The sequence below is a fragment of the Urtica dioica genome, chromosome 1, assembly GCF_054948205.1.
Source record: "Urtica dioica subsp. dioica isolate 48M chromosome 1, U.dioica_male_clone48M_v1_H2, whole genome shotgun sequence".
In the NCBI taxonomy this organism is placed as follows: Eukaryota; Viridiplantae; Streptophyta; class Magnoliopsida; order Rosales; family Urticaceae; genus Urtica; species Urtica dioica.
The window spans coordinates 59,128,457-59,200,545 of record NC_142756.1 but is presented as its reverse complement, the minus strand read 5'-3'; the positions used below and the strand labels follow the sequence as shown (position 1 = coordinate 59,200,545).

The window sequence follows — 72,089 nt, the reverse complement described above, 5'->3', positions numbered from 1 at the left end:
TTTAATTTTTTTAAACCGTTTAAATCGGTTTGGTTTGATTTTTTGACCGGTTTTAGATCAGACCGGACCGTGCACACCCCTAATGAATATGCCAAACAAACTCGACAGTATATCAAGTGTAAAGATCAGATTAGTCTTATATTAGACAAATCTCAATACAAGAAATATAAAATACAAGGGAATTCAATATAAAAGTGAAATAAAGATGAAAAATTGTGCAATGTAGGTGTATAGAGCGAATCAATATCCAATTTCTTTTGTTGGGGGTCATGTGCTTTTTATAGGCGAGGGTCACTTCTGAACGTGGGGTGATCAATTCCCACGCCCTAAGCAGTTACTTGAAATAACCGTTCACATTGTGTGATATAACTGTTTTGATAACTGATCGTGGGTTATTAAAACGATTATTAATGCTTACGTGACCATTTTTTTAAGTTTTAATTTGACTAATTTTTGTACCGAGTGTTTCTCCAACATATCGGTTCAGTCGGTCGATATTCGAAACTTAACTTATGTTCTTGGTCGTTCCTCACAATTTTACACCTCGAACTAATCATATTCGGTGTTTCGTGATTGTTTGGTGTGATGATATTTTTCTGATCATAAATATATATAACTAACTGTAGATGCTGTGAATATTCAATGAAAAATATTTATAAATAATGGTCTAATAATATGTATTATTACTTGGTAAACAATATTTTTTGTAGAGAATTGATTTCAAAGCTATATAATACATCTCACATTCTAGGGGTTTTCGGTTGCTTTTAATTTTGGCAAGTTTTTTCTTTGTAACCGAATACGCGTAATGTTAAAGTGGCTTCTTTTGTTCCCGTCATAAAGTTATTGATAAATTAAAGAAGGGTTTCTTTTTCAATCGCTAAACCAATGTCATGTGCTTCGTGTGACCGCTTACCTTCATAGTCTCTCCTTGTAGGAATTTTTTTTTTCTTTCCCAATTTTAGTGATGAAAGTTCAGAAAGCAAATTATAAACATCTTTTTGTTTGACTAAATATAAGTATGAGCTACCCTCTCGAGCGAGAACTATAGGCCTCATGGCGCTTGATAGAATAGTGTATGCCCGAACTCATCTTCTCATTTCAACTTTTCCTTCCCCCATTTACTCAAGAAATTCTAGTCGAAATTATAACCTATTCATACAATAGAATAATATTACCATACTGAAAAACCTTAAAAACGTTACAGTAGTTAAAAGTTAGTGAAGAAACAATAATACCTTCGACATGAAGCTTAGATCAGCAACAACGAAGAAACTATTTTCCCTCGATGAAATTTTGACATTTTAATATAATAGAAATATGTATTAGACAACAATAAACATATATTATTTGGTAATTAAATAAACACCCTTGGACAATTTCATTAGCAAATTATCACCAAAGTTTGAAAAATGATAAGATGCTGCTGTCACTTTCTAATTCGACAAACAGCTAGAAGTTGCATTCTCAAACTGAGGATTTCATCATTTGAAAAAAAAAAAACTTCAAATGGAAGACTAATGATCCAACAAATGTTTATAGGTAGAAGATGCAAGACGAAAGACTAATATAGATAACCATCATGCTTAACTCAACACTTGAAGCTGATAAATAATTTTCTGGCCTTATAATGTTCGTTTCTTATCAGCTTAACTTCCTACATAACTGAATCTTAAAGAAAACCTCCTACAGCAAGTGCTGCTCCCAAATGAAATCAGTTTCTATCAAGCCAAAGTTTCAACATCAAACAAAATATTAAATACATGAAATCATAAGGTTGATTTGCCAATCTCTTATCTCGGTCTTCCCCTCTGTCACAACCCAAGATGCAAATAATTTTGGGATCCCGTTATTTCAAAGTTCGAGAATAGACTTGCAGGGTGGAAGTGCGAGTTTCTATCGAAAGGAGGGAAATTGACATTGATTCAGTTAGTCTTACCGAATTCCAATCAGGGTCGCCGACGAGTTGGAAAAGATTACGAGAAGGTTTTTTTGGGAAGGGTTTGAAAGGAAAACAGGACGGTCCGCGGTTGCTTGGGACGTTTGTTGTAGACTGAAAGAGAAGGGAGGCCTAGGAATCGATTGTTTAGTCCAAAATATTAAGGCTTTACTTGCTAAATGGTAATGGCCGTTTCCTCTAGAGCCCGGGGAGCTATGGCACAAAGTCATCGTTGCTATTTATGGTCTTCAAGTCAATGGATGAGAACCCGGGGCTGCCGTTGGGAGAACTCTAATGGTCAGCACTGAGGCCGTGAGCTTCACATATTACAAGGGACCTGAACCTGGAAAAGCACCTCCTGAACGGAGCGTGTCCCAGCTGGCAGATCATGTTTGGTCGGGAATTAAGTTGGAAGGCTGAAAGGAACAAACCATCAATTCAATCTTGTTCTTGGGATTACTGAATCGTACTATGTAGGTATGTATCACAAGCTTCAACAATTTCCAAACATTCATATGAATCATCACATCAGGAACTCCCAGTAAGTCAGAAATCCAGGCCAGTATCTTGATTCCCATTAGTATTTATATGTCAAGTTCTCCGTAGAGAAAAATTTGTCTATCTTTGAAGAATGTGGTCATTTCTTTTAATAAAAAGAAGAAAATACATACTCAAGTTACAAGGTAATGTACCAAGGATGTGCTTCTGACCACAAAATGAAGCATCAAAATTGAATACCGGAACGGAACTATAAACAAATTACACACATCAAGGCCGTTGATACTTATGCTCTACTGAAGTACCACAAAAATGTAATACCATGTTCGCTCCACCTCAACAGACCTTAGGACCGAGACCAGTATGGGTGAATTTCAGGTAAATTTCAAAGAAAAAAATGAGACAGAAAATCGCAAAAAAGAAAAATGTACCCTTTATTCAAAAGTTTGATACCGCCGATTCAAGTTTCCCAATCTTATCTTGTTCTGCTCTTTCTTATCTTGTTCAATCTTAAAAACCTACTGACATAATTCATGACCAAACATCAAGCGACAAGGTATATAAGTTTATGACTCGGCATATGCACGAAAGAACCTGGTTCACACGTTTTAAGCATTGATAAGAAAGAAAAAAAAATCGTATATGTGTGACATAACACATACCTTACACTTTGTGGGTTCTAGATCATCTTGTTGACGGCCTCCGTGGGAAGAAATAGGGCGGCTACGACGGAGGAACTAGGCAGTGTGTTAACTTTGCTACTCGAGATCTTTCCCATGCCTCGAATTAGATATGGATTTCAGATATTACAGCACAGTCAAACGTGAAGAAGGAATCAGAGAATTAATTGATATTTGCAAAGGGCTACTGGATTCAAACCAATAGTAGGGAATACGTCTCCAATGAGAAGGCATGTGATCGAGGGAACACCGTCTTAGGATTACTCTTGGGTTGTGATGATAATGATGATGATGACACTACTAACTGGTTGAGATTTTGTCCACCAATCGGAAGAATTGTTGCCGGACAGGACAGATTTGAACCCCTGGGCTTTGACACAAAAAAGAGAGCCTGAAAGATTACATCGTTACTAGATATACTGTGAGAATTAGTGGGTTTATAAGCCAATTTGGTCATTCAGATCAGTCAGTTGGCACGTGCATAATCCGCAATTCAAAATGTCACATCCTGAGCTTCCTCGTGGCAGCTCTGCTATTGTACAAGCGTTGGATTTCAATCATCAAGATCTCATTGGACGGTGGAGATTAAAACCGAGTTCTTCAACAAGTTCTTCGGATATCAACCGTTAGATCATTTTCTGCATTACTTGAAAGACAAGGCAGCAAAACACAGGTCTATAAATAAGTGCTTGATGTAATCCTTGTACATAGAACATATTCGTAGACATCTAGAGAGTACATTGTGAGAGAAAGATCTGAGAGAAACTCGGGTGGGAGAGAATCCGACGTGTAAGAGTTAGACTTGAAGATTTCAGTGTAACTCGAGGTGTATTGTTCATCATTGCTGATAGTGGAAGAACCCTAAGGCTAGAAGTAGGTCCTTAGTGACTGAACCAGGATAAATCCGGTGTGTCTTTAATTTTCTTTTACAATTCTTGTACATTGTGCATACTTTGATTTGTTGCTTGCATTGCAAGGCACTTCTATCTCGAAGGTTTGCGTGTAAACAGGGTCAAGATTTACTATAATTGGTATCAGAGCCTACTCAATCAATTCAAGAATTCAAATATGGGACTTACGAAGGTTGAAATTGAAAGATTCGATGGCAAATGTGATTGCAGCTTGTGGCGCGTACGGATTAGGTCAATTCTCGTTCAATTGAAGATCGCGAAGGCACTGGAGGGTGAGAAAGGGTTCCCTGAGACAATGTTGGCGACTGAGAAGAACGAGGCTCTCGAAATGGCATACATCAGCAGCATGGATTTGGTGAAAATTAGAATATCTCTACATGACGAAATCCATGTCCAATCGCATTCATCTGAAGGGAAGGTTGTTTGGCTTCAAGATCACGGAAGACAAGCCAATCAGTGAAAGCCTCGACAAATTCAACCAGATCGTCATCGACCTAGAAAATATTGACATTAAAGTCGACGACGAAGATCAAGCGGTTATGATCTTGAATGCATTTCCAAAAACCTACTCCAATTTCGTCGAAGCGATGAAATATGTGAGAGAATCTCTAACCCTAGAAGTGGTTCAAGTTGCGCTGAAATCAAAGGAACTCGACTCCAAATCTGAGAAGAAGCCAGTTGCAGAAGATCTCGACTGTTGGAATAGATCTAGGATTAAGAAAAGATTTATCGCTTCTAGCAAGCGGCGAAATATAAAAAATTTCTTTAAAAACTCATAAAACATTTTTACAACCTAGACAAAGTGCATGAACATATAATTTAAAATTTTAAAACTACTTTGAGTTTTTACTCGGTACCAACCTTGAATGGAGCTTGAACGTTGAGAAGCCTTATGAAGGTTGAAATGCTCGTCTCCCCACTCAGCTCGCCTCTCCCACTAGTCTTCTTGAACCTGTGAGCAACCACGAAAGTTTCTACCACTAGAGTCTTTAGAGTTTAGGTTAGATGTAGTGTGTGGGCACTTTTAAACACTATGACTCAAGAACTAGTCTATGAGCCAAAGAGCTAAAATAAAACACTAATAGGTCTAATGAGGACCTAGGTGCCAAAACAAAAGAACAAGAAGAGATTCTAGAGAGAGAGAGGGGGCGGCCAACAACTAGAGAAAGAAGCTCTCAATCTCAAAAATTGTGTGTTGTGAATTGTGAATGAGGTGGGGTATTTATAGGAGGAGGTTTGCCTTGAAAAGGTAGTTTCCTCTTTTCCATTGAATATCACATATTCATGAGCAAATCACTGTTTTCTCTTTCTCCCTCTTACACGTCCAACTTGAGACATCAAGGCCTTGGATTTGTTTCCTCATTTGTTTGCTTCTCTCTTTGCCGCCCATATTGTTTCCTCATGGAGCAAATTTGTGTCCTCTTTTTCTTTTGGCAAGTATCTTCATACATTAATGCACAAAATAAATCTCTTTCTCTTGCTTGGGTTGGATGAAAATGAGCTTCTAGAACATGATTCTAGATGTTTCTTTATTTGTTCATGACAACATAAGAAAAGCCGATTAAGAATTTTCACATAAAATTCCATGAAATGAAATTCAATCCTCAAGGCCCAATATTTCAATATGGCCGTGTGACTAGAATTTATTGTCATCATATGAAAATGTCAAAAAAAACTTATTTATTGCATTCATACCATCCAATGTCCATAAGGACAAAATTACCCTTTAGAAAAATTTCGTAAAACTCGTCTAGTTCTTGTTTTGACTTAGCTTTCTTGTTTAACTAATCCTACTCTAATTACTTGTGGTAGTGACATCATGGATCCAAATGAACAAAGCTTGAGCTAGCATTCTTGGACTCAAAAGTTCACAAACCTTTCCAAGTTCTAGCTTAATGGCAACTGACTCCACTAAAGAGTTGACACTGAAATCTCTCGGTTCAAATGAATATATTTTCTACTCAAGAATTCTACTTAATTGTAATGAATGGATCCATTGAATATTATCTATGTTTATCCTTCATGAATATCATCAACTAGATGGGATTTACAAAATTACCATTTTACCCTTCTAGTTGTTATTTCATCAACTCCTTTGTCGCTTGTGAATAAGTTAGAAACAATGTATTGACGATGAGCTAACAAGTCACATTGATTCATCCAAAAGAGTCGTGACTCAATTTGAACACTGGCCAGTTCATTTATTCACATTCCAAGGAACAAAGCATGAGGTGATATACATTGCATTTCAACAATCTTGTACAAGAATTCCATATCTATGAGATCTTCACAAAGTTGTTCATGACATCTTCATAACTTAGTACTTCACCTATAGGTCTTGTCTATATCACATAGTGAATCTAGAACTCTGACTTTCTCAAATGAGAATACGTAAGCTATGAAATGACATGTCTCATTTCAGGATTGAGGTAAGCATGATGCAATTCATACATAGTGACTCCGAGACATAATAGGTTAAATGGTTTGTTCTTATTCTGTCTCAAGGAGTGCACTGGTCAATTCAGCACCTTCAGAAGATACCTAGGAAGAACTATAGAGTCTCCAACTCTCAATGTCCCATAACCAGACATCATAGATTCTCCTAACAATCATACTGAGATCAATAGCCCTTTGACCCTTAGATTTTGAATATACTGTTTTAAACAAACCATGAAGAGTTTGTTCTTGTAAATCTATATTTGACTTTCATTTTTTGTTAGGTTTGTTTAAGGACTAAAGACTGTAGTTTATCATAAAGCTTCAAACAAACAAGGAAGAATGAATGAACGTTTCAACTTTTATTAATTATTCAGCAATTACAAGCAAGAGTCTTCGTGAGACTTTTATTACATCAAATGGACATAAGTAAAGACTACTACTCTTCTTGTGGGCACCATTGACAACATCGACATCATAGGAAAACCAAAGAAGAATTCAAAGTCGAATTCAAAGAACCAATGGAAGAACAAGGGATCTGAGAGCAAAGAGCAGAAAAGTGGCGATGAAAAGGAATTTCCTTACGAGTGCTATCATTGTCATAAGGAAGGCCACATGAAGAAGGATTGTCCTGACAAAGACAAAGTCTTCAACAAGCCCAAGAAACAAGCCAATGCCACCATAGCAGATGAAGGCTATCATTCTTCAGAAGCCATCAATGTCTCACATCAAGATTCTACAAATTCTCGGATTCTTGAAAGTGGCTGTATATATCACATGTCGCCAAACAAGAGCTGGTTTGAAGATCTCAGGATTGAAAATGGAGGATCTATTCTTCTCGGCAACAACAAGGCTTGCAAGGTTGTTGGAACAGGTAACATTCATATCAAAATGTTTGATGGAATTGAGAGAGTTTTAGACAATGTTAGGTTTATTCGTGAGTTGAAAAGAAACCTAATTTCTCTTGAACCTTAGATGAACAAGGCTATTCTTTTCACTCTGAAAATGGAAATCTTTTTGTTTCAAAAGACTTAATTGATGTCATGAAAGGTATTAGAAGCAATGGCCTCTATTTCCTTGTCGGGTCTACTGTTGTTGGTTCTGCAAATGTGATTGACAGGGATAACAATTCAAGATTGTGGCACGTAATGGTTGGCCATGTAAGTGAAAGAGGCATGAGTACACTGGAGAAGCAGGGATGTTTTGACTCAAACAAACTGGAAAAGATGGAGTTCTGTGAGAACTGCATTTATGGGAAAGCTTCAAGGGCAAGCTTCAACAAGGGTGTGGACAGAACTGAAGCCATTCTTGACTACATTCACTCAGATCTCTAGGGACCAGCCAAGGTCTTATCACATGGTGGTAACATGTATTACATGTCCTTGATAGATGATTATTCTAGACTATGTGGGTATATATGTTGAAACACAAAAGTGATTTGAAACCTTCAAAGATTGGAAAATCATGGTTGAAAACCAAACTGGCAAACAGGTTAAAAGGTTGAGAACATATAATGGTCTTGAATTTTGTGCTAATGGTTTCAATGAGTTTTGTAGAAAAATAGGTATCCAAAGACATCACACAGTTGTGCACACACCACAGCAAAATGGTCTGGCTGAGAGATTTAACATGACCATCATGGAAAGAGTCAGGTGTATGCTTCACCATGCAAGGCTACCGCACTTTTTCTGGGTAGAGGCAGTCAAGACAGCATGCTATCTCATAAATAGATTCTACTACCATAAATCTAAAGACACCAGTGCAGATGTGGTCTGATCACAAAGCTGACTATACAAAACTCAGAGTCTTTGGGTACAAAGCTTATGCACACATCAAGCAAAGAAAGCTAGAACCAAGAGCTATGAAGTGCATCTTCATTGGATATCCATAAGGTGTCAAGGGATATAAACTCTGGTGTTTTGAACCTAGTCACAAAAGATGCATGATAAGCAGGGATGTTACTTTCAATGAAAGTCATTTCCAGAACAGAAAACCAGGTGTGATGAAACATGGCCTCTATCCAATGTTGAGCATCCTGAAACTACACAAGTCCAGGTGGAGCTCAGTGAAAGCAATACTGATCAAGCACCATGAGGTGTATTAGAAGAAGAAAGAGTCATTAAAGAGCCTCACCAACCAGCAGAAGCGTGCTCCCCACGTCAAGGAGTAGAAACACAGACTGAAGAAGCAGCTAATACCCTGTAAGACTATAATCTTGTCAGAGAACAGAAGAGTTCCAAAACCCACTCAAAGGTTTGGATACGATCTTACTGCCTATGCCTTCATGATATGATCAACTCTTTTGGAAGAAGAACCAAGAACTTACACTGAGGCGTGTAAGTCAAGTCACTGCAAGCAGTGGATGTCTGCTATGCTTGAAGAAATTGAATCTCGGAAGGAAAACAAGACCTGGTCCATTGTTGATAGACCTGCAAGGCACAAGATCATTAGATCAAGATGGATCTTCAAGCTCAAGAAAAGAATACCAGGTGTAGACTAGCCAAGATTCAAAGTCAGGCTAGTGGCAAAAGGGTATTCTCAAACTAAAGGGATTGATTACAATGAGATTTTCTCCACTGTAGTCAAACATAGGTCAACAGAACCATTATGGCTCTCTGTGCTCATTTTGATTGGGAGGGAGTTGGATCAAAAGGATGTAAAGACAACTTTCTTATATGGAGAGCTAGAAGACCAGATCTTCATGCAACAACCATAAGGTTTTGAGGTTAGTATGAAAGGTGAAAAGTATGTATATTGCATAAATCCCTTTATGGCCTCAAGCACTCACCAAGGCAGTGGTACTTGAAATTTGATGAGTTCACGATCAGTCATGGTTATCAAAGGAGTGAGTATGATTGGTGTGTATACTTCAAAGAATTGAGAAATTTTGTGTCTCTATATCTCTTACTTTATGTAGATGATATGTTACTTGTATGCAAAGAAAAATAAGATATCCACAGGTTGAAGAGACAGCTAAATCAGAGGTTCAAGATGAAGGACTTAGGTCAAGCTAAAAACATTCATGGAATGGAGATAAGAAGAGGCAAAAGAAACAGAAGATTGTGTCTCTATCAACAAAGCTATCTTGGAAATGTCCTAGACAGATATGAGATAACCTTATCTGAAGTTGTGCCCACTCTAATTCCTCAACACTTCAAGCTGTCAACTGCTCAAAGTCCACAGTCAAGAGAAGACATCAAATACATGGCACAATACCTTATGCAAGTGCAGTAGGTACTTTAATGTTTGCTATGATTTGCACTAGACCTGACCTTGCTTATGCTATTAGTCTTGTTAGCAGGTTTATGTCTAATCTTGGAAAAGACCACTAGAATGTTGTTAAGTGGATTCTTAGGTACCTGAAGGGTACACTAAGGCATGGTGTTATGTATGGTTATTGTGATACTAACAAAGTGCAAGTAGAAGGGTACGTTGACTCAGACTATGCAGGCAGTATTAACACGAGGAAATCCTTATCATGATACATTTTCACAGTGTGTGGTGGAGTTGTGAGTTGGAAATCAACTCTCTAATCATTGGTTGCCTTTTCCACAACGGAGGCTGAGTATATGGCTATTACAGAAGCTATCAAGGAAGCTTTATGGATGAAAGGGATTATCACTGAACTTGGCTTCAAGCAGTCTCAAGTGGTTATCCACAATGATAGTCAATGTGCTTTGCATTTGGCTAAACATTCGGTGTTTCACGAGCGATCAAAGCACATTGATGTTAAGTTAAATTTTGTGCGAGACATTGTAAGCAAATGAAAGGTGAAGATTGAGAAAGTTTCTACTGAAGACAACCCAGCGGATATGATGACAAATCCATTGCCAATCAATAAGCTCAATCATTGCTTGAAGCTTGTCAACATTGGAAGTTGTGTTCATGAGGAGTAGTTCAAGACGGAGTTTTTCCATTTAGTGATGAAAGATGATGTTTAATTAGGTGGAGAACTGTTGTACAAGCATTGTATTCACTACTACAAATTCACATTTCTGGTGCGGAAGGGTATTAGGTGCGACATGTCGCACCTAAGCCCATATTCGGTGCGACATGTCGCACCAGATACTCATCCGGATGACTAAAAATTTCGCTAATGTTTAGTGTTATTCGGTGCGACAGTGTCGCACCGAATATGTAATTGTCGCACCGAATACCTTTAGGTGCGACAAATGTCGCACCTAATACCTTTAGGTGTGACAAATGTCGCACCCAATGGGTTTTAAATTTAAAGTTGTCAGCCGAATCCCTCCGAAATTTTTTGGATCTGGGATTTCATATTGGGTGCGACATTGTCGCACCCAATATGATTATTAGGTGCGATAATTCGCGCACCCAATAGTCTTAGGGGTTTTAAACTCGAGCCTCTTCTTCTCTTTCACTCATTCACTCATCTCTCAACCCGAACCTCTCTGCAACTCGACCTCGACTCGTCTCTCTCATCCCGAGCCCCCACGCCTCGTCTCTCTCAATCCGACTCTCTATCTCCGACCAAACGCCCTCCGGTACGTCCCCATCTCTCTCTCTCTCTCTCTGTCTCACCGTCTCTCAATCTCACTATGTCGCTCTCTCTCTCTCAGCCAAGCCCCCGCCCCGCCGCCTGGACCAGCCCCTCGCCCGCTCTGGTACGGCCCCCTCTCTCTTTCTCCGTCTCACCGTCTCTTAATCTCACTCTGTCTCTCTTTCTCTCTCTCTCTCTCACTCACACTCTCTCTCTCAGCCAGCCCCCCGCCCCGCGCCCCACCGGCCGTGACTAGCCTCCCCCGCCCTGCCGCCTACATCAGCCCCCCGCCCCGCCGCCTACACCAGCCCCCGCCCCAACCAACGCGTACCCGACCTGAGACGCGCGCCTCAGCTGAGCCCGACCCCTACGACGAGGTATGGGTTCCCCTCGTTGATTTTTTGGTCTCGAAATTTGTTTTGTTGGCCATGTGGTTTAGGAATTGATTTTGGATTTGATTTTTTTTTTTGAACGTGAGGTTCTTAATGCTTGGGTAAGGATTAAAAATCATGTTTTGATCAGATTGGTTAGAGATTTTGGATTGGTGAGATTTTGGATTGGTGAGGTTAATTCGTTAAGTTTATGTGAAGTTGAATTGGAATGTTTAATTTAGTTTAGTTTTAGATTATCATAATTATTTGAATTGAAATGTTTATGTGATTTTTACTTAGTAATTTCGTTAGTTAAGTTGAATTGAAATGTTTAATTTAGTTTAGTTTTAGATTATCATAATTATTTGAATTGAAATTGAAATGTTTATGTGATTGTTAATTAGTAGTTTAGTTAGTTATGTTGAATTGACATGTAAAATTTAGTTTAGTTTTAGATTATCATAATTATTTGAATTGAAATTGAAATTGAAATGTTTAGATAGATTAATTAGTAATATATTTGAATAGGATAGTCTTGGTTGGTTATATATGTTGTTCATTTTTAAATTACAGATTTTGGTTAGTCAATATTATAGGGGAAACTCTACCGAATTTCTGGTAGAATAAAACGTATTTGTCAAAAAATTAACTCTTTCGACAATATATTTTAATGAATTAACTAATTTGTCGAAATTGGTTAACTCGTTAATGAAATCAGTAGTGAAGTGAATTTGTATTAACGATTCACTCTCAATTTTATAACAATTCACTCTAAATTTCAAATATTAACGATTCACTCTCAATTTTACCTCTCAATTTCCTAATAATTCACTATTACAAAATGAATTCTAACGATTCATTTTTATCTCTCAATTTCCCGTCTCATTCAGCAGAATGTCAAATCCAAGTAGAGATTGGATTACCGAGACCAATCGGTTGAGTTTGCAATATAAAACAAGGGTTAACGAGTTTATCTGCCTTGCAAGCAAACTCCCGAACGAAAACGGTCATTATCGTTGTCCTTGCAAGTCTTGCAATAACGTGAGATGGCTGGACATTGAGGTCGTAAAAAATCACCTTTTGAACAAGGGGTTTACCCCGGGATACATCGAATGGTATCATCACGGCGAACGTCATGTGCTTATCCAAGTAGAAGATGCCAGCGAGTCTAACTAGAGAGGAGTCGGTGGATTGCACAATGCTCTCCATGATATAATGGATCACGATGACTTCGACGATTTTACGGATCCGACTCCGAGTGAAGTGCGTGCAAAAGAGTAAGTGGAAGACTTGTTCGTCGAGTTGGAAGCAGAATTGTACCATGGATGCAAAGAGTTTTCGTCTTTGTCGTTCTTGGTTTCGTTGATGCACATCAAAGTCACGAACCATTGGACGAACAAGTCGTTTACATAATTGTTGCATCTCTTGAGGAAGTCTCATCCAATTGGTAACCGAATTCCGGAAAAACACTACGAGGCAAAGGCGAAGCTAAAGCATTTCAGCATGGGATACGATATGATCGACGCGTGCATCAACGATTGTGTGTTATTTCGAAAAGATCTCGAGAAAGCTGAAGTGTGCCCAATTTGTAATGAGAGCAGATGGAAGCCATCCGGGAAGAATGTATCACAAAAGATATTACGATACTTTCCCTTGAAAGATCGATTGAAGCGATTGTACGCTTCTCGACACACGTCGCTTGAGATGCAGTGGCACGAACGAGATCGCGTCAAAGAAGAAGGCGTTTTGCGACATCCTGCGGATGGTTCGACGTGGAAGAATCTAGACGAGTGATACCCAAATTTTGCTGCAGAGCCTCGTAACGTACGTCTGTGACTAGCTTCTGATGGGTTCAACCCGTTTAGGGAAATGAGTCTAGCGTATAGTATGTGGCCCGTAGTACTAACTGCGTACAACTTGCCACCTTGATTGTGCATGAAAAAATAGTATTTGATGCTGACGCTTCTGATACCTGGACTGAGCTCACCTGGAAAAGACATTGACGAGTTTTTAGAACCACTAGTTGAAGAGCTGAAAGAATTGTGGGATACTAGGTTCCAAGTGCGAGATGGGGCAAATAATGAAGTGTTTCGGTTGCGTGCCTCGCTTCTATGGATGATAAACGACTTTCCGACTCGATCGTATTTGTCGGGATGGAGTGGCCAAGGGTATCTTGCGTGCCCCGCGTGCAACATTGAGACGCCATCTATGAAAGTCAGAAACAGGATCGTCTACTATGACCATCGTCGATTCTTGCCTACGCCTCACCGATTGAGGACAAGCATTGATCACTACGTAGATCGTCACGAGTTGCGCCGTAAACCTGTCAAGTTGACTGCGCAAGACATACTCGATCAGTTGGCTAGTGTTTCTTCCACGACAACTGGTAAAAATGCCGGTAAACGAAAACGTGCTGAGTGCGAATTGAATTGGACCAAAAAGAGCATCTTCTATGAGTTGTCTTACTGGTTAGAGTTGGAGTTGAAGCACAACATGGACGTCATGCATATAGACAAGAACGTGTGCGAGAATCTTCTCGGGACGATGCTCAGGTTGGAAAAGAAGAACTATGATACGGAGAAGTCGAGATTTGACTTGATCGACTTGAAAATCAAGTCTTCTCTGCACTTGAGACAACAAAGGAATGGGTGGTACAAACCGCCAGCAGCGTACACGTTAACCCTTGAGCAGAGACAACGGTTTACCGAGTTCCTCAAATCTGTTGAATTCCCAGACGAGCTCGCTGGAAATTTGAAAAAAAATGTGACTGCTGACGGGAAGCTCACAGGTTTGAAGTAGCACGATTGTCACGTGATCATGCAGAGGTTGTTGGCTGATGGTATTCACCGTTTTGTGCCAAAACCGATAAAGGAGACGATCTCCGAGCTCTGCAACTTTTTCAAGTTGATCAGTTCTAGAACCCTGAGAGTGGAGGATCTCGAAAAAGCGCAAGATTCAATCATTGAGATATTGTGTAAGCTTGAGCTGATATTTCCGCCAGCTTTTTTCACGATCATGGTTCACGTGGCAATTCATCTAGCAGATGAAGCGTTGTGTGGCGGTCCGATGCATATGCGATGGATGTACCCAGTTGAGAGATACCTTGGAACGTTAAAACAATTTGTCAGAAATAGAGCTAGGCCCGAAGGCTTTATTGCGGAAGCGTACGTTGTAGAAGAGGCATTGACATTTGTTGCAAGGTATCTCGCAGATAAGAAAACTGTCGATGAAGTTCAAGTGCGGGAACTTAATGTTTTTCAGTCGGAAAACTGTGTGCCTTACGGGATGATGAAGCCGATAGTTTTAGACGACGACTAAAAAGAGAAGGCGGAGTGGTACATTTATACCAATTGTCCAGAAATCGATCCGTATTTGATGTAAGGGAATCGTTCATTTAGATATGTACATTATCTAGCTCATTGATTTACATCTAATTACATAACGTTAACAGTGAGCATTTGGAACTTATACAAAATAACTCTGAAGCGGGAACTGTAGATTCTGATATCGAAGCAATGCATAGAAAATAATTCTAAATTTGGTTTGCGAAAGGTAAACTGAAAGGATTCATTTGCTAAAAGCATACTAAAACTGCTAATGACATCATCTTAATTTGCATATTCCATATTTATGACATGAAAGTTAGTGGTTCCGACGTGTCCGAAGAGCTTTATGGATTGTCTACGGGATCTATGCAAGTTGCTCATCAGTATCCGAGTTGCTTTGTGAATGGCGTGAAGTTCATCACTCGTCGTCGTGATAACCAACGAATCACCCAGAATAGCGGTGTTTGTGTGCCCGTGAACGAGTTCAACTTTTACGGTCGAATGGAAGACGTAATCGTGTTGAACTATACACATAACTGTCGTGTCGTACTGCTCAAATGCATATGGTATGGTGACAAGTACAATGCAGGACGTATAGTGCACGTTGATAAGACCACCGGAGCAACAAGTTCGTATACCGCCAAAGAGTGGTTTACAGAAGAGCCGTTTATACTCGCGACTCAAGCGAAGCAAGTGTTTTACATCCAAGATCTCGTTAAGGGTCGCGAATGGGAAATTGTTTAGGAATGCAATCATCGAGGGATATGGGACATTCTTGAAGTTGACTAGACCACTTCAGCATCGATTCCGTTGACAATAGAATTGTCAAATATCGACCGTCTTAATCATCGACACGAAACCGCTACGACCGAGCTTGTTACTGTTGTTGAAGATGATGATGAAGTGGATGAAGAAGATGAGGCAGGCGCCGTTTTTGAGGGAGACGATGTTGATGTCGATACTAACATTACATCGAGTGACGACGATGAATGACTAACACCGTGTAATAATAACCACGGTCGTCGAATACTAATTAAATAGTAAATACTAACTACAATTCATTTTGCAGGATGTCTACTTCAGGTCAAGACCCATCAGGAGGAGAGCGTGATCCCCCGCAGATGCCGAGGAAGAAGCGGGGACCAACGACTGGCCTCGTTTCTGGGAGAGCTGGTGTTGGGACCCCTAGAACGAACATAGTTTGCTATGATCAGATATAGCAGGCATTCTACCAAGATGTCAGGGAGCAAAATCCGTTGATTGGGACGTTCCAAAATCGGATAACTATTAGGTGCGACTTTTGAGGTATTTGGTGCGACAATCGTCGCACCGGATAACTACTTTTGTCCTAGTGATTTCAATCATCAAGATCTCATCGGACGGTGGAGATTAAAACTGAGTTCTTCAGCAAGTTCTTTAGATATCGACCGTTAGATCATCTTCTGCATTACTTGAAAGACAAGGCAGCAACACACGAGTCTAAAAATAAGTGCTTGATGTAATCCTTGTACATAGAACATACTCGTAGACATCTAGAGAGTACATTGTGAGAGAAAGATCTGAGAGAAACTTGGGTGAGAGAGAATCCGACGTGTAAGAGTCAGACTTGAAGATTTCAGTGTAACTCGAGGTATATTGTTCATGATTGCTGATAGTGGAAGAACCCTAAGGCTGGAAGTAGGTCCTTAGTGACCGAATCAAGATAAATCCGGTGTGTCTTTAACTTTCTTTTACAATTCTTGTATAATTGTGCATACTTTGATATGTTGCTTGCATTGCAAGGCACTTCTATCTCAAAGGCTTGTGTGTAAACAGGGTCAAGATTTTCTACATATGCGATCAACAATGAATACTTCTAAAATATACAAGGGCAAGAAACACTCAGAACTAGAAGATGCCTTTACTTGAGGAAAGGGAGAAAAAGACAAGTAAATAAGATTTGAAGAAAAAAAACACTCAAAATTAGAAAAAAAGAGGCAAGCAAGCGAGTATACCCCCATCAAAGATGGCTTGACAATTGCATAATATGAAAGAAAAAATAAGATGATTTATATGCTCACTGCTTACATGAAGAAGGCATATCACCCCCAACTACACCTATAAGGTTGTTCACTGAAAAAACAATTATAAAAAATAGATGTGTAGTCATGAGGGCATCTTATTTAGGAATTTGCAGCAAAAAGCCACAAAAGGTATGATAAAAAAAATGGCAAAAATTAGGAGATATCTTGGCTACTGGTCATCCATCTCGAAAATCAGAGCGGCGAAGGGTGGTTATTGGACTCACAACCCATCCGCTGGTCACGAAGAAGACCAATTCAAAAAAGGAAAGAAAAAAAAAAACAAACTGAGGATATAATTCCTACAACAACAATCTAATTAATTAACTACACAGCCCCAACACAAAATTTAAGAACGAGGCCTCTTAAAAATATTACAAATTTTTGTACGAAGTAGCCGATTCAAATTTAGTGTTTAGCAAAATAGTCAAGGTTTCATAAGTTAGTGCATTCTAGCCACGTAAAATTACTAATATACTCTTAATATTTGGGTGAACCTGTTTTTTCCAGAATTTCAAAATAGTTGATCTAGGTGTCCAAAATTTTAATCCACTATTCTATACCAAATAGTTTCAAAACTAAGTCCATCGTCAAAATTTTAATCGTGCCTTCAAAAAATTTAATCCGCTTAGCAGAAAAAAAAACTAAATCCGCAACGAGAAGCCAACGATGCTTTCAAAAAATTTAATCATGTGTTCGATAACAAAAATACTCAAAATCGTAAATAGAAAAGAAGAAGAAGAAGAAGAAGAAGAAGAAGAAGAAGAAGATGCGCGGCCCCGTTTCCTGGAGGAAGCTGGTTTCCCGAGCTCCTTCAGCGGGTGCTGCGATGGAGCCTCAAGTCGTCTGTGTGGCAAGGAATGTTGTCAATGGTACCCACAAGAAGAGTAGTAGTCTTTATTTATGTACATTTGATTTAATAAAGTCTCACGAAGGCTCTTGCTTGTAACTGCTGAATAATTAATAATTGGAACGTTCATTCATTCTTCCTTGTCTGTTTGAAGGTTTATGATAAAGAAAAATTAGTCGATCTAAGCCACATCAAACGTTGCAATTGTAATCTAGCCAACATTTCGTTTAATTTTCGAATCTAGCCAAATTTGATGACGTGTCATATTTATGTAAGATGGTATTTACTATATTAGCCTTGGTTTGGTTTAAAAAATACTAGCCCACGTTTTGAAACTTGGTTTTGTAGCCGAATTTGTTATATTCAGTTTATATTTCGAATTTTAAAAAAAATTATATACTTGGCAAAGTTGGTTATTGAGCATTTTTTTCTTTAATGAACATTATAGCCGTGTAAGCAAATACAGTGTATATGTTCGTAATTTTTTGTTAATCTCCGTTGCTTTGTTAATTTCTGTTAATTATGGTAAATTTTACATATGTGCAGGTAGAGCCGATTTCTTTCCTTTCCTTTAATACGCATTTAATACGGTATTTTTGTTTTCCAAATTTATTTTCTAATTTTGAACGGGATTTTATCATAATTACGTGTATTCATTATCTTGTTTGACTTATTCAATCAAATAAATATTTCCTTTCCCTTTTAATTACATCACCGAATCTCATATTATGAATTCAAAAAGCTGAAATTAAATTGCTGAAATTATAGCCGTGTAAGAAAATACAGTGTAAATGTTTGTAAATTTTTGTTAATCTCCGCTGATTTGTTAATTTCTGTTAATTATGGTAAATTTTTTGTGCATTTATTGCATTAAATTTTCTATTTTAATTACATCACCGAATCTCCTATTAAATTAGCTAAATATCCAATTAAATTGCGAATTTTTTTTAAATTAATTGGTTGTATACAATTCAAACCGGTCAAACGTGGGCTAGTGTTTTGATCAAGTATAAGAAAAAGGGTAAATTAGGTATTTTATATTCGTTAAATTTCAGTAAATGGCTAGATTGTAAAATTTACCAAACGTTGGTTAGATTCCAAAAACCATGTTTCAAAATGGCTACGTTGCTAGTTTACCCTATGATAAACTATAGTCTTTAGTCCTTAAACAAACCTAACAACAAATGAAGAGTCAAATATAGATTTGCATGAAAAAACTCGTAATGGTTTGCTTAAAATAGTATATTCACAATCTAAGGATCAAATTGCTATTGATCTCAGTATGATTGTTAGGAGAATCTATGATGTCTAGTTATGAGGCATTGAGAGTTGGGGACTCTATAGTTCTTCCTAGGTATCTTCTGAAGTTACTGAATTGACCAGTGCACTTCTAGAGACAGAATAAGAACAAACTATTTAACCTCTTATGTCTCGAAGTCACTACGTATGAATTGCATCGTGCTTACCTCAATCCTGAAATGAGACATGTCATTTCATAGCTTACGTATTCTCATTTGAAAAAGTCAGAGTTCTAGATTCACTATGTGATATAGACAAGACCTATTGGTGAAGTACTAAGTTATGAAGATGTCATGAGTAACTTTGTGAAGATCTCATAGATATGGAAGTCATGTACAAAATTGCTGAAATGCAATGTATATCACCTCATGTTTTATTCCTTGGAATGTGAATAAATGAACTGGCCAGTGTTCAAATTGAGTCATGACTCTTTTGGATGAATCAATGTGACTTGTTAGCTCATCGTCAATACATTGTTTCTAACTTATTCACAAGCGACAAATGAGTTGAGGAAATAATAACTAGAATGGTAAAATGGTAATTTTGTAAATCCCGTCTAGTTGATGATATTCATGAAGGGTAAACATAGATAATATTCAATGGATCCACTCATTACAATTAAGTAGAATTCTTGAGTAGAAAATATATTCATTTGAACCGAGAGATTTTAGTGTCAACTCTTTAATGTTTGTGAACTTTTGAGTCCAAGTATGCTAGCTCAAGCGATATTCATTTGGATCCATGAGGTCTCTACCACAAGTCATTAGAGTAGGATTAGCTAAACTAGAAGCTAAGTCAAAACAAGAACTAGACAAGTTTAACGAAAATTGTTTAAAGGGTAATTTTGTCATTTTGGACATGAGATGGTATGAATGTCAATAAATAAGTTTTTTGACATTGTCATATGATGGCAATGGGTTCAAGTCAGTCAGCCATAATGAGAGAATTAGGCCTTGAGGATTGAATTTTATTTCATGGAATTTTACTCGAAAATTCTTAATGAGCTTTTCTTATGTTGTCATGAACAAATGAAGAAACATCTAGAAGCTCCTTCTAGAAGCCTAAACCGTCCACACCAAAGGGAGAAGAGAGTCTATTTTGTGCATTGATGTATGAAGATACTTGCCAAAAGAAAAAGAGGAAACAAATTTCCTCTACAAGGAAAGTAGATGGGCGGGAAGGCAAGAGAGAACAAGCAAAAGAGGAAACAAATGTGCTTCTAAATGCAAGAGTTGGACGTCCATGAGGTAGAAAAAGAGGAAATAAGATTTGCTCATGAATATGTGATATTCTATAGAAAAGAGGAAACTACCTTTTGAAGGTAATCCTCCTCCTATAAATACCCCACCTCATTCATAACTCACAACACACAATTTTAGAGATTGAGAGCTTCTCTCTCTAGAAAAGTGGCCGCCCATCCTTCTCTCTCTCTCTCTCTCTAACCCTTCTTATTCTTTTGTTTTGACATCTAGGTCCTCATTAGACCTAGCATTTGTTTTAGCTCTTTGGCTCAAAGACTTGTTCTTGAGTCATCGTGTTTAAAAGTACCCACACACTAAATCCAACCATTCTCTTAAGAATCTAGTGGTAGAAACTTTCGTGGTTGCTCATAGGTTCAAGAAGACTAGTGGGAGAGCCGAGCTGCGTGGGGAGATGAACGTTTCAACATTCCAAAGGCTTCTCAACGTTCAAGCTCCATTCGAGGTTGGTACCGAGTAAAAAATAAATGTAGTTTTAAAATTTTAAATTATATGTTCAAGCACTTTGTCTAGGTTGTAAAAACGTTTTACGAATTTTTAAAGAAATTTTTTATATTCCGCCGCTTGCTAGAAGCGATAAATCTTTTCTTAGCCCTAGATCTATTCCAACAAGGAAATGGTTCTTGATTGTCGTTTTGTTGTTGCGAAGTTGGGCGCTGTTACGGCCATGGGCTACGGTTCGAGCCCAGTTCATTGATGTCTCTGAGCGGGAGCGAGACGTTTGAGACAAAGTTATGGGAGTTCAAGATTGGTGCCGAATAGGACATCCATTGGCTCCTTCCCTAGTCTTAGAGATGTCAGGATCGAGATTTCCCATGTCGGGATGTGGAGTGCTGCTATTCTCGTCTGTGTGAGAGTAGGTGTGATCATCCTCGTCCTCGTTCACATGAATGTGGACACGTTCGTCCTCGGAGCCCCCTAAGTGAGTGAAACTGCTAGCATGCCATGTCGGGCCGAGAAGGTTCTCGATGATGGCTGTGTCATTTCCCTGTCTCATGAGGTGATGGTAAGGAAGTCGATGAACACTTTCTTCAAGCTCAATGAAGATCTTGCTCTGAGATCGGATCTAGGGTCGCTTTTAGAGGCAAGTCTTGATTTTGCTACGCCAGTCGGCACAAATTATATTGGGACCATTCTGTGCGGGAATGTTCGCATCCCTCAGATGTGTTGGGAATCTAATCTTTCATATTTTCTGAAGTTTGTGAAAATTGAATTTTTAGGAGAAAAGAAGAAGACTGGAAGGAATTTCAGGTTGTTTAAGTCAGGCAGTCCTTATTAGGAATTCTTGCCCACAAGAAGATGCTTATGTAAATTATCGTTGAAATTATTAATAAAATAAATTTTTGTCATTTATTATTTATTCGAATTGAAAGTGTTATTTCTTATACATTAAGATTTATCAAACATTCATCAACCCATAGTCTCTGTATCAAACTGAGTCACATGCTCGACATCTGAGATTGGGCGGTGAACTAAAATTGGTCGATGATTGATTCATGCTTGCGTAGCTGAATCTGAAATCATATATGTGGAACACAAGTGAAGGTTGAGCATTTAGTGGGAGCATTCTACACTTGTGGTAAGTGTACGAGCCGGACAGGTCTTGGTTGTAGATGTGTCGTTTAAGGACCGTTACGATACACTAATCGAGGTCGCTAATGATGATCACAGTGAGACTTGATCTAAATCCTGAAGTGATCATGGACACTGGATAATGTTACCGAGCTTTTTGACTCGTCCGCCAAAAGGCCACTATCATGCTAATCACATCTTATGTCTTGAGAGTTTCGGAACATGGTTCGAGTGGGAAGTGATTTACAGATATGTAATAAGAGGCTAAGCGGATGGGTTGCTAAAAGGACTAGTGCCTTTCCTCTCTACTGGAAGCTTTTCCGTGATGGAATCCGTGATGGAATACTATTAGGATAATCAAGATTAGATGTCACAAAATTCGTAATAACTAAGCTATATCGAAACTTATGTCTTTGCGGGTAGCTTAGAAATCCTTGAGTTTTTAATACGATTTAGTTAACTCGAGTGGATCACCTAGACTAAAGATAATGCTAGGAAAATTAAAATACTAAAAGTATATTGAGTCTATAAGGCCTCCAACATTAACACAACACTGTGAGGGTGGTCTTGCTCGCGTCGTGACCGGCGGTCTTTTAGACATGGTGGTCCATTTATTTCGGAAGGTGTATGCGCATTCCAATACCAAGGTTGTGTTTCTGACGATAGGTAGAGAAGTGGATCTCGTTCCTAACCTAGGCTTCCCTAGCATGCACGGGCTAAGCTTTGTCTGCTAAAATGTTAGGTCGACTCAAGTATGAAATGACCGGTGGTTGTCTCATATGGCCAACGATTCCTATAAAACTGGTAGTTAGTAAGCATAGTTATGAATGTACATGAACCACGATTGCTTATTAATCTGAGATGGTTCTCATTTTCGCTAGGTGCGCTCCGTTCGGTCACCTTAGTGAAATGAACTGCGGCTATTGGTGAATTACCATGGAACATAAAAACTGGGTCTTTTTAGAAATTAATATTTTTTCCAGTGCTTATTGCATCATGTTTTTATTTCCTAAAGTATATTGATAAATGTTTTTTTTTCTTTTCAAATAATTATTCATGTACTTATATTTTTATTAAGTTCAGCATGACTTCAAACTATTCTTTATTGAAAGAAATTATGGAAGATAAAATGAAGAATGGAGGTGTAATATTGACCACATGAAGTCGATGATCGATAGATTGAATCTGATCAGCTACTTTTGCACTAAGATAGATGAGGCTACTCGGGTTGAGATTATTCTTGAATTCCTCGCCGAGGAGTATGCTGGCTTCAAAGAATATTTTCGTGGTCTCTGCCCGAGGTATGCCATGGAAAAGTTCCAAGGTGAACTTATAGCCTGTCATGATGGTTTAATAAAGGACGTGTGCCTTTATAGATTGCACTCTGGTTGAGTGACAATCTCACCTCGTTATTACTCTCCTATAAGACAACCCGTGGAGAATGTTCTCGCAGTGGGAGAGCCTTCGGTCATCTACATCTCTGATGATGATGATGAAGTAGTAAACTTGTACCCTGAGTCTTGTGGAGGTATTGTCCCGTTCACAAACATACTTGTATTAGAGGCATTTTATGCTGGAGATTCATTATCGTCCTGGATAATTGATTCGGGGACAACTAATCATGTTTGTACATCTTTACATGTGTTTGATTCTTGGGAGGAACTAAATGGAGATGAACTACAGCTTAGAGTAGGGAACATAGAGTCCGTCACTGCTAAAGCTTTAGGAGTACTTCGACTTTGTTTGGAAATAAATATTTGATACTTGATTCAGTTCATTTTATTCCTGGTTTTTATAGAAACCTTATTTCAGTTTCTGAGTTACTAAAACATAAATATTCTTTATCAATGAATGAAAATGCTTTTAGTATTTCTTATGAAAAGAATTATATGTGATGGCTCATTTATACAACGGTGTATATGTGATATCCCCTGAAAACAAATTTTCCTTTGATGCTGAGATGTTTAAAGTAGCTAAACCCACATCTAATAAAAGATTAAAGGTATCCAATGATGATGAAACATATTTATGGCACTTCAGACTTGGTCACATTAATATAAAGAATAAATCTCATTTTTACCCCCTGGACTCGAACCTCCGTTACATTTCGCCCCCTGGACTCGAAAATGTTGCAAAACTCAACTCACAACTCAGACACGTGTTACAAGGCCCCACTTCCGTCAGTTTTTGGACGTTAAGTTATATTGTTTTGATGATGTGGCAATATTTTAAAAGGTTTTTTTTGTGAAATTATTATTTTACCCCTTTTCTAATATCTTTAATTCATCTTCTTCCTCAAGATCTGAATCAGTCAAAGCCATAACTCACAGAAAAACTCACGGACCAATTCAGAATAACAAAACAAAACTCAATCCGAGAATCAAATCGACCTCGTCAAGTCTGAATCATCATCGATCACTAATCAACTTCAAATTTCAAACATCAAACCAGCAACATAAAACTCTTTTTCTATTTCTTTTGCGTTCGTTGCATCCTTCTGGTTCAGTGGATTTGAAGCCCTGTCTTGAAAGCCTGTGCTGGACTGGGATCAGAAAATCCAAGTCCGCCAAACAAAATAAAAAAAAACTAAGTGACCGAGAAAACACCATATAGGGTTTCCAATAATAATTACCAGATCTTCTTCGTCTATTCACATATATTCATTTCTCCATTTCTTCTTCTTCTCTGTGTTTTAATCTTCTTCAGGCTCTACATGCGCTTTCCAGTGGATTGTTGAACTTCAGACTGTATTTTCTGGGTTTCGGTGAATAAGAGGAGAGCTCGGATTGCTTTTGTTGTTGCGATTTGGGGATTTCTTCGTGTTTTGAGATGGGAAGCTATGGAGAGGCGAACAATAAGGCCCGACGATGGAGAATCCATAGAGAAAATGACGATTGCTTCGTCTCTGGCGCCATCAGTCTCGAACGTCGAATATGAATTATTACTATTAGGCACCTCTCCCAGATTGAAGAGTGCGATGTTTGTCGCGGATTCCTTGTTGGATCCTCGCCACCAGAAGATTCATCTCCGGCGAGAAGCAGGAAACACAACCCACGCGAACCAGGAAAGAAAAAAATGCAGACAAGAAACGAAGAAGAAAGGAAATAGAGAGAGATCCGAGAGAGAGAGAGAGAATAATAGAAATATTTGATTATTTAATAACGATAAATATATCTGATAACAATATTTAAATATTAAAAGTATTTAAAATAATAAAAAATACTCTTATACCCTTTAAAATATTACCACTTCATCAAAACGTGAAACTTAACGTCCAAATACTGACGGAAGTGGGACCTTGTAACACGTGTTTGAGTTCTGAGTTGAGTTTTGCAACATTTTCGAGTCCAAGGGGCGAAATGTAACGAAGGTACGAGTTCAGGAAGGTAAAAATAGGATTTATTCTAATATAAACAGGCTAGAGAGGCTTTCAAGGCTTGGGCCGTTGAAACACCTTAAAGTGAGAACTCTACCTGTTTGTGAATCTTGCATTGAAGGAAAGATGACCAAGAGATCTTTCTCTGGCAAAGGACTAAGAGTCACCGAACCTCTGCAACTAGTTCACTATGGCGTCTATGGACCAATGAGTGAAGTTGCGAGAGGCGGTTATGAATACTTCGTCACTTTCACTGACGATTATTCTAGATATGGTTTCATTTACCTAATGCACCGAAAAATCTGAAATTTTTATCAAGTTCAAAGAATTTTGTGCTTGTGTTGAAAACCACTTAGGTAAAACTATTAAGACTGTTCTATCTAATCGGGGAGGCGAGTTCTTGGATACTGCGTTCATCGATTATTTGTTTGAACATGGGATTGTGCCACAATTATCGGCTCCCCACAATAAAATGGAGTTGCTGAAAGGAGAAACCGCTCTATTAGACATGGTAAGATCCATAATTAGCTATTCTTCCCATTCAACATCTTTCTGGGGTTATGCTTTGTAAACTGCTGTATTCGTCTTGAACCATGTTCCTTCTAAATCGATATCCAAAACCCCATTGGAATTATGGAAGAGTGCTACTCCTAGCTTATGCCACTTCTGAATATGGGGTTTTCCCACTCACGTCTTGAAAAAGAAGGCGAGTAAGCTGGAACTGAAAATAAACTTCTATTTCTTTGTTGGATGTCCAGAAGGAACGAGATGAGGTATATTATATGACCGCATGGATAAGAAAACTTTCGTTTCTACTCATGCTACTTTTCTTGAAGATAATTATGCTAAATCACATAAACCTCGTAGTACAATAGTACTCGAGGAAACGATTAGACTAACCCCAAAGACTAACGTCCAAAGGGAACCATCTCCACCTACAACTGATGTGAGAGTAGGAGATGAAGAAGAAAACGCAAATGTTGGCCCAAGTGATACATTGCCTCGTCGTAGTGAGAGGGTCTCTAGAGAGCCTCACCAATATTTTGGCTTTGAAGCAAACATCATTGCATTGGATGCGAGCTACGATGACCCCGTGTCATTTAATGATGCAATGGTCGACTTGGACAAAGATAAATAGCTAGAAGCCATAAATCAAGAGATAGAGTCTATGCACTCAAACTCAGTCTGGACTCTTATAGATGCACCCGAATAAATTAGACCGATTGGGTGCAAGTGGATTTATAAGAGAAAGAAATGAGCTGATGGACAAGTCAAAACCTATAAGGCTAGACTTGTGGCTAAGGGTTTCACCCAAAGAGAAGAAATCGACTATGACAAAACCTTCTCTCTTGTAACCATGTTTAAATCCATCAGAGTTCTTATGGACATTGCCGCTCATTATGATTATGAGATCTGGCAAATGGACGTAAAGACATCCTTCTTGAATGGCTATCTGCAAGAAAAAAATATATATGGCTCAACCAGACGGATTCATACAAAAGGGTCAAGAGCACAAGGTTTGGAAGTTATTGAAGTCCATTTATGGACTTAAGCAAGCGTCTAGATCCGGGAACTAAAGGTTTGATGATGTTATCAAGAGCTATAGTTTCGAACAAAACTTTTCTGAGCCTTGTGTTTACAAGTACTTGAAGAGAAAGGTAGTGGTTTTCTTAGTGCTTTATGTAGACGATATCCTCCTTATAGGAAGTGATATTGAGATCATGTCGGACATAAAAGCATAGCGGGCAAAGCAATTCCAAATGAAAGATTTGGGAAATGCAGCTTTTGTTCTTGGAATCCAAATCATTTGTGATAGGAAGAACAACCATTTAGTTCTGTTTCAAGGTACTTATATTGATAAGGTACTTTCCCGCTTCACAATGAAAAATGCTCATGGCGCATTGTTACCGATGTGCTCAGGGTTAGCCTTGTCTAAAGAGCAGTGTCATAAGACACCTCAAGAAGTGGATGATATGAGTGGAGTTCCATATGCCTCAACAGTTGGGAGTCTGATGTATTCCATGTTGTGTACTAGACCCGACATATGTTATGCAGTGGAAGTTGTTAGTAGATACCAGTCAAATCCTGGTCTTGATGGATAGCTGTTAAGAATATACTCAAATATCTTAAGAGAATTAGGGACATGATGCTCGTGTACACAAGTAATGACTTGGTGGTACAAGGATACACTGACTCTGATTTTCAAGCAGATCGTGACATGTTGAAGTCAACGTCTGGGTCAGTGTTCTGAATGTCTGGAGAAGAGTTAAGAAATCTAATATCGCGGACTCTACGATGGAAGCTGAATATATTGCAGTATCCGAGGCACCCAAAGAGGCTGTTTGGCTTAAGAACTTCTTAGCCGAATTTGAGGTAGTTCCTGATATAAACGAGCATGTGCAACTCCACAGTGATAATATTGGAGCGATTGCAAACCCGAAGGAACCAAGCATCCATAAGAGAGGAAAGCATATAGAGCGAAAATACCACCTCATAAGGGAGATAGTTCGGAGGGGAGACGTGGTTGTCATAAAGATCTCGACGTTGGATAACATCGCGGATCCGATGACTAAGGGACTGCCTGAACGTGTGTTCTTGAATCACATAGAAGGGATGGGTCTTAGATATATGCCACATCTTTTCTAGGTCAAAGTGAGAGGTTGTTAGGAATTCTTTCCCACGAGAAGATGCTTATGTAAATTCTGGTTGAAATTATTAATAAAATAAAGTTTTGACATTTATAATTTATTTGAATAGAAAACGTTATTTCTTATACATTAAGATTTATCAAACATTCATCAACTCATAGTCTCCGTATAAAACTGAGTCACATGCTCGGCATCTGAGCTTGTGCGGTGAACTAAAACTGGTCGATGATTGATTCATGCTTGGGTAGATGAATCTGAAATCATATATGTGGAGCATAAGTGAAGGTTGATCACTTAGTGAGAGCATTCTATACTTGTGGTAAGTGTACGACCCGGACAGGTCTTGGTTGTAGATGTGTTGTTTAAGAACCGTTACCACACACTAACCGAGGTCGCTAATGATGATCACAGTGAGACTTCATCTAATCCTGAAGTGATCATGGACACTGGATCATGTTACCGCGCTTTTTGAATCGTCCGCTAAAGGCCACTATCATGCTAATCACATCTTATGTCTTGAGAATTTCGGAACATGGTTCGAGTAGGAAGTGGTGGACAGATACGGAATCCAACCTTCCTGAAAGAAAGTAAATGTTCTCTTACCTAAGGGTTGATTCCAGAACTAATAGATTGCGCGCAACAATGCTTAGGGCTTATAAGTGTCAAGAAAAGTATAGCAGAATAATTGACTTTTCTCGACACGGGTTACACCTGGAGGATCTTGTTCACAAACTGACTATATCAGTGGATACTCGTCACGATTAGTAAATATAATTTTAGTATAAAGAAGGGAACAGTTGTGGCTTACATAGTGGAGTATTTTACCAAAATTAAACGAATTGATGGAAAAAGAGAAATAACTATTTCGTCTTTTTCATCGGATTTGTTAAGCTTCTATTACTAGGTTCATAGTCCCCGATTCAGCTTTGATAAAGACGGATAAGAACTCTCTAGTAATAATGAATATTATTATTACAATCTCATAGCTGTAAATTGTTTAGCAGCATTCATTCAGAAATTTGTCTATTTGCCTAATTAAATATTTATTATGAAATTAATTATTTATTGTTTGATCAAGTAAATAATTATTTGAATTTTAAGTTGGGCCTCTTGGACATTGTGAAATTCGAAAATTCCTTGACCCATGACCATGAGGTAGACACCTACATTAGGATATTAATTACACAATATTCTGTCTTTAATTAGTTGCTAGATTTGTGGTAACTAATTAAATAAGAGTGAGATGTTATCTGTTTATTAAATGATGAAATAAGATATTGTCATTTATTCTCTCTCACAATTAATTTTCTAATATCTAGGAGAATAATAATGGTAGAGATATTCTCTCCATTAAATAAGAAAATAAGATATTGTCCTCGTTATTCTCAAATATCTAGATTCCTCAAATATACGAGAAAAATAAGGAAATAAATATCTTAGATTATGATCTGATGGATGAGAGAAAAAGTATGATTTATAGTCAAGATCCAATGGTTTATGCTTAACTACAAAATATGAAAGAATAAAGGAGAATTAAATATCTCTAGGATCTTCCTAGAATATCTCTTTTCTACCACTATAAACATGGGTTTAAAAGAAAACAAAAAGGACACAATTGCTTAAGTAAGAATTTTGACCAACTCACCTAGGTGTTGGACGAAAATTCTCTCTCTCACTCTCCTAGAATATCTCTTTTCTACCACTATAAACATGGGTTTAAAAGAAAGCAAAAAGGACACAATTGCTTAAATAAGAATTTTGACCAACTCACCTAGGTGTTGGACGAAAATTCTCTCTCTCACTCTCCCTTGGAATTCCGTGATTCCATTTCCATAAACACGGTACGATCTAAAGTCATAAATCAGAGTCATAGTGAATTTAGAGTGTGCCCACCATTTCTTCTTATTCGTCTCGGAGATTACGTTTTGGAAGACTATGGTGTCATTTTCCGAGTGCCATACGACGAGAGTAATAAAGCCATTCCCGGAGATCAGATCGTGGAAGATAAAGCTTGAAGAAGGAGTTGGAAGAACTCGGAATGAAAGCTTGAAGAGCGCATTGAAGATTCTGTAGCTAAGGAGAAACCCGTAAGTTTTTCCTAATGACTCTTCTGTTTAAATCGGTTACTTGATATTGCTCTCATGCTTATATTAATTAAAGTAAATTTAGATCTTTTTACATATAATCAATATTAATTAGCTTCTATTAGTGTATTTAATTTTCTGCATGGTTACATGGGTGCATAATCACCAACAATCCTTTCCTTCAAGCACCAAAATGTTGTTGCTGAAAATTGGACAACGTTGAAGACTTCGGACAATTTTACCAAAGACCGGACCAAGTGGCCAAGTTCTAGCCGAGTTTGTAGAAACTCAAAAATCACGAGCTCCCTCCATTAACCCAAAAACGTTCTTCGTTCGTCATGAGGACCTGATAGTAAGAAGAAGAAGAAGAAGAAGAAGAAGAAGAAGAAGAAGAAGAAGAAGAAGAAGAAGAAGAAGAAGAAGAAGAAGAAGAAGAAGAAGAATAATAAGAAGAAGAAAATAAGCTTAAAGGGCGCAAAGGTGGTGCCTCTGGAGGGTGCTATGACACTCAACATTAGTCTGATTGCTATGATTGACGTAAGGGTGCCGTTATTCTTTGAGAATAATTGAGAGAATCGAGCTCAATCAGAGTGAAAGCAAGTGTGGAGAGTCCTCAGCAGCATTTCATGTTTCTGAAATTGAGTGATTGTGTTGAGAGAGAATTGTGTACCTTTTTCCCTATGCGGAGAAGGGTATTTATAGTGGTTGGAGGGTTGAAAAGAGCCATAAAAGTTAGATTAGGCAAAGGCAAGGCACGCGCGCATGTAAATACAGGCGCGTGCGCCTAGTGTTCATACTGGCACGTCGCGCCTGCCCGTGGCACAGCGAGCCGAATGCCAGGCGCGACGTGCCAAGGGTTTTTTGGTCTTTTTCTTCGTTTCTCCTCTCCTTTCTTCGTGGACTCATCTCGTATGGACTGTTTAGCCTTCGTGGGCCCGGATCGGGCTTCTTTGTGGGCCTCATTTGTGCTTTGACATGGGATTCCTTGTAAGTCACAAGGAATTTGATATTTTCGAAAATGACCGAAAACACGAAGATCGTTTCAGGCTACGTGTTCAACGACGTGAAGCTTTCATAGTTGCAAAACTTTATGTCAGTTGAAGCTATTGTCCTGTAGGCAAGTAAAAGATGTCCTCGGGATTTGCTCTTCTTTCTCTGCGAGTCGTGGTTGTCAGGGTCTTCCTCCTCCTAGTGACGGTCTTCGTGAGATTTTCGGCTTTGAGTGAAGTCTTATAGACACATGAATTTTTCTACATGAGTCGAGAGCTTGGCCATTGTTCGCGGTTCTCGCTTGATGAAGGAGCCGATGAGGTCCTCCATTTAAAGCACCCGCAATGGCGTCTCCTTCCTCGAACTGGTCTACCTTGTTAGACTCTTCTTTGAATCCAACCAAATATTTACAAAGGGGTTCTCATTTTCTTTGCTTGAGACATCGAAAGTGAGCTTTTCCAAGCATTTTCTCGTGGGAGCCGCTTAAACGAGTGAGAAAGGATCCATGTAGCTCCTTGAACGAGTTAATTGATCCGGGACTCAAGTTTTCAAACCATTTGAAGGAGGGGGTCTGCCTAGTGTGAGGTTGAATATCTGGCACAAGTTGATGGCGTATGTATTTACTGCCATTCACATGTAATACTGTCAGATGTGGTGAAGGGGGTCCGCCTTTCCCTCGTAGCGCGGGAGATCTAGCATATAGAAGTCAGCCAAGAATTCCTCTGAGAAGATGTCAGTTGTGAACGGGGATGCTGTTTATTCTATCATACCCTAGACCTATTGGGTCATGGTTTGAACGGCTACAAGGTTGCAGACATTGAGCATGCTGGCCACGTCTGTTTATGTTGTAGGGACACTAACCGGGACGAGTGGGGCAAATTGCCCTTTTTTGTTGGAGATCTGGTCGATGGGGAACGTATGGGGCAGAGCGACATTGTTCTAGCCGAGTCTACTTGTCGTCTGCGCGGCCCCATTTTCAGGAGGAATCAGATTTTCCAAGCTTCTTCAACGGCCATTGAGGTGCTGCCTCAAGTCGCATGTACGAAAATGGGATAGTTCTCGATTATCGTTTCGCTGTTTCGAAGTTGTGGCGCCATTGCGTCCACGGGCCGCGGTTCGAGCCTAGTTTACTTGTGTTCTTGAGCGGGAACGAGATGTTTGAGATGAAGTTGTGGGGATTCGGGATTCTTGCAGAATACGTCGCCTGGTGGCGCCTTTCCTAGCATTGGGGATGTCGTGGTCGAGATTTTGCATGACGGGATTCAAGGTGTCATCACTCTCACTTGTGCGAGAGTGTGTGCGATCACCCTCGTCCTCGTTCGGGTGAACGTAGTTACGTTCATTTTCGAATCCTCCCGAATGAGTGAAACTGCCAACCTGCTGTGTTGTGCCAAGAAGGTTCTTGATGATGGCTCTGTCGTTTCCTTTCTCGCGAGGTGGTCTGTCAGTCGACGGACGCTTTCCTTGAGCTCGACGATGTGGAAGTCCCGCGGGTCTTGCTCTGTGATCGGAGTTGCGATATCTTTTAGAGGCAAGATCACGATTTATCTGCGCCTGTTGGCGCAAATTATATTGAGAGCATTCGGCGCGGGAGTATGCGCCTCCCTCGGATGTGTTGGGACTCTAGGTTCCATATGTTGGAATAGATCTAGGGTTAAGAAAAGATTTATCGCTTCTAGCAAGCGGCGGAATATAAAAAAATTCTTAAAAACCAGTAAAACGTTTTTACAACCTAGACAAAGTGCATGAACATATAATTTAAATTTTTAAAACTACATATAGTTTTTACTCGGTACCAACCTCGAATGGAGTTTGAACCTTGAGAAGCCTTTGGAAGGTTGAAACGTTCGTCTCCCCACGTAGCTCGCCTCTCCCACTAGCTTCTTGAACCTATTGAGCAACCACGAAAGTTTCTACCACTAGAGTCTTAAGAGAATGTTTGGATTTAGTGTATGGGAACTTTTAAACATGATGATTCAAGAACAATTCTTAGAGCCAAAGAGCTAAAACAAATGCTAGGTCTAATGAGGACATAGGTGCCAAAACAAAAGAACAAGAAGGGTTAGAGAGAGAGAGGGGCGGCTACAAGGTTAGAGAGAGAAGCTCACAATCTCTAAAATTGTGTGTTGCGAATTGTGAATGAGGTGGGGTATTTATAGGAGGAGGATTACCTTGAAAATGTAGTTTTCTCTTCTCTATTGAATATCACATATTCATGAGCAAATCCTAGTTTCCTCTTTACCCTCATGGACTACCTACTCAATGCCATCAAGGCCTCGGATTTGTTTCCTCATTTGATTGCTTCTCTCTTGGCCGAAATCCCCTTGCTTCTAGAAGCAAATTTGTTTCATCTTTTTTCTTTTGGCAAGTATCTTCATACATTAATGCACAAAATAAACTATCTTTCTCTCTAAGATGGTGCACGAAAATAGGTCTTCTAGATGCTTCTTTATTTGTTCATGACAACATAAGAAAAGCCCATTAAGAATTTTCACATAAAATTCCATGAAATGAAAATTAATCCTCAAGGCCCAATCCAAGGATGTTGGCCATGTGACACATTTCAATTTTCATCATATGACAATGTGAAAAAACTTATTTATTGACATTCGTACCATCATATGTCCAAAAGGACAAAATTGACCTTTAGACAATTTTCGTAAAACTTGTCTAGTTCAACATTTGAACTTGTTTTGACTTAGCTTTCATGTTTAAGTAATCATACTCCAAAGACTTGTGGTAGTGACCTCATGGATCCAAATGAACAAAGCTTGAGCTAGCATACTTGGACTCAAAAGTTCACAAACCTTTTCCAAGTTCTAGCTTAATGTCAACTGACTCCACTAAAGAGTTGACACTGAAATCTCTCGGTTCAAATGAATATATTTTCTACTCAAGAATTCTACTTAATTGTAATGAGTGGATCCATTGAATATTATCTATGTTTACCCTTCATGAATATCATCAACTAGACGAGATTTACAAAATTACCATTTTACCATTCTAGTTATTATTTCCTCAACTCATTTGCCGTTTGTGAATAAGTTAGAAACAATGTATTGACGATGAGCTAACAAGTCACATTGATTCATCCAAGAGAGTCATGACTCAATTTGGACACTGGCCAGTTCATTTATTCACATTCCAAGGAACAAAACATGAGGTGATATACATTGCATTTAAGCAATCTTGTACATGAATTCCATATCTATGAGATCTTCACAAAGTTACTCATGACAACTTCATAACTTAGTACTTCACCAATAGGTCTTGTCTATATCACATAGTGTATCTAGAACTCTGACTTTCTCAAATGAGAATATGCAAGCTATGAAATGACATGTCTCATTTCAGGATTGAGGTAAGCATGATGCAATTCATACATAGTGACTCCGAGACATAAGATGTTAAATGGTTTGTTCTTATTCTGTCTCTAGAAGTGCACTGGTCAATTCAGTACCTTCAGAAGATACCTAGGAAGAACTATAGAGTCTCCAACTCTCAATGCCTCATAACCAGTTATCATAGATTCTCCTAACAATCATACTAAGATCAATAATCATTTGATCCTTAGATTGTGAATATACTATTTTAAGCAAACCATGAAGAGTTTGTTCATGCAAATCTATATTTGACTCTTCATTTGTTGTTAGGTTTGTTTAAGGACTAAAGACTATAGTTTATCATAAAGCTTCAAACAAACAAGGAAGAATGAATGAACATTTCAACTTTTATTTATTATTCAGCAGTTATAAGCAAGAGTCTTCGTAAGACTTTATTACATCAAATGTACATAAGAGATGACTACTACTCTTCTTGTGGGCACCATTGACAAGACCATACATCACGATCAAAGGGTTATGTTGAAAGTTTTCTATTTTTTCAAGTCAGAAAAGATTGTTATGGGAGCTCGTGAATGTTTCTCGAGCCCCCTCATTCTAGCGTCAAAATGTTATCGCTGAAAATTGAACAACGTTGAAGACTTCAGGGTCGACCCAAGGCCGGATCAAATGGCCCCGACGAGGCAGGGTGTGCGAAATTTAAAAGTCACGAGTGTCGCTTCTCTAACTCAAAAACATTCTTCTTTCGTTGTGGAGTTCTGAGAATAAGAAGAAGAAAATAAGCTAGAAAGGCGCATATGCTTACATTAATCTGATTGCTATGAGTGAAACTGTGTGCGGAGGGTCATCGACAACGTTTCAGGACTCTAGCATCGAGTAGAGAGAGTTTCGAATTGATTACCTTTTTCCTCAGGGTAAGAGGTCTACTTATATGTGTTGGAGGGCTGAAAAGATCCTTAAAAGTTGGATTTGGGGAAACAAGGGCGCACGCGAAAAGTTCGTCGCGCGCGTGAAGCATCGAAGGGCGTGCACACTTTTTCGCGTCGGTGCGTCACGGTAGCGCTTTGTGCGCGGTGCGCTGACACTTTCGCACAATGCGTTGGGGCTTTATGCGACGCGTGTTGTTGCTGTGTGCAATGCATGTGACTAGTTTCTTTTGACATTTTCATCTTTATGGGTCTAGATCGAGCTTTATTGCGAGTCTCATTTAAATTTCATTTGAGTTTTGACATAAAATTCATTGTAAGTCACGAAAAATGTAATACTTTAAAAAATAACTTAGAATAAATCCCATTTTTACCCCTGGACTCGTACCTCGGTTACATTTCGCCCCCTGGATTCGAAAATGTTGCAGAACTCAACTCACAACTCAAACACGTGTTACAAAGCCCCACTTCCGTCAGTATTTGGACGTTAAGTTTCACGTTTTGATGACGTGGCAAGATTTTAAAGGGTATAAGAGTATTTTCTATTATTCTACATACTTTTAATATTTATCAGATATATTAATTGTTATTAAATAATGATCTATTATTCTCTCTCTCTCTCTCTCTCTCTCGACTCTCTCTCTCTCTCTCCTTTCTTCTTCTTTTCTTCTCTGCATTTTTTCCTTCCATCAAAATACAGCATTATCAAATGCCAAATAATAACAATCCTCCTGAACCCTAACCAAACAAGAACACACTTCATATATAAGACTAAACCAAGAAATGACCTATAAAATCCAACCCAGGATTTCAATATAGAATATAGCAATATCAAAATCAGGCATGCCAGTATTAGGTTCCACTGGCAAGCGCATTTGCAGATCTGGGAAGCACAGGTCACGAAGGCCGCCGGAGAGAGCTTCGCGAACCCGGGAAGCTTCACAGACCCGGAGAGAGACGTCCACTGGCAATTGGATTTGGAATTGTGGGGAGCAAAAGAGCAAGTTGAGCAACAATTTTTTTTTTTTTGCTAGAAGACCAACAGCATTGAGTCACGCGTGTAAGTGTTAGTTAGTCGGCTCTCCTCACCTGTCACGTTTTATTGAATTGCAAAAACTAGTTCATCGATCTCGCCTCGCCGGAGCAAGATCCGGAAGAGGACGCCGGATCCGGCGAACCTCAGATCTGGGACTTCCACTCCGGGCGGTCCGAGTGGAAGGAAGACGAGTTCGATCGCGGAAGCTCCTTCGTCATCAACAACATCAAAATGCTCAATCATCATGTACGATTTGCGATTGCTATTCGTCGCTGCTTTGTTCTTGTCAATTTTATACTCACCGATCTCTCTCTCTCTCTCTCTCTCTCTGGTAGATGAATTTCGCAGATAGCACCAAAGATAGATTGCCTGTGACCGTTCCTGTGTGCGGAGCTTCGAAGGCCGAGCTCTCTCAGAACAGAGGCAACGCTATGCAACGCTACAAGTAGAAGAAGAAGAGCTATGACGGGTCTCGAGGTGGAGTAGGGAGGTGAGAACGGTCGGCGGCCATGGCGGGTCGTCGTGGCGGAGGAGGGGTTGTTCTTCGAGGAGAGGGTGGGACCGGAGTGGGAGGGGTTTGAGGGTCAGAGGGAGGGAGGAAGGGATGGACGAGAAGTGAAAGCTCCGGCGGTGGTGGTTGTGGTGGGTTCGCCGGTGGGGGGCTTTCCAGGTGGAGTTGGAGATAAGGTGGGGTTGGGGGTTTGGGATGGTGAAGAGATAAGGACTGGCTGTGGAAGCCATTGTTGAAGATGACGAATGGAGAGATCTGATGGGAGTCAATGAATGAAACCTCGCTTAAACCTCTTCTTTGTCTATGTCTGTGTCTTGCTCTCTAAAGATATCTCACATCTTGTATAAGTCTCCCAAATTTGTCGCTCTACTTCTCAATCGCAGGAAAGAAAAAAATGCAGAGAAGAAAAGAAGAAGAAAGGAAATAGAGAAAGAGAGAGAGATAGAGAGAGAGAGAAAGAGAGAGAGAGAGAGAGATAGAATAATAGATAATTATTTAATAACAATTAATATATCTGATAAATATTAAAAGTATTTAGAATAATAGAAAATACTCTTATACCCTTTAAAATCTTGTCACGTCATCAAAACGTGAAATTTAACGTCCAAATACTGACGGAAGTGAGGTTTTGTAACATGTATTTGAGTTGTGAGTTGAGTTTTGCAACATTTTCGAATCCAGATGACGAAATGTAACCGAGATATGAGTCCAAGGGTAAAAATGAGATTTATTGAATAACTTATAACAACTAAATAGTATGCGGTTGTGTAATTAGGACACGGAAGTAATTGGTTATATGCATTTGATGGAATGTTGTGCACTGTATATGGAGTATGGACACCTACTAAGACACAGAAAAAAAAAAAATAGAGAGCAACAATCAAAGCGAAAAGGCAGCATTTTTAATAGAGTGTTTATTAAGTTTCTTTTTTGGTTGACTTTTCTCTAAGCCAAGCTATCTCAAGTGACAAAAATATATATTTTTTTAATAAATTTGCAAAATAATAAACAAATTCATAAATTATAAAAAAGAGAAACTATACCCCATTTAAAAAAATAATAATAATATGTCGGAGACCCACAAAATTAAGAAACATAAAATAATATTGCAGTTTAATGAATAAAGAAAAGAAAAAAATGGCAGTTAGGTAGGTCACTCCAAGAATGCCCTCACTACATCCCATCATTTGTTCATCTAACCTTCACATTTAAAGGATTGCCTAAAGAAAAGGGGAAAGGCAACAACGCAAACACAATCATCGGTGGTATTATTTATTAATTTATAACAAAAATAAACAAATATCTTCTCATTAATAACGTTCGCACATTCTCTGGACTAGAGAACATGGTAGTTATAATACGACGGTGCGGGACAGAGAGAATTCCCTTAACTCGAGAAATATTTATTCCCCATAATACATAATTTAGCGCTGACTTGGGATTTATGAAAACCTCAACGCGTCCTTTTCGAATTTCAATTAATATATTCATGTTTTCAATTTACAAGTAATGAACGCCAGCAATTACACGTTCTTCTCTCGATCTCTTTTATTTTCATTTAATGATAATCTTTTGCATGACGTGAAAATAGAAATGAAGGAGCAATTCGATTTTAGTTCAATAATAACAACAACAATTATAGCCACGATTGAGCGTGATATTTCTTATTCTCTTTTTTGCTCTCTTTTTTATTTTGGTCCAACTCTGCATGTGAATGCAAGTGTGAACTGGGAAGTTGCCCCCACGTTTGGGTTGCATATATTGTGGAACCAAACAAATATATATATTAAAATTCCAAAAATATTCAAAGACTCTGATTTAGTCCTTTTTTTCTCTAAACATTTCGAGTCATTACTCATTAGAGCTTATTTTTCCGTTGATTTTTAAGCAAAGCTTTCGCTTTTGCCTTTTTGTCTATGCGAGAGAGCGAGAATTTAGGGTTTCTTGTAAAGGAAATGGGATTCCGGAAGTGTTAGTTTGAAGTAGAAGAGAATGGCTTCACTCTCGCCGCCTCCGGCGACTTCTCCGCCGTTGGGGATTCCACCGGCCATCACTCCGCCGCTTCCGACGACGCCATTGCCAAACGCTACTCCTCCGGCTTCCTCATCCCCTCCGCCGCCCGATTTGACTTCCTCTCCGCCTCCGCCGGTGACTCTAGCTCCTCCTCCGGCGACTCCGGCGTCGCCTCCCCCGGCTACTCCTGCCGCTCCTCCCCCTACGATTCTCGCCTCTCCGCCACCTCCAGTTATTCCGATCGCCCCGCCTCCGGCGGTTACTTCACCTCCGCCTCCGGCGGTTGCTTCACCTCCGCCTCCGACTCCGGTCGTAGAGTCTCCGCCTCCAATTCCGGCAACCGCATCTCCTCCACCACCGTCGCCTCCGCCGCCGGAGTCTTCCCCAACGCCGCCGGCATCGATCGCATCTCCACCGCCGGCTCAATCACCGCCTCCACCGGCAGAAATCCTTTCTCCTCCTCCACCGCCGGGGGCTGATCCACCGGAAGTCACTCCGCCTCCACCGCCACCGTCTCCGACCAGCTCGGAGTCTTCTCCTCCGCCGGAATCAACACTGCCGTCCCCTCCCCCTCCGCCTCGTTCTACTCCGTCTGCTCCGACTTCATCGCCGACTCCGCCGACAGTGAACGCTTCGTCGCCTTCGCTGCCTGTTTTTCCGACGCCGAAGCCAACCGCTCGGTCGACCACCAACGGCAGTGTGACGACGAACGGCACGGCTAGTGGTGGTGGCGGGATGAAGACCGGTGGAATTGTGGCGGTCGGACTAATTGCTGGTTTTGTGGCGCTGAGCTTGGTTTTCATGGCTGTCTGGTTTACCAAGAGAAAGAAGAGGAGAAGCAGGAATAATGTCTATGGTATGCCTTCCCCGTTTGCTTCCTCACAGAACTCAGGTATACTGTTCAAACTTAAAACTAAATTACCTTTCATGCCCTAAATTCCTGTATAGCAGCATGTTCAGAAATGAATTCAAATTCTTTGATAGGAATGTGTTGTAACAATACTGTTTTTGGCTGCGTTCAAGTGAGGGTAAAACAGTTAGCCAAAAATGGCCATTCTTTCGGTTTAGGTGGATCTCGGACGGACTGAAGACACTTATTTTGTTTGGTAATGGAAAATCAAGGAAATTATGGCGAAATCTGGTGACTTTCCGGAAATTAAGCTTTCTTTGCAGAATTTCCATGAAAAAAACTAAGAAAACTTTCGTCAGTATTTCCAATCATTGGAAACAAGCATCTTAATCCTTGTTTTCGAGTATGGTTTGTTATTGTGATTATGTTGCTTGCAATCTGTTGAAAATTGCGTTTCTTTGTACTCCAGATTCATTATTTTTAAGGCCTCAATCTCCGGCTCCGCTTAGAATGGCAAGTCGTTCCGGCAGCGATGCATATTCATCACCGGACGGCGGAGTGAACAATTCGAAGTCTTGGTTCACGTATGAAGAACTAATCCAGGCCACAAGCGGGTTTTCGAAACACAATCTTCTGGGCGAAGGTGGGTTTGGGTGCGTGTACAAAGGCGTGCTTGTGGATGGGAGAGTGGTTGCCGTGAAACAGCTCAAGATTGGCGGCGGACAGGGCGAGCGTGAGTTCAAAGCGGAGGTCGAGATTATCAGCCGAGTTCATCACCGTCACTTGGTTTCTCTCGTGGGTTATTGTATTTCCGAGCATCAAAGATTGCTCGTCTATGATTTTGTCGCAAATGACACTCTTCACCACCATCTTCACAGTGAGGATCAAGTTTCATGATCTCATCTATTCCAGCAAGAAAACATTATTTATTGCCTCCTTAACTTGTTCCTCTCAAGTTCTTATATCTAGTTGTATATTTGCAGGTGGAGGCATTCCAGTCATGGCTTGGGGAATCAGAGTCAGGGTCGCGGCTGGTGCGGCTAGAGGAATCGCTTACTTACACGAAGATTGTTAGTCTCTTAACAAGTTTCTGTTTCATGGTCACTCTATTGTTTAAGAGTAAATATATCTCATCCTTCTTCCATTTTTTTCTCAGGCCATCCTCGAATCATCCACAGGGATATCAAGTCATCTAATATCCTCCTGGATACTAGTTACGATGCCCAGGTAAATTATATTATGCCAGTTCACACAGATTATTATTTATATTTTATATTTTTCCCAAGTTAGCAAGAGTTGTTTTGGTGGTTGGAAAACTCAGTTAATGCTACATTTCTATGTGTTAATCAGTAAAGCAATTCTTCTCTCTAAAGTCTAATGTATGAAGTACTTCTCTGTAATGCTGTTCAGGTTGCAGATTTTGGTCTTGCGAAGTTAGCGCTGGATTCAAATACACACGTTACAACGCGTGTGATGGGGACCTTTGGGTACGTATTTTACTCTGTATGAGTCACCTTAAGTCTTTGTTCCATTCTCATCATAATGACGTGCAATTTTGCTTCTTTTATTCAGTTATATGGCACCCGAGTATGCGACTAGTGGGAAGTTGACTGAAAAATCAGATGTTTACTCTTTTGGGGTTGTGCTTTTGGAGCTAATCACCGGTCGCAAACCCGTGGATGGCTCTCAGCCATTGGGTGATGAGAGCCTGGTTGAATGGGTAAATTCATACCCCATGAACATCATTTAGACTCCCCCAAGTCAACTGCTTGAAATTTAACTCTCAGACTAGAGGCAGCTGAACCAAAAATATCATTTTTCCGAAGAAGAAGCGAAAATGGACAGATATAATCGAAACTCTAACGTAAATATTTGGGACTCATTTTCCAGGCACGACCACTGCTCTCTGAAGCACTCGAGACCCAAAACTTCGACGGCCTGGTAGATCCAAGGCTGGAAAAGAACTATCACGTGATGGAGATGTTCCGTATGATCGAAGCAGCCGCAGCTTGTGTCCGTCACTCAGCTACGAAAAGACCACGAATGTCTCAGGTACTAATCTTCTTCCTCTGAACAAACAAAAACCCAGGCGAAAAAAAAAGCTCAAAATTGTCGTCATGTTAATCTCCCAGGTAGTGAGAGCTTTCGACGCCTTAGGCGAGGACATCTCGGACCTGAGCAACGGAATGAAACCAGGGCAGAGCGAAGTGTATGATTCAGCGGAACAAAATGCGCAGATCAGAATGTTCCATAGAATGGCGTTTGGAAGTCAAGAGGTGAGTACTGATTTCTCGGAGCGATCGCATAGTCAGAGTCGGTGGGCGAGCAGAGAACATGGAGACCGAACTCAGACTCAGACCAGCTTTGGGAGTAGAGACAACAATAGCGGGTATCAACCTCAGCGTAGTTGGACAAATAGAGAGCAAGAAAACCACAACTCCTCTGCTAAAAACGCAAACCCATTAGCTGGGTTTTGGGACACCTGACCTGAGTGAAACCATCTTTGATTGATTGTATACCCTTCATTCATTTTTGGAACTGAGTTCCTTCAGTTCCCTAGTTTAGGCGCTGCATGTATATCTACGCAAAGAATCTCGTTTTTTTTCTCCACGATTTTTGTTTTGAGAGAACCCATGTTTTGCATTTTTTTTTTTTCATTTGAATGTAACTTTGTATACATAGATACAGAACTTCGTTAGTATGTATGGTATTTGTTCATTTCTAAAAAAACGAACCCCCAACGAATGACATGTCATTTACATAGTGAGGAACTTTCGCTAGACACTAGTTCCAATATCGTGTGTGTGTGTGTGTGTTTTTTTTTTTTTTTTTTTTCATTTGCCGGCCATCCAGGAAACGCAAATGCCAAAGTGTCTTGTCTCGAGAGTAGATTCCAGAAAGGCGATCAGCATCCTCTTTTGTCCAAAAAATTGTGAAGCTTCCTTTCTATTTTACAAAACTAATGTCTCATGGGTTTGTTTGAGACGAAGTTATAGATTATAGAAACTTGGATGAATTCTCAATCTACTGAAAAAGCTATTAATTTAATAATTATCTTCAATTGACAAGTTGAAGGAACAAAATTTTAAGCTCAACATTTACAACATAAAAGAGCAGCAAATCAACCATATCCGTGATAAAAGATCGGTTTCCAATGATGAAATCTCTGGTGGTAAATATTTTTCGTTTACCTTTGATAGATGACAGGGAATGTTGTATGCTGTATACATCATTTGAATTTTTTTACCCTTAAAATATTGTAATACTTAGATCATCTCTTTAGGAAATAAAAATATCATATTAAAATCCAAAAATACACAACATAATACAGTTTTAGGATAAGATTTGGACTAAAAATTTTACATCTGATATTGTAGAAAAATGAATAATTTATTTATCCTTAAACTTTGTGGAGAGTAATATTTTATTTCTTGATACAATCCTACAAGATATGGAATTAAAATATGGTATTAAACGACGTGGTATTAAGCAAGCGAAAAAGAGTAGAATTCAGGGCTATTATCGTCATTTCATTCATCATCTTCGCCTTCTTCTTCTTCTGAGATTCCACTTCAAGTCTTTGTTTCGAAGAAATCGATAGAGAGAGAGAGAGAGAGAGAGAGAGAGAGAGAGAATTCGCGGCGGCGGTGATAATCTAGAAATGGGAGAGGAGAGAGAAGACCCACAGGCTCTGAAGAGAGTAGCGGCGGCGGCCTACGATTACGACAACGATCCACGATGGGCTGACTATTGGTCAAACGTCCTCATCCCTCCTCACATGGCCTCTCGCTCCGACGTCGTTTTGCACTTTAAGCGCAAGTTCTACCAGCGTTTCATCGTCCGTACTCTCCTCTCACCCATTCTAGGGTTTTATTATTGTTTTTCGCTGATAGTATCTTGATTCTTGACTGATATGAAATCCTTTTTGAATTGGCTCGGACATCGATTCGATTTCCTTTAATATAATCGAGAAACTAGGCTATGTTAAAAAAAAATTGATATTCATGTACTGAAGTTTATCTTTTTAAATACTGTATTGTTGGTTTTTTTTTTTTTTTTTTTCCTTTCATTTTTTGTCTTGGTAATTCATAGATTGGATTTCAGTTTCTTGGTTTATATTATTTCTTTATTTTTCGTATTTTGACAGTATTTTTGTTCGTATTGGAATAGACTTAATGATTCGTGAGCGATGTTTGACCTTTGTAAACGAATTTCGCATCTGGTGGAGTTTTTCAAATCCACTAGTTTATCAACGCTTATGGTAGCGCTATACAGACATGAGGTTCCAATTTGTTTCACTATTAGCTTAGCGTTAGGCAACTCAATCTTTTATATCAGCATCTTATAATATTCTCCACAGTGCTGATTCTGCTCTTAAGCATATCTATAACAAAGGCCTTAACATACTTTAATACACATCTGGTAAAAACAAAGGCCAAGAACATTACGAGTATTATCCTCGCCATGTTACAAAAATTTAGCATGCGAATAATTAACACTGGGAATTTCGAATTCAGGATCCTGATCTTGTGGTAGAAGCAATGTCTACAGGAGGCTCTTCTCAGGCTGCAAGATCATCAACTCAAACACCATCCGGAAATGATCAACCTCGCTCACGTACCACTGGCAATGGTGGCTTCTCTTTTTCTCCCACCCCTGTTTTTCGTTTTTTGTTGCATTAAAAATAAACCATTTGTATCCTGATTCAGAAACTTTGTTTCATTTCCTCACAATAATTGGATCCAAACTGAATATGCAGGTTCCACTGCTCGAACAACCTCTGGGGCATCGCCAGCTGCAGGTTCGGCTGCATCGTCTTTACGATGGGATAGACAGACCATTCAGTTTTCAGTGAATGCTTGGGTATGTTTCCAAGACATCTTTAATCAAGATCTTGCACAATTGTGATCTGAAATCTTGTTAATTAAGTTAGATCATGCTGTGATAATGCTTGTTTGGTTACACTTTATGCTACTCTGTACTATATTCTCTTTCAATAGACTTATAATGTTTCGAGCGCCCAACCTTTTGGTATCCCGACGCTGTTTTCTGATCCTAATATGACATTAAGATCGATAGATTGATTGCTTATTGTGTTTTTTTTCAACCCAAACTTGTTTAGATTAATTTTTCTGGCTACAGAATTGAATACTTGTTTTGTTGTATTAAAGCAGATAAAAAAACCCTTTTCTTTTTAGATGTGTCACGTGGTATCTGGTTATATGCTTTTATTTATGGTAGGTCTTCTTGCCACTGATATCCCGCAGGTGCTTATTGTGGCTGTACTTGCTATTCTCCCGGTGATACCGAAAATTCTTTCTCACAGAGCATATCGGCTATCCTTCATGGGAACTGCATGTTCCTCTCTCTACTCCTTGTACTCGCAATATGGGGTACCCTTTCTGTTTAGTTGCTTCACGATTCTTTTTTTTACACATTGTTTGTCTTTTTATTTAGTAACGACTTGTCTCTTAACTGTTTCAGAAACCCAGAGCTTTGAACTTACAAGCGTTGCAAGTTTACTTTCAATCCATAATCGCAACCAAGGACTTCATCTACTTCATCTTCTGCATTACTTTTGTCACGTCGAACGTTTGCCTTAAATGTGAGAAATGATGGATGTTTAGCTTTCCTTTTACTTGGTTTTTTCTTTTCCTGTTTTCCCTCGTTTAGTGTTATTTTGAAGCTTGTTCTTGCTCCCAACGTGTCATAGTTTGATGATCTGATCATTGCTGCAGTTGCGTTGATTCCCATTTTATGTCGAGCTCTTGAAAATGTTGCCAAGTTTCTCAGACGCAACTTCAGCAGATCTTCCTTGTACAGGTCGATAAATAAACATTGCTAACTGCTTTGATTTTTTTGGTATTGTATCACATACTGACATGCATTTACCTTGTACCCAATGGAGCTAATCATTATGTTGTCGAATCACAGTTCAATAGATCTAACATATTTATTCTTGTGAGCAGGAGATACTTGGAAGACCCGTGTGTCTGGGTCGAGTCAAATGCACCAACTCTGAATATAGCTGCGTCACAGGCTGAAGTCGGACTTGGCTTCCTTCTGATCCTCTCTTTATTCTCGTCAGTTTTCTCTTAACATACTTTATTTGGCAGAGATCAACCATGATCCCTCATTCCTTTCAGGATCTTATTTCACTTTTTAATGCTCCTATGATCCTCTATTCCCACAGGTGGCAGCGAAACATCATACAAACATTCATGTATTGGCAGGTAAAAAGAAGCTCTATTTCTAAGATCACTATTTCCATCCCATGACATTTCATTAGTTGAACCTTTTGTCTCTATTAAAAACCCGTGTGCATGTCGTTCCTTCCAAACTGGTCTCAAAACTGACCAGACCGTTTTTAATGATTGGGAAAAAAAAAAGAGACTGTACCTGACCAAATAATAATAAGAAACCAAAGTGGACTGGTACGATCCGGTTTTTAAACCGTTTCCATTTATTTATATAAATTTAACTAGACAAAATAGCTCAAATTAAGATGTCCAACTCAAACTATCTATCAACTTAAAAAAAAAAAATGCAATTTGGAACGGGTCTGGTCCCGGTCTAAATCATGATTTCAATTTTTGAAACTGGACCAGATCATTTGAAGAACTAATGGTCCGGTTTAGGTTTCTCGTTTTTTTTCTTTCCCCGCACCTGAATACTAAATAGCACTATTTTTGGAACCCTTTATTTGTGTTTGCAGCTATTGAAGCTTATGTATCACGCCCCGGCGACTGCAAGTTACCACCAAAGCGTGTGGGCTAAGATCGGGACAACTGTCAATCCGCTGATGCAGCGACACGCTCCGTTCCTCAATTCTCCGCTTTCTGCGGCTCAGAGATGGTGGTTCAGGTAGACATGCAAGAGAGAGAAGGTGGTTATATCCACACTTCTACTGATTGCTTTTCGTGAGCGTTGCGGTCACAATATGAATAGAATCGGCTTTCTTTAATGGAAGTAGTATTTGTTTCCAATTTTACAAACCTTTGACATTGAATAACTAATAATTCCAAATACGCGATAGTTCATGTTTTGACAGTGTCTAAAAAGTATCTTATAGGTGCTAAGAACTATTTTATTGTTTACCAGAGACTAGTCAATTTAATCAGTTATGAAAGTGGATGGTTCTAGTGACCCCAAATTTTGATATATGTCAATTTCCTATTGTAGTTTGAGACTAAAATCTTTCTTTCTTCCTTTAGTTATTTTTATTTTAGTTTATCTTAATATATTTGACCAAGCTAAGTTAAAAGGTAATTTTGAGACAGTCTCATGAAATGGTATACCTCTCTATTGTTGACCTAAATAGTATTGCTGGGATGTCAGTGTTTTGAGTTTAGACGAAGACTACGGGGAAAAAAAAAAACAGGAAGCCAAATTAGCTTAACAAGTTAACAATCGATTAAATAATTTCTCAAAATAGCACAAAAACTTACTAGCGTTTTTTCCGAGAAATAATTTGCATGTTTCTGTGAAAAAAGAAATTGGCAAGGGCTAATTTTATATTTGAGAAATTGCCTTATTTGTCACCAATTTTATGACATTTTATCACTTTTCACCAGAAGACTAATTTGTTCCAAAATGTAACAATATATGTTAATAATGTTGACATCTTTTTTTGTCATTAACGAGTCAATTTCTTTTATATTTTCGCCCTTACCGTTCTGGTCCTTCACAAATAAAGCATGATTTTTCGTACCAAACGGTATTTTATAAAAACCCTATTCTTCTTGGATCTGATTTGAATCCCAAGTAGTCTTGCGGACGTGTGAAACTGAAAGCTACAAGGGGTACAGACACACATCATTGAATCCTATAAACAATGCAAAGATTATATGACTCAGTGTGTGACTTTTTTCAATCCGCCATTGCTGATGCTCTGAATTGCTGACACACTGACATACCCAATTGCTGATGCGCTGAATCTCTTATTTGCCAAAAGTTGAAGTGACTTATCAAGAAATTACCCACACTGGTTCAACAAACAATAATTTACTCAGTCCCAAAAGCCTAACTCTCAATGTTAATTTTGTTAGGGAAATTGCATCAACTAACTAATAGCAATTTTGATGCTTAAGTAACAATTATGTTTTTGAACTTAATAATAACCGTAGATTTATATATCTATAATTGTTGTTAATTGTATATTTATATGTGTACAGTTTATGACAATTGTATACTTTTATGTCTACAGTTACTAATTAAAGTGTCAAAAAATAAGATCGATACTATTTTTGTCTAAATTATCAAAATTGCTACCAATTGAGGTTATTTCCCTTTTGTTAGACCATCTCCAACCATGATGCAAAATGCATCAAAATTTAGAGATTTATTTTCAACATGATGCAAATTTTGATGCATTCTTCAAATTAGCATATCCAAGGAATAGTGGTGATCCAAATATAGATCGCCACTATTCATAAATGCATATTTTTTTTTTTGTAATACTCAAAGTATTTTATGATTCTAAAATTAACCCTAATTTTAATTTGCAGTTACAACTTTGTATCTAATGTATATTATATATATATATATAAATATATATTTTTTAATAGGATTGTTTAAATCATTAATTGAATATGTTAAGAATATTGTCCATGGAAGATAGTTACCGAACATAGTAGAAAGTTTAACTTTATTAACATTATTGATTAGTGAGTTGTTTTCTAGTTAGAATCAATGACAATTATCATCCAAAGCCTCCTTATTGAACTGAATTACATGTTGGACATCTAAGTTCAGGCGGTGAGCTAAAACATGGTCGGTGATTAATCTAAGCTTGGGTAGCTGGATGGAAAATCATATATGCGGAACACTGGTAAAAGATGTTTGGATTTTTTCGTCGAAACCACTAATACAAATAGAAAACTAAATTAAACAATAGAAAATAAAATGGCACAAGAATTTATAGTGGTTCATTTTCAATGCGAAAGCTACATCTACTTTTCCGCTGCAAAATCACTATAAACCCAAATCGGGATGTGTTTACAATTACACTTAGCTTAAAGTGTTTCTTGCTGGGATAAATAGAATACACAATATGGATCCATATTTATACACTCTTGGAGTTCACAAAGTTGCTCTCCCTTTCTCATGTGGGACTTTTTCACTCATATTATATTAGGCTCCACACCTTCTAACAATCTCCCACTTGGAGATTAATCCCATCACATGTCTCCATTTAGCAGCGGCGACTCAACTCATCAGGCGAGGAGTCCAACTGAAATCGAGCACAACTTCAGTTTGTCATATGACACTGACTTCATCAACATGTCAGCTGGATTCTGACTGCCTGCGATCTTCTCGAGTACTAGCACCCCATTTTTCAATGCCGATCTGATGAAGTGGTATCGCAACTATATATGCTTCGTCCGAGCATGATACACTGGGTTCTTTGCCAACTGAATGACACTTCGCCGTCCCTCCAAACGTGTTGACGTATACAGACGTGCTCTTCCTGTTTGTTGACGTCGCCTCCATTGTCAGCATCGACGTAGCCTTGAAGTCCCAGCTCGGACTTCCTTAATATCAACGCCAAGCTTGAGCTGCCTCTTAGATATCAGAGGATCCACTTCACAGCCTCCCAGTGTTCTCTCCGTGGGTTACTCATAAACCTGCTCACAACTCCCACTGCATGAGCAATGTTCGGCTTCGTACACACCATTGCGTTCATCAAGCTCCCGATGACCGAAGCATAGGGGATCTTGTCCATGTACGTCAGCTCGTCCTTCGTCATCCATCTGCTGAAGATGCAGATTCTCCTTGGCAACCAACCCTGGCACTGTTCAGATCGTCACGAGCTTGACGATCGGAGAAAAGATTTCCGTAAAGTCGATTCCCTCATTCTGCCGGAAACCTTTCATCACCAGCCTCGCCTTGAACCGTTGGCTTCCATTGCTCTCCTCCTTTATCTGGTACACCCACTTGTTGTGCAGTGCTTTCTTCCAGCTGGTAACTCCGCCAGCTCCCAAGTGTGATTCGTGATCAGTGAATCCATCTCGTCTTTCATGGCGAGCTCCCACTTGGTCGAGGCATCGACCTCCATAGCCTCTTCATAGCATTCCGTCTCTCATTTTTCGGTCAGAAGGATGTAGCTGAGACACAGAGAAAATTTGTGGACCGGTTTCTTGACTCTAGACGATCTCCGCAGTTCGGTGACCGGAGTCTACTGATTCACCTCAAGCTCGGTGTCTTCATCAGCTTGTTCTTCTTCGATCTCACGACCGCCATCAATTCGTGCTGATCTCACCTCGGTCATCGAAGTGTCTTCTTCTTCCACCTCGGTCGTCGCGAAGTCTTTTAGGTCGATCGTTGACTTCTCGCCCTCAGGAGCTTTCCTCGCCGAGTTCCCCTTCAGCTCGTTGACATCATCTGCTCGTTGAAGACAACATTCCTACTCCGAACTATCTTTCTCGCGTTGGCATCCCATAAACGATAGCCGAGCTCAGTGTCACCATAGCCAATGAAATAACACTTCTTAGATTTCGGATCAAGTTTATTTCTAGCAGAATCATCAATATGAACATAGGACAAGTAACCAAACACTTTCAAATAAGAAAGGTTTACCTTCATCCCATTCCATGCCTCTTCTTGAATTCTGAAACCCAAAGGAACTCTCGGTCCTCGGTTGATCAAGAAGGCTGTCGTGTTGATTGCATCGACCCAAAACGTCTTGAGCAATCCAGAGTGAATCCGCATACTCTGAGCTCGCTCATTCAGCGTTCTATTCATCCTATCTGCTACGCCGTTCTGTTGGGGAGTTCCTGGGATCGTTCTCATCATCTTGATCCCATTCAGTACAATACTGCTTGAAGTCGGAGTCGGCGTACTCCCTGCCGTTGTCGGACCTCAAGCACTTCACCTTCGAGCTTGTCTCCAGCTCGACCATCGCCTTCCATGTCTTGAAGGTAACAAACACATCAGATTTATTCTTCAAGAAATAAACCCATACCTTCCTCGTGGAGTCATCGATGAACGTCACGTAGTAGCGAGATCCCCCGAGTGAAGGGACAGGAGCAGGTCCTCGTACGTCGGTATGTAACAGCTCGAGCTTCTTCGCCTTCAATTCTATGGTCACATTCGTGAAGCTGACTCGCTTCTGCTTCCCAAGAATGCAGCTCTCGCACGTGTGATGTTCCACTTTCTTCAGCTCCGGAATTATGCTGTATTTCACTAGCATCTTTATCCCCTTTTCGCTCGTGTGCCCAAGCCTGTTGTGCCACAGCTCAGTCTTCTCGGTGTTTTCGACCACGGCCACCATGTCTCGGCAGCTCGACATCATGCAGAGTATGCCCGTCTTCATTCTGCGAGCTCCATTTGACATCTTCCACGAGTTGTTCCCGAACGTCGTGGTATAACCTTCATCATCGAGCTGACCCATCAAGATTAGGTTCCTCATCAGCTTCGGCACGTGTCTGACTTTATTGATCTTCAATACTTGCCCGTTTCTCATCTTTAGCCTAACGTCACCGACACTAGCAATGTCTAGAGGCTCGCCATCAGCCACGTAGACCTTCCCGTGGTTTCCTACAATGTAGTTCTCCAGGATGTCGTTGTTGGGAGTGGTGTGGAAAGACGCTCCTGAGTCGAGCACCCAAGAGTCAATCGAGCTGTCCATGTTAGTAGTAACGCATCTGTTAAATCTTAAGTGACGACGTGGGCACTACCTTTATCCTCTTTCACCTGTGCCTTGCAGTACTTCTTGATGTGGCCCGTCTTGCCACAGTTCTAGCATTCGGAAGGTTGTCTGGACTTGGATTGGCCACGCCCATTTCGTGACTTCGACATGTCCTTCCCTCGGTTTTGATTTCGATTATAGTTTCTCCCTCTGTTCTCCACGTTCAAGGCCGAACTCGTCGAGGCCTCGCCAAAATCAATTCTCCGTACCTCTTTGGCGAGGATGTGATCTTGCACGTCGTTGAACTTCAACTTGCTTCTAACCGAGTTGCTAACAGCGGCCTTTGGTAAGGACGTGAGCAGGATCAGAGCTCGCACTTCGTTGTCGAACTCGATTTTAACCGATGTCCGCTGATTGACAATCGTATTGAATTCGTTCACATGCGCTGTCACTCCAGCGCCTTCATCCATCTTCAGATGGAATAACTTCTTCATCAAAAACATCATCTCCGTTGTGGTCTTCTCCTTCGCCACGTTGTGAGCTACGTTCTTCGACAATGTCAGTCGAACAACTCAACCTGCCTGTCGAGGAGATTCCATTCTGCCTCGTCCATCTTCTCTGGTCTCTCGCTCAGTTGTAGATGAAGCTTTCTTCCAGACAGATACTCCTCGATCTGCATCCTCCAGAATGCGTAGTCCGACCCGTCAAACTTCCCGATCCCGTGCACTGTGCCTTCTTCGCCTATCATCGTCTTCTTTGCCGCTTTGTATGCGCAACTAATGACCAAATCGCGCTCTCCACAAGCCGCACTCCATTTTAATAATTCTTTTTTGATGTGGAAGGTCGGACTCAGCCGCAACCACAGAGCATACTAAGAAATTAAAGAACTGCAAACCTAGAAGCTCTGATACCAATTGTTAGGATTTCTTCGTCGAAACCCCTAATACAAACAGAAAACGAAATTAAACAATAGCAAATAAAGGACACAAGAATTTATAGTGGTTCACTTTCAATCGAAAGTTACATCCACTTTGCCGCTGCAAAATCACTATAAACCCAAATCAGGAGGTGTTTACAATTACACTTAGCTTAAAGTGTTTCTTGTGGGATGAATAGAATACACCCTATGGACCCCTATTTATACACTCTTGGAGTTCACGAAGTTGCTCTCCCTTTCCCATGTGGGACGTTTTTCACTCCTATTATATTAGGCTCCACACCTTCTAACAAAAGACCGATCGCTTAGTGGGAGCATCATACACATTTGGTATGTGCATGCCCTGGACAAACTTTGGTTATTGATATGTCCTTTAAGAAACTATTACGACACACTAACCGAAGTTGCTCACAGTGAGACTTGATATAAATCCTGAAATGGTCACGGACTTCTAGGTTGTATTACTGGGTTGTTTGACTCATTCGTTAATGGCTACATGCAGATGCCTAAATACTTATATCTTGGGAATTTGAGATATGATATGAGCAGAAAGTGATTCACAGATACAAAATCCAGCCTTTCTGAAAGAAATTCAATGTTCACTCACCTAGGAGTTGATTCCATAATCGATTGATTGCGCGCACTTTCGTAGTAAGTACGTACGGAATAATCTTTCGCTGGGGAAGCAACGGTGCTTATGGCTCATATGTATCAAGAAATGTATAATGAAATAATTGACATTTTCTCATTACGAGTTGAACCCAGAGGATTGAGCTCATGAACGGACTATATCAATGGATGCTCATAAACATCGAGTAAAATATAATTCAAGTAACAAGAAGAGCATAGTCTTGGCTGATCTTGTGGTGTTACACCGAGATTGGCGAATCACATGAATAAGAGAAAATAGAGGTTTCGTCTATTTATTCGGATTTATGGGAGTTTCATTTACTAAGTCCATAGTCCCCAAGGTGGCTCTGATAAGATGGATAGAGATACTCGTAATAATTATATAATTGATTACACACTCACTACTGCAACTTGGTTGCGATATCTTTTGCTTTCGTAATAAAATACTTTACGAATAACTTATTAATTGTGAAGAGACTTTGGAATATCACTTAGATTTAAATGGGCTTGAAAAAACAATTTAAATCAGCCCACAAGTCACAGTAGGGCTTGTGGTAGGCGTGTACTACATGGTACATGAGCCTTGGATTTGCTTGATCAAAATCCAATAGAATTGGTTAAGAGATTGGTTACCCAATAAGAAGTATTGAAACAATAATTCGTGTTCAATACATGAGAGCCGTAATTAACCCTATATGGAAGTAATTTACCCATCAACTCGTATCGTGAGCGATTGTTTGTGTCCAATAACCCACCTTATTTCTCCAATAATTGATACCAACCCGTTTTCCTAGAGAATATATACAACCCATACATAAAAAAGTTAACTAAAACTTCTACAATCAAGCCACAATACTACATAGACAATTGAAGTAAAAATAACAAAGATATCAAAAAATAATTAAAAATTTAAAGACATGACTCATAATTCCATCTGGCGTATATTATGAAACGAATAAAGTGCATATATTAAAATAACATACATATTTGGTAATATGAAGAATAAAAATTATTTTTTGGGCATAAATGTAAACTTTAAAAGTATTAGAGGTTTAAAACTTTAATTTTAAGAAAATTGAGTGGGAAAGAATATACTCAAAATATTCTTTAATGAGATGTAAAATAGAGATGAGTTGAAGGTGTAAAATACTATTAACTGATGTAAAGATGCATTTTGCATAAAAAAAATTGCATCATGATTGGAGATGCTCTTACAGTACTTTTTGTGCGAATGAGTGTCCAACCTTTTTTTTTTCTTGGGGTTTGATTGCTTTTTATAGACGGGGATCAAGATCGGACGTGGATTGATCAGTTTCCAAGTACGGAACGATTATTTTGTAACCACTTACATCGTTGTGATGTAACCGTTATGGTCTTTTTATGGATCTATAGAACGGTTATTTGTGCTTACGTAGCCTTGTAAGCGTAAGTTTGGTCTAATCTTATTTTATACCGAGTACTTCTTCGATATGCTTGATTCTGTAAGTCGGTATTCAGATCTTTACTTATGATATTGGTCGTTTCTCATTTGCTGAAACCTCAAACCAGTGTGTTCGGTGTCATATAGTTGTTTGGTGTACCAATTTGAGATGACAATTTCTCGTTGTAACACCATTTTTTCCACGATAATGTAGAAACTAAGACTCTATACTCGCTTTGATTTGTACCAATACAACTTTTCTATATGAATTTTTGATATAGAACAAAATGATATTATTTTCCCTTTCTTTTGAACCAAACAAAAAGGTGATAAACAGGTAAATAAAATATGGATTAAGTTCGCTTCAATTGCATAGCATTGTGTTGCAATTGCTATTTTATAATTCTATTTTTCGAATGACAAGACCAGCTATTTGGAATGTTATTTTTGTTAGAATTATATTATATGATATTATTTTTCGAGGAAAATAATTATACGTTGCATGTAAAATATTATTAAATATATAATTCCAAAGCTAATAAGAAATGAATATAGACAAAAAAAAAAGTAGTAAACTAGAATAAAACCTCAACTCGGATTACAACAAAGACGGGAAAGAAAATCCAAGGACTCTTGTAGGGTTTTCTTAAAGTGACATTGCTCTCCTACGGGTGCTTGACAAGCAACCACTTCCATACATTCTATAAAAAAATCTGGATTATTCTTGGGAGGTGAAAGACTTATCCATTTTTTTTCATATATAAGTATAACAAAAGCCACATATCTCTTCTATGTGAGATTTTATATGTACACTCCCAATCATAGCACATCTATTTCTTTCACAATATGTTGTTATTTTTCAACACATTTGAACATCATTTCATATTCAACTTAATGGCGATTTTGGGTAAATCAATAATCGGTCTTTTAACCCTTGCAATTAAGAATGAGAATATGTTGAAATTATTCAATTTTGTTCTGTAGACTCAACTCAAATATTTGTCGCAAATCAGTCACTCAATTGATAATAAATGCTATTTGTTATCCATTTTCTTCAACGATTTTCTTACTTTTGAACGTGAAACAAAACAAAAATAAAAAGTGAGAAGGCATGCATAAAATGTAAAAATTTAAGATGAGAAGTCATTAAGAGAAAGTTTAATTTCTTATTTATTTATGTTTTCATTTTGCAAATAAAAGTCTTCAATAATTTAAGTGATGAAGATATTTCAAAAATTCATTTTGCAAATCAGTTCTTAAAAAGAAACAAAAAGGTTGATGGAAAAATTATTGCTTTCCAATTCGATAACTAGCATGTGTAAATAAATAAATTTGAGGTATCATAAGAATAAGATCATAACATAAAAAAAAATATAAAAAAAAAAAAAAATTATTTGGCCAATTGTGCCGCTTTAAAAAAAGGAAAAAAAAAAAAAATCTTGATTAGAAATCCACATGTGTCTTTTTTGTTGTGTTCTGTTCTCTAGATCGATGCCGTTCGAGTCTTCGAGATGAGAACAGAACAACTACAGCGTCATCACAAACTGACATATGACACCACCCACACACTGCACGAAATTTTATTCCCTAAATAACAAAATTAATAATGATAACAACAACAACTACAAACACCATTTGAAAAAACAGAAATCCAAGCACACCAATTCCCATTTTATATAATAAGTAGTCAGTCAAATCAATCAAAACTCCCACTTGTATATTCTTCTTCCCTTTTTCCTCTCTTGTTCGTTGGACTCGCGCTATGGGCTCGCCGGAGACCCCACTGTCTCGGAGCTCGTCGTTATTCACCGGCGATTTCACGGCGACGATGGAGGACCGGCCGCTGCTCCGCCGCGTCGTCAGCGACGCGAGCCCCGGCTATCAGAGGCGGCGAAGAACGTCGGAGAGGATCCGGCGACAACAGTCTCTCGGCGGTGAGCTAGGTCACGCCGCGAAAGAGACTTACATGATCACTCGCTTCTCCTTCACTCTGCTTCGCTTCCTCGGGTACGTTCCTTGCTTCAAAAATGGAGGGAAATCGAAAATCGTACTAGAGTCTAGAACATACCAATTGTGGTTAGTTAGTTAGTTAGCTCAAATGTCTATATAATGATTTTAAGTGAATTTCTTGGATTTCAATACAATGATGTAGTTCTTTTCCACACACACCCACACACACACACACACACATATATATATATATATATATATATATATATATATATATATATATTTTACGGCGCACGAAGAGTGACATCTGATACGAGTTGCCAGATTCTCTCCGGAGTTTGTATCGCACACTCATTCAAAATCCGGGGTAAAAGACCTCGATGGGCTAAAATAAATTCCATTTATAGACATGTTTATATACTTACCTTAAACACGAATTTTGACAGTATGTAGTGTTGGTTCAGGGTAGGTTACCGATGGATCACGAGACTGCTCGCTCTCGGCTGCTACGCCTTGTTGCTCATGCCTGGCTTTCTTCAAGGTCCGATTCAAATCAATGCTTTATGTGATTTCTCGGTTGGAATACAAGCTATAATTGAGCTAGTAATTAATCAATGATGTGTTTTCTTTGATACAGTTGCGTACTATTACTTCTTCTCTAGCAATGTCCTAAGAAGTGTCGAATATGGCGACCAGCCAAGAAACAGGTAGGAACAATTCTCCTGTGTTTATACGCTGTTCGTTTAAATATGTTTATATATTTTACAGGTTGGATTTGTATTTACCAAAAAATAATGATGGACCGAAGCCAGTTGTGATCTTTGTCACTGGTGGAGCCTGGATTATTGGGTGAGTGATTCAATAGTACAATCTTTTGGTTTCTCTTTTGTTTCTGCAAAAACTTAATCTTCTGTTAAGAATTACAATGATTAGTTGAACGATGTTTAGAAATTTCAGCGAGTTGTTCATCAATTGGCTGAATCGAGTCTTTTCTACTGGGCTATATGTTCAGGTACAAAGCATGGGGTTCTCTTTTAGGACTGCAATTAGCTGAGAGAGACATCATAGTGGCTTGCATCGATTACAGGTCTCATTATTATCATACTTCACTTGGAGCTTCTTACGTTTGACCACTTTTAATAAAGTTCGGTCCATGACACTCACAATGCTTCTGTGATATAACAAGCGCAGAAATTTTCCCCAGGGTACCATTAGTGATATGGTGAAAGATGTTTCTCAGGCAATCTCGTTCATCTTCAACAACATAGCAGATTGTGGAGGCGACCCCAACCGGTACTGAACCTTTTTTTTTTTTTTTTTTTTTTTTTTTTTTTTTTGTAAATACTAGATCTAATTTGTGTTTCGGTGTTTAATGTCGATTAGAATTTACCTAATGGGTCAATCCGCTGGTGCACATATATCGGCATGTGCTCTATTGGGATTGGCTATTAGAGAGTCTGATGGAGGAGAAAATGCTTTTCCGAGAGTATCTCAGTTAAAGGCTTATTTTGGTTTGTCCGGAGGGTAAATATCTGCTACTTACAGTTTGTTTGTTTGTTTGTTTTTTTTTTTTGCTCTTAAGATACTTTTCAATCTTCTATAGATTTTAGTGACAGATTGATGGAATAACATCAACAGGTACAATTTGTTGAATTTGGTCGACCATTTCGATAACCGGGGGCTCTATCGTTCGATTTTCTTGAGGTACCTATTTGTCAAACTTTCATGTGTTCCATCTTTAAACGTCCTTCGACATTGATTTAATAAACCGTTTGTTTGTTGCCGTATCGCAGTGTCATGGAAGGTGAAGAATCGTTGAGAGAGTATTCTCCAGAAGTGAAAATACAAGATCCAAGCATTAGAAAAATTGTCTCGCTCTTGCCCCAAATTATTCTTTTCCACGGAACTGCAGATTATTCCATACCTGCAGATGCAAGGTTAGAAAGTCCTCAGAATTAAACCACATCTTTGTTTCGGACATTGCCTTGAAATCTAATTGCGTTTGTTGTTGTTTCTTAGTCGGTCTTTTGCCGAAATTCTTCAAAAAGTAGGAGTCAAAGCTGAGCTCATACTATACGAGGGAAAGAGCCACACAGATTTGTTTCTGCAGGTAAGTTAACCGAACCCAATCGACTTTTTTTTATTATTTTGTTTTTCTAGGGCCGTGAAATAAGCTCGATTATGCATTTTTTGAGTGAACTTTATTTTCAGGATCCTCTGAGAGGTGGCAAAGATCAACTGTTTGACCACGTGGTTTCTGTGATACACGCTGATGACAAGGACGCTCTTGCCAAAGACGCCATTGCTCCTCCGAGGAGACGATTTGTTCCCGAGATTTTGGTGAAGTTGGCTCGCCAAATCAGCCCCTTTTAAACCCTAATGCTTCTAGGCAGGCATAATTATTTTACTTATCATCTTTGCTTGTGTATATTGCTTTTTCTTGTAATATTTTTGTTTTGTCCAGAGACAAGGATTCGTAATTTTGAAGTAATTTATTTGAATAGCAATAATGGAAAATGTTAGCGATTAAAAATTGTCATAGTCAACTCAGTTGCTTCATATTCAGCCGCTGACGAACGACTGAGCAAAAAAATGAAAAAAATCACAGAACAAAAAAGCATAAAACGAAAATAATTGTCATCTTTTTAAGCTCTTTTGTTTTCGACTTTTGTTGCGTTTTTTCTTCTTCGTGATTTGCAATTAATAGAAAGACTTGGTGATTTTTGTCCGCTATTAACTTTAGGGGGAGTTAGAGGCAATTAGGGATTTTTGTTATAATTCTAGTTTAATTATTTAAATAAATAAGAAAATGGCTCAAACAATGGCATGCACTTTTTTTTTTTTTTAGTAGAGGCACTATCGGTCAGGATTACATGATATATTAGCAGTGCAAAGCGCAGGTGACACTATCGGACAAGATTACATAGTAGGTGACACTACTGACCAAGATTACATACTTATTAGAATAAATCATAGGGGGCATGCATTTCTGCATCCCATGAGGGCTTGAACCCATGACCTCTCCGTCGAGGTGTGTGTGAGATTACCGCTAGACCAAGCTAGCTACCACAATGGCATGCACTTTTGATAGAAAAATATACTTCTCTTTTTCCGTTCTATTCGTTTGCATTTAAGTTGTCTAGCACTCTCTAGCTCAATAAATTGTATTTATTTTTGTCAGATGAATAAAGCCAATTATCACGACATTTGTACGTATTTGTATTAATCATTTCATTTAATGTAATTTACAAATAAAACTTATCTTAAGATAAATTTAAATTTATAGTGATGTCCCAATTCAAATTGTAATTTTATATGTTTGTAAAATTTATTTATTAATTATATTAAATATTTTGCAAATGACAACTTTATTGAGTTAAATTTGTAAAATTTATGTAATAAATACTATTCAGCATAAATAATCACCATTAATATGCACTCTTACCAATCAATAAAAAATATCATAAATATTCATTCTGAAGAATATACAATAAATTGAATATTAGTCAAAATAAATAAGCACAACTAATTATAAATAAATATTTAAATTCTTTTATTTAATTTTCTTTATTAACTTTCCTTATCTATTCTTATATTTACCTTCTTTATTATCATTTTTGTTATTCTTATTTTACTCTTTTTTTTAATATTGTTATTGCTCATGTAGTTTATACATTATATATATATAGAAACCCAAATTTACTGTTCATCCAGTGTCAATTCACTATTGATTCTTTCGGTGAATTGACAAAATTACCCTTTAAAAGTTTTGTTATTACATAGTTTGCCACCCTGATTCTGATTGAAATTATACATTGACCTCTGAAAATACGAAAATTTACAAATTTACCACTGATTAATTACCTAGATTCCTCTGGAAACATAAAGGGAAACAAAAAAAATTCTGCAGATATTTCTGGAATTCCTCTGGAAACGGAAACAAAGATTTTTCTGCAGGTATTTTTCTAAGACAATACAATTATAAATAGAGATCTTGGCCATTGTTATTTTCCACGTTCCAGTAAACAACAAGCAAACCTACATAGCTTCTTGCTTCAGGAAATTTGGTACCTTCACGTAAACAGCTCATTTGCCACTTTCCCGTAAACAAGACAACAAGTACACAAATTCAAAATATTCAACCGGGTAAGTGTTTCGGCGATCTGTATAAATTTATTATTAACCTATATGAACATACATAGAGAATTTTCAAATTACCTTCTAATTGTTTTTACCTTCAGCTTCTTTGCCACCTTCTAATAGGCACACAAACTCAAAGCAGTCATCAAGTCTTCATCTGGGTAAGTGTATTGGTTATTAGAATAATTTTATATTAATATGAACATATATATACACATTTTAATTCAACCCCTAATTTTTATATGAAAAAATCGAATAGATTGATCAAGTAACCAAGGAAAAAATAGAAACCGACTCACATATTCAACAATCATTGCCTTAGCCAAAATTTCCTTCGTTACCAACACTTCACAAAACCCTTTACGCTGATATTAGAAACACATAAACCTGGCTTGACGGGAGGTACCGCGACTCCCGCTCCCGCCAAGCCCGGACTCCCGTTACTTGGGCAAACGGGAGTCCCGTCCCGTTAATGAACGGGACGGTAGCGGGAGTCCCACCTAACGGGATTCGGACCCCGTTAGGCGTAAAAAAAAAGAAAAAAATAAAAAAAAAATGTTTTAAAAGAATTAAATAATTAAATAGAATGATGTAATTGAAATGATTTTAAACTAAGTGGGTAGAAAAAAAAGAATAAATAAGAATGTAAATTTAGAATAATAAAAAAAAAAAACTCTAACTTGTATGAGTTCCATCAAAAAGTGAACATCTTTAGTGTAAAGCTCGGCCGATAGACTCGTGATCGCTTGGTGAAGATCCTGGGTCAGCGGGTTTGATTCTTCTCTGCCTATGGAGAACTTTAGTGATCTGATTTGTTCAATGTGAAGCATAGCTTCTGATTCAGCGATGGTCTGAGAGGGAAACGACATCTTTCTTGTGAGCAACAACGATGAGCTCAGATTCATGTTTAGAGGGAAATGACGAAATGCAGAGAGAGCGAAGAAGAAAGAGAAAAGGCGGTAATGGCGGTGAAAAGATTTAAATAATTATATACAAGGATGTAATTGAAAGGATTTTAAACTAATTAAGTGAGTAGAAAAAAAAATAAAGAAGAATGTGAAATTAAAAATGGGCCTCCTAAAAAACCTCACCGACCCCTAAAAAGGTGCGACGGCGAGGAAAAAGAGCACCCCTTTCCTCGTTAATTATTTGAAAATTTATCCCAGACAAGGGCCGGGATATCCCTTAGTTATACAAGTTAGTCTAACCATTTATGTTTACATTTGCGAAATCAACTTCAAAATTGTCAAGAATATCGAAGCACATGAATGTTTCTTGTGCTCGATTTCTATGCTGAATCCAATCCTTACCACACGTCAATACTTCGACCATCTCCGGTTTCAAGCTACATCTTCTATCATTGATGATGCGGCCCGCACTACTAAAAACCACCTCAGATGACACGGTTGAAACAGGGATGGTGAGGATGTCTTGTGCCATAGATGACAAGACCGGGAACCTCCTCGCATTCTGTCTCCACCAAACCAATAGGTCGATGCCTTCGTCATCCGGTTTGACCCACTCGTTCCGATCGTACTCTTGGATCTCCGGATGGGACCGTGCGTCGGTTGCGCTCGACCTCGTCTGACTTGTCCCAGCTTCTTGTTGTTGAGGCAATGGGCTGTAAGCGGGCGCGTTGACGAAGACATTCGTGTATTGATGTCTTCTTGGATACTGCGTCTGTGATTGAGATGCTTGTGCCCGATATTGCGGTAGGATTTTCGCCTCGTATACCCTGAAAAGATCATAAAAAGCTTGCACGATCCTCGCGAGATCAAGTGCAACGTAATCTTGGTCCTCGAAATGGTTTCTAATGTACTTAAGAATTTTTTTTAAATCACCAATTTTACATCGGACGTCTAGAATGGCTCCAAAACCGTATAGTAATGGAACCTTTCCAGCCCCCCAATATTTTAGAAACTTGGCTCTCATTGCTTGAATACATTCTTCAAAAATTGTTTCGTTTTTATATTTATCAAGATGCACAGCAATTGCGGTCATAGTATGAAGACCGAGAAAAGAAGTAGGAGTGTAAACAGCAGAGAGATAACAAGTTTCTTTGTAAAAAATGTCGAGAAAAGAAACAATTGATTCAGCCATCCTAATATCATATTCGGATGTAGCGTTTTCGCCATGTTCGCTGTTAATGTAAGAAACAATAACATCGACGTAATGCTCGGATAAGAAGTTGGTCAACATGAGAAAGGTAGAATTCCACCTAATTTTGTTATCTAGGTGAAATGTGCGCTCTTGGAGACCGTTTACTCTAAGGCATCTCTTAAGCTCATCTACTCTAGAGGTTGAACTATTTATCCAACTAATGTAATTCATAATCTTGTTGATCGAAGGGTCATAACTAGCGGCTCCGGCTTGAAATATGAGGTTTATGATATGGGTAGCACAACGTTGATGCAAAAGGGTATCGTCAACGTTAAGTTTCTCCTTTAACTCCCTAATCATGACGTTGTTGCTTGTGGCATTATCTAAGGTTACAGATATAATCCTATTGGTCAAACTCCACTCACCTATAACACTAACTATGATGTCTAAGATGTTTTCACCAGTGTGAGAACCTTCTATCCTCCTAAAGGTTATGATACGTTTGTTTAGGTTCCAATCGTCGTCTATATTATGCACTACAACGCTCATGAAATCCATCTTAGATTGACCAGTCCATATATCTGAGGTTAAGGCTACGCTATACCTACCAGATGATATTTTTTGTTTCATTTGTTCCTTTTCTCCTAAAAACCATTTTAGGGTATCGGATCTCAAGGCTTTTCTAGACATTATTTGAACGTTTGGAATTATTGAACTCATGAATCTAACGAAGCATTGAGATTCGATATGACTAAAAGATTGATCGGTGGAAACAAAATAGTCTACTAAATCACGTCTAAAGCTTACAGGATCGATTTGACTTACCTGGCTTGACGATGCTCCAGATTGATTCCCCTGGCAGTGCCTGTGATGACTCCACAATAGCGACGTCCCGACTCTTGTGTTGTGAGCGCTGAAGATTTTGCCACTACTGTGACATTTTTCGGCTTTTTCGCCGTTCGCAATCACTTCTTCAAAGAAAGTCCACACAACGGACCTAGCACGACGTCGTGGTGGTTGTTGTTGTTGAGCACCTTCATGTTGTTGTTGTTGTTGTTGTTGTTGTTCTTGTCGTGCTCGTCGTTGTTGTGTCTCCTCTTGTTGTTCACGTTGTCGAGGTCGTGGAACTTGACTTCGACGTTGAGGTGGTGGTTGTGGTAGGTCTTCTTCTTCCCGTTCCTCCTCCTCTTCTTCATTTGGATTTTGGGTTTCATCGTCATCTTCTTTTTCATTTGGATTTTGGGATTCACGATAATGTTGCTCGAATACTTGAAATTCTTGAAAAGCCACTTCGGATGGCGGAATTTGAGCTTGATAAGCTTGCTCGGGATCCATTTGAGGGTAATATGGCATTTGGGTGTTTGGAATTTCAGTGAATTCCGAATGGTTGAAAGTAGGAGCAACATAATTTGGATCGAAAGAGTATTGGGTGGTTGGGTCGGGGGCGTTTTGAGACAAGTGCAACTAATTTTCTTCAAAACGGTGCATTCCTTCACCTCGGGAAGCTCTTCCCCTTCAACCTCCTCGGTTGTGGGATGAGGATGCCATGAAAAATTGAAAGCGGTAATGAGTATTAGAGATTAAAATCGAGAGCGTTTCGAGAGTATTTGAGATTGAGAGAATTTGAGAGAGTTTGAGAGAAAGGTGTGAAGAAAATGAATGAATTGGGGGGTTATTTATAGATTTTAAAAATGAATGGGTAAAAAAAAATTCCGGAATAAGCAATGGCTATATTCCAACGGGGAAAAAAACGGCTACTTTTTTTGGGCCGTTGGATAAAAAAAAAAATAGTCGCCGGGACTAACGGGAGTCCCGGTCCCGTTAGTCCCATTAACGGGACTCCCGTCCCGTACCATTATCAGTAACGGGAGTCCCGTTCCCGTTACTGTGCCTAACGGTAGCGGGGATTCCGTCCCGTCTCGCTACCGTTAGGCCAGGTTTAGTTCATATATAGTGTATTGTTAACCAAATAACTACCTTTCATGTTTAAAAAAAATACTATATAACCATATGTCACGCCTATTACTCAACAACAATTATAAGTAAAAAAAGGAAAGCAGAATAATAATATAGCCATAATACATAACTATCACAACACCCACCTAACCAACCCAGAAAAAGTAAATACTATATTTTCATCATAAAAAAATAAAACAAAAATTCAAGTTAATCAACATAAAATTGTGTAGTTCATGAATTTGAGAGAGGTTTATTACTACTAACATGACATATAAGCTCAAACGCCTGTAAAGATATTTTTACAACCAGATTTATAGTATGAAAAAAGAAAATCAAAATGATATTATATCTATAATACCCAAAAAGCACATGTCAGACCCACATAAAGAAGACTCTCATTTCATACAAATTTCTTTAATCTAAGTTGGTAATAAACTAATGAATTATCCGTACCAGCCAATTAGGTATCCTAAACCGTAGGAAATAATTTGCATGAAGGATTGAAATCCATTTGAAAATCAAACGATTAAACATATGGACAAATAATAAATAAACTCCGATTTCTCCTAAATCTAATTTAATGTTAAGAAATATTTGTTTAATTTGTAAATATATATTTCTTAAAATTTCAGGAAATGGTGACCCTTATTAAAGGGTTGAAGGCAAAAGAAAGATGCGATTACATAAGAGTGAGAATTTACAGAATATGAGGTAATCATGATATAAAACATGCAGCTTAATAACTTTGGATTGCTTATTAGTGGATGAAGAGGTAAATAATTATTCACATACATATATATATATATATATATATATATATATATATATTAGTTAAATTTGTATCAATCTTAGAATTGACATATTTTATTTTTTAATTTTTTCAATTAGGGCGATGCGATTCATGTTGTGACACGAGGTCAAGATGCAGGTCTTATTAGGAGCAAAATTAAAGCTTGCAATGTTTATGAGATCAGAAATTTCTTAGTCGATGTATGTAAGCCTAAATACAAGGTCATTCCAAATCATTTGATGATACATTTCGCGAAATTTACTTCGTTCGCAGTTGTTGAAGGTGACACTAAAATACCAAATCAGCGATTCTACTTTGCCACTTCCAACGAATTACGACAACGGATAGACAATGTTGAACTTCTAACAGGTAATTTGTTTACTAGAACATAACAAATCCTTTAACTAATCACATTATTTTTCTACATTGTATTAATCTAATTTTATAATGCATAGACGTCATTGGAGTTTTGACATGTGTTGAAGATTTAATTATACCCACGGTCGGGAACAACATCACATCTCGACGAAATGTCATCATCAAGACAATTGAGTATGTTACTTATGTTCATAATTTTTTTAAATACTCATGTTTAATCTAAAAAAACAACTAATGATTATAATTTTTTAGGAACGAGGAATTGCAAATCACACTTTGGGGGCACAAAGCGGAACAGTTTGATGACAAGTTCCTCAAAACACTTGAAAATCCAGTAGTTGTTGTTTTCACATCTCTCTTAATCAAAAAGTTTATGGGTACACTGTATTATACATTTTTATATGCTTAAATATCAATTTCGCAAATTTCAGTCTCTTATAAGACATTATTTATTCAAATATAGGAAAACCATGTCTTTCAAGCGCCACGTCTACTCTTTTTTACTTTGATCCATACATACCCGACACTGAAGACTTAAAGAAAATGTACGGTATATATGTGTGTGTATTTATTATTTTTATTAAAACAACTTAGTCATCAAATTATATAATAAAAAAAAACTTTTTATGTTCAGATTTATGAGCGAAATTGAAACAATTGACTATGTCGAAGCTGGACATGCAAGTCAACATTTAAAAAAGACGAAATGAATGAGAACAGAAAGACAATAGCCGAGCTGTTAGAAATAAGAGAAAAAAAAAAAAACAAGGTTTGGATTGTCTTTCTGTTGTCACTATTTTAAAGGTACAATAATTGTACATATAAATAATATATTTAATTAATGATTTTATTTTCATAGGATATGAAGATGAAATACACAGTGAAAGCAACCATTGTATGTATGTCGTAGAGATGGATGGCATTACTTCGTATGTCCAAAATGCATTTCAACATTAACCGAGGCTAATAAAGCTTGGTGGTGTAGTAATCACGGTTTCATAGATGAACCACCTCTAGCATGGTAATAACAATTTTCTTAAATGCGTAACTATATTCACCATTATTTTTTTCTTTCTATTATATATGTATATAGTGCCTTATAATATTTAAATGATTGTTAGTTTAAAAATATAATATTTGACTTAAATATAATATCTAGATACAAATTAAACACTACGATAGAAGATGATACGGGAAAGATGAGGTTGGTGATGTTTGGTCGGGTTGTAGAATGCATAGTCATGGAATCGTGCGCTACTTTGCTCGAAAAACGTTTACAAGACAAAAAGCAAAAATTCCCGGAAGCAATTTTTTATGTTATTGGAAAAAACATTATTTTTCAAGTTGCGTTTGAGAACAAGGGATCAAACACAATAGTAATTGGAAAGAAAGTGTTTTATGATGTAACAACCGAAGAATCCAGTAATGAATTTACATTATCACATTCTACTACACCGACTCTGGATGCCCAAGGTGAAAGGTAATAAATTTTAAAAGTTATAATCATTATAATTTTGAAAAAAATATATATATTGTTAATAACTTGATATCATTATTAACAAGCAGCTCAGGAAAAAACATTCCAGGAAGCTCAAGGAAGCGCGCTATATCCAGGTACTTCATAAACTAAGTCGTTTGCTTACTAATTGTCTAAACATGTTTTTGTTTATTTTGTTTATTTATGTTTTATGCAGTGACATAGAGAACAAGAAAAATGGGAAATCAAAAATAGATTAGTTTCAAGCTTTTGTTTATAATATTTTGAATGTATGCTACAAATTTGCAAACCTTTTAAAGCATGTAAAATTATGTTTGTATTTTGTAACTAAAAAAATTAGTATTATTTTGGGAATATAATATTGAAGTAAATATTTTGGGTATGTCATAGGAAGGATAATCTTTATTTCATACATAGTCGAATCCAGCAGAGAACCAATAACGATAATTTGAGGGGGTTTTTTTTTTTTAAGACAAACCTACCAGATTTCTCAACACCCGAAAATCCGAAAAGAAAACCTGAGAAAAGTGTATACTCATTTATCCATTTCTACATAATCTCAATTTATTCAGCACAACGAGAGCGTCAATGAAATTAAAAATACCCGCTTCCGAAGGAGTCGCGTTTGAGTAGTGAAACGTCAAGAAGAACATAAAAAACTATAACTAACTTTATTAGATTTTGTAACCTTGCCCATTTGAAACACAACGAATAAGAACATAAAAATCTCACTATCTACTGTCTTAACGTGAACTAATACATTTCACACAAAGCAACACATTAACAACAACACACACAAAAACAGAAACTTTCAAGTAAGCGGATGGGGAGGGACGGTGCAGCTCGGAATGGACAGCGGCTCAATCTGAAAAGAAAAAAAATAACACACACACAATAAACAATGAATCCTAACTCACAAGAAAGCCCCAATTTTCACAATATTTTTTCGTACCTGAATCCTAAAAATAAAGTAGAGATATCAACGAACTTTGAATTTCATCAATAAACAATGAAGCCCAAGTCATCGTGATTTGAAACCCAAGTCGAAATCCCTCATTTTTTCAACATTCCAAAACCCCAGCTATTTTGGTCCAAAAAATATGAAATAAAGTAAAAAAATTTCACTCAATCAATACTACAACAACAATCATGAGAACTATAAGCTAATTCAAGCCTCAATCTTCTCTCTCTCTCTCTCTCTCTCTCTCTCTCTCTCTCTCTCTCTCTCTCTCTCTCTCTCTCTCTCTCGCTCTCATTCTGGTGTCGGTTCTAATGAGGAACCTTAGGTTTTACCGTAGTTAGCCTAATGCTATATGTTGTAAAGTTTCTAAGTTTACTAATGGGTCCATAAATTTACTCTTTATCATCTTTTTGCCACTAAAGAATCAATCTATCTACAACTTGAATCATTTTTAAAAACATCAATATGTAGAATATGTAGATGAAAACAACGTTTTAGATATAAATCAAAATAAAACAATTATATAATGAATATTGCTTTTAAAACAGATTCATAATAAATTAATTATTTCTTATTTTTATCTCTATTAAATAATTTTATAAACTTTCTATATTTATAAACTTCTATGTTTTCTTAGACATAATTTTATATACTTTTTTTTTCGTTCAATAGCATTGTTTGTCCATTGTTGTTCCAATAACCACCACCACAGGAAATAATGTAAGTTATATAAATAAAAATTTATGCAATAATAATCGCTAGAAAATATAATGACATTCTATATGAAATATTTGTTTCATAATCATTAATAAAAATGTTTATATTTGAAATATATCAATTAAATTTTAATAATATATATTTAGTTATATTAATGTAATTTAATCTTATGTATTTATTGGACAAAAAACAAAAAAAATAGTATATAAATTAGAAGAATTAAGTGCCTTAAATCACTAAAAAAAAACTTAAATAAAACTAGAACGGTCCGATCCGGTCTAAACCGCGATTTCAATTTTTGAAATTAGACTGGACCGTGTTAAACCGGTATAAAAAACTGGACTGAACCGTTTGTGGCAAGAATCGTGTTAAACCGAACCGGTGTTTTAAAAAACCGATGGTCCTATCCGATTTACGGTTTTTAATTTTTTTGCACAACCCTATTTTAAAAAACATACTATCTGCAGCAACGCGTAGGTATAATTGCTTGTATTAAAATAGAACGCAATGGTTATTAGTTACTATTGTTATCTTCAATTATAAGTAGTATTCTGTCTATTTTGAGTCAGGTCAACCACAAATCTGTTCTACTCAGGCAAACTCAAATCACATATTGGGTTGAATCCTTGTTTAAAACGACACAAAAAATTAATAAAAACGAAAATCTTTGTCATAAAGAATCTTTAAGGGCAAACCTCCAGATCTATCACAATTAAACGGTGTAGATCAACTTATATTGCTAGTATAAATTTGAGAAACACGCAAATTATATGTTCTTATCTTCTTCTCTCGCTTTACCTCTCTCTCCCTCTCTCTACCTCTGTTAGGGTTTTTATTTCAATGATATACTCTGAGTCTGAATTTTCTAACCCCGGTAATTTTGCTCACCAAAGGAGTCTGGGACCGCCGTTATTCGGTATTCCCAAGTGTTTTCCCTCCGCTTAACGGAAGTCAAGTGTTTGAAGTGAGTGTCTCTGGCGGGGACGTCGCATTGGTTTCAGGGGATGTGTATCCATGCACTCAAATGGTCAGTGTTCTAGTCTCTAGCTTTTATGTTGTGTTTTTTTCTTGCAAATATATCATATCTCAATAGACTATTTGTATCACTCTGTGTGAGATCATTGGCTTTTGTTGTGATTTGAGAAGTAGATGGAGCAAGTTAGAAGTAAGTACAAAGAATATCGGGGCTCCTCTATGATGAAACCCGAAGAAAATTCTTGATACGACATCTAGGAAAAGAGGAAAAAAAGTCTCCGGCCAAAACATGTAGTTCACATAAGTGGGAAATGAAAACAAAAAAATACAAATCATTGATTACAGTTTACAGTTTAGTGGTATTAGTTACCTTAATATTAAATATAGTAGTAAAATAATTAATATTTTGATTTGGATGTATACTTTCCCTGATGGTTGCAATTGACTACATTGGTCGCCAATGGTGGTGTAGCTGATGTGGTGCTTATAGATATTATCCATCCTTGACCTTGACAAACATGGTATATAAATGCTTTCTCATTATAATACTGGATAATTTTGTAACAAAGAAAGTAATTATAACATACCTGATAATGTTGTTACATGTTTGATGCTGTTATATGGTGCATTATTTTTCTTTTGCAGGTTGATGCATCTATATATACACACAAATATGCCATATCAGATCAATGAGGCAGCCTAACAGTCACTTATCTTGATTTTTCCAGATGGCAACTTTACTTTGACGACTTGACTTTTCGGACCGTCTTACTTATCTTACTTTTTAAACTTAGAAAATTCTTTAAAAAACTTGGAGGAATTTTTTTGAAAAAAACACGTCGAATAAAGGCAAACCAAAAATTTAAAGATCTTAAAAAGAAACAAAAGCATTTAAGAAAAATATGAAGATTGCATATCGAACATTTCATGAGAAGTGCTTAACCAAAATTGAAAATACGAATTTAAAACTAAACATAGCGGCCAAAATGCTAAAACATAATCCATATTCTAAGTCTCAACGAAATTAGAAAACTCTTTGAAACTTCATAACTTTGAAATAATTGAAAATAAAAACTTTAAAATTTATTTCTTAAAGACTTGTAGCGGAAGACTTATTCTGTAAATGAAAACCATAACCCAACCATCTCGTTATCAACGCCGCTAGTCCGTCCTGCTCAGTTCCTTGCAAGTTGTTTACCTACAACACAGACGTATATTTTTTTTCCAAAGAAATGAGCTTATGCTCCGTGAGAATAATATAAAGCTCACATAATAAAAATAGTAATGCAATGCATGAACCGGTTATTAGTATTTTAAAACTAATTAGTGACTTGATCTTTCTTTTCTTGATTCTATCATCTTTTAATTCGGGGTGCCCCTAGGGTAGTCGTACCTATTTCAGTGCGCACTTTAGAGACAAAGATATGAGGTTGCAAGGTCTCATACTTTGCTCTAGCTAATAAACATATTGTAAAATCCCAAATTTTTTTAGCTTAATTAAAAGGCTAAAATATTTGTGTTCGAGTGACATTTCTTTTTTGAGTAAAGTAGTATTGAATGATTTTTTTATGTGGTAGTTTTTGAAGTTTTTCTTTTTTTATGTGGTACTTTTTGAAGTTTTTCTTTTTTTAGAGTATTTTTGAGTTTCTTACGAATATTAGTTTCCAATTTCCAAAAAACGACGGGTAGATTTATAGGACATACATAAACACATACTTCATACTTACAAAATATGGATATAATATATATAAGTTATATATATTATAAATAAGTTACGTGTGTGTATATATACATACTTTACATATATTATTATTATTATTATATATATATATATATATTATAGCTATAAATTAAAGTTAACGTGTGTATGATATAAATAGTATATATATACATATTACTTTATTTTATATAAAGTAATATAATATAAGTTATTATACGTTATATATATAATTTACTTATATATATATATAATCAGCGTGTACTTATATATATGCAGCGTGTAGGTATTAAAGCGTTATATGTAGTTACTTTTATATATATATATATATATATATATATATATCAGTGTGTAGGTTTTATAACAATAATAATAATAATTAACATATTGAAAATAGAAGTAGGATTAGGGATTGGGCTTTTACGGTTTGGACTTTTATGGTTCAATCAAGCCATATATATAAACATCCCGTCCTTTTTTTCACGCTTTTTCTCTGCTCTCCTCCCCTATTCCTCTCTTTATTTGGAAATTCGTAGTTCTAAATAGGTATGTTTTCTTTTCTATCTGCTTCAAATTCCTTGAAAACGGTTTCTTAAAACGCTTGCCCTGATTTCAAAAAGTATGGTTTGCGTTGATTCTTTTTGGAAAATTTAGGTTTATTGTCTTCTATCTAAATCTTTAATCGAAAAATATTTTTATGAAATACATAATATTTTCCGATTATTTTCAAATCAGTGCGCAAACCTGAGACCGATTCTCGATTTTTAGACTTTAAACGTTACTGTAGATTCAAAATTTTTGGTTTTGCATT

The 72,089-nt window shown here is 37.9% G+C and overlaps 3 protein-coding genes across 3 annotated transcripts; all 3 read left to right on the top strand.

Moving 5' to 3' along the window:
* Window positions 1-38,339: 38,339 nt before the first annotated feature.
* PERK8 (Protein kinase superfamily protein) lies at window positions 38,340-42,182 on the top strand. The gene is made up of 8 exons (XM_089616542.1): window positions 38,340-39,519; window positions 39,947-40,354; window positions 40,461-40,547; window positions 40,634-40,704; window positions 40,888-40,964; window positions 41,050-41,197; window positions 41,368-41,529; window positions 41,610-42,182. Exons 1-8 carry the CDS (start codon window positions 38,607-38,609, stop codon window positions 41,961-41,963), a joined length of 2,220 nt encoding a protein of 739 aa, XP_089472668.1. The 5' UTR covers window positions 38,340-38,606; the 3' UTR covers window positions 41,964-42,182.
* Window positions 42,183-43,025: 843 nt separating this feature from the next.
* On the top strand, window positions 43,026-46,623 carry LOC149408275 (dihydroflavonol 4-reductase/flavanone protein). The gene is made up of 9 exons (XM_089616536.1): window positions 43,026-43,315; window positions 43,995-44,109; window positions 44,237-44,340; window positions 44,745-44,870; window positions 44,962-45,082; window positions 45,216-45,300; window positions 45,447-45,560; window positions 45,671-45,710; window positions 46,193-46,623. The coding sequence occupies exons 1-9, from the start codon at window positions 43,139-43,141 to the stop codon at window positions 46,343-46,345; spliced, it is 1,035 nt and encodes a 344-aa protein (XP_089472662.1). The 5' UTR covers window positions 43,026-43,138; the 3' UTR covers window positions 46,346-46,623.
* Window positions 46,624-55,550: 8,927 nt separating this feature from the next.
* ICME-LIKE2 (alpha/beta-Hydrolases superfamily protein) lies at window positions 55,551-58,553 on the top strand. Its single transcript, XM_089616522.1, has 11 exons — window positions 55,551-56,100; window positions 56,508-56,584; window positions 56,681-56,750; window positions 56,812-56,892; window positions 57,056-57,130; window positions 57,235-57,336; window positions 57,427-57,567; window positions 57,682-57,747; window positions 57,837-57,980; window positions 58,063-58,153; window positions 58,255-58,553. The coding sequence occupies exons 1-11, from the start codon at window positions 55,856-55,858 to the stop codon at window positions 58,414-58,416; spliced, it is 1,254 nt and encodes a 417-aa protein (XP_089472648.1). The 5' UTR covers window positions 55,551-55,855; the 3' UTR covers window positions 58,417-58,553.
* The last annotated feature ends 13,536 nt before the right edge of the window (window positions 58,554-72,089 follow it).

Bases quoted from the DNA above. Each gene is read 5' to 3' on its own strand.
- LOC149408275 (XM_089616536.1), top strand. From the start codon at position 43,139: ATGGGAGAGGAGAGAGAAGACCCACAGGCTCTGAAGAGAGTAGCGGCG. The intron at 44,110-44,236 runs GTGGCTTCTCTT...CTGAATATGCAG, and splicing joins CTCACGTACCACTGGCAATG to GTTCCACTGCTCGAACAACC. The intron at 45,301-45,446 runs GTCGATAAATAA...TCTTGTGAGCAG, and splicing joins AGCAGATCTTCCTTGTACAG to GAGATACTTGGAAGACCCGT.
- ICME-LIKE2 (XM_089616522.1), top strand. From the start codon at position 55,856: ATGGGCTCGCCGGAGACCCCACTGTCTCGGAGCTCGTCGTTATTCACC. The intron at 56,101-56,507 runs GTACGTTCCTTG...GTGTTGGTTCAG, and splicing joins ACTCTGCTTCGCTTCCTCGG to GGTAGGTTACCGATGGATCA. The intron at 56,893-57,055 runs GTGAGTGATTCA...CTATATGTTCAG, and splicing joins GGTGGAGCCTGGATTATTGG to GTACAAAGCATGGGGTTCTC.
- PERK8 (XM_089616542.1), top strand. From the start codon at position 38,607: ATGGCTTCACTCTCGCCGCCTCCGGCGACTTCTCCGCCGTTGGGGATT. The intron at 39,520-39,946 runs GTATACTGTTCA...TTTGTACTCCAG, and splicing joins TGCTTCCTCACAGAACTCAG to ATTCATTATTTTTAAGGCCT. The intron at 40,705-40,887 runs GTAAATTATATT...AATGCTGTTCAG, and splicing joins ATACTAGTTACGATGCCCAG to GTTGCAGATTTTGGTCTTGC.